The 72,089-nt window shown below is 45.7% G+C and overlaps 1 protein-coding gene and 1 long non-coding RNA gene across 3 annotated transcripts; both read right to left on the minus strand.

The window, feature by feature from the left end:
* Positions 1-2,336: 2,336 nt before the first annotated feature.
* Positions 2,337-22,699, minus strand: LOC121271113 (interferon-induced protein 44-like). Of its 2 annotated transcripts, XM_041176878.1 has the most exons (8): positions 22,547-22,699; positions 22,376-22,466; positions 22,060-22,261; positions 21,468-21,605; positions 12,056-12,145; positions 5,278-5,440; positions 5,092-5,189; positions 2,337-4,388 (listed from the first exon to the last, which is right to left on the minus strand). In XM_041176878.1, exons 1-8 carry the CDS (start codon positions 22,554-22,556, stop codon positions 4,224-4,226), a joined length of 957 nt encoding a protein of 318 aa, XP_041032812.1. In that variant the 5' UTR covers positions 22,557-22,699; the 3' UTR covers positions 2,337-4,223. The 2 variants fall into 2 exon arrangements, with proteins under 2 accessions (XP_041032812.1, XP_041032813.1); XM_041176879.1 differs by lacking the exon at positions 12,056-12,145 and having other exon boundaries at positions 22,547-22,698.
* A 12,279-nt stretch (positions 22,700-34,978) lies between these two features.
* On the minus strand, positions 34,979-48,943 carry LOC121271122. The gene is made up of 3 exons (XR_005941674.1): positions 48,885-48,943; positions 39,912-40,061; positions 34,979-35,146 (listed from the first exon to the last, which is right to left on the minus strand). It is a non-coding gene; the product is annotated as an uncharacterized LOC121271122 (long non-coding RNA).
* Positions 48,944-72,089: the final 23,146 nt, after the last annotated feature.

Genomic DNA, 72,089 nt, shown 5'->3' on the forward strand with positions numbered 1-72,089 from the left:
ACCTAACCATCATCCCTTGACATTCAGTGGCATTACCATCACTGAATTCCCCCAATATCAACATCCTGTGGGTTGCCATTGACCAGAAACTGAACTGGACTAGCCATATAAATACTGTGGCTACAAGAGCAGGTCAGAGACTAGGAATCCTGCAGCAAGTAACTCACCTCCTGACTCCCCAAAGCCAGTCCACCATCTACAAGGCATAAGTCAGGAGTGTGATGGAATACTCTCCACTTGCCTGGATGAGTGCAGCTTCAACAACACTTAAGAAGCTCGACACCATCCAGGACAAAGCAGCCTGCTTGATTGACACCCTGTACACAAATCTTCACTCCCTCAATTACTGATGCACAGCAGCAGCGTGTACCAACTACAAGATGCACTGTAGAAACTCACCAAGCCTCCTTAAACAGCACCTACCAAACCCACGACCACTACCATCTAGAAGGACAAGGGCAACAGATACATAGGAACACCATCACTTGCAAGTTCCCCTCCAAGCCACTCATCGTACTGACTTGGAAATATATCGGCCACTTCTTCACTGTCGCTGTGTTAAAATCCTGGAACTCCCTAACAGCATTGTGGGTGTACCTACACTATATGGACTGCAGCGGTTCAAGAAGGCAGCTCACCACCACCTTCTCAAGGGTAGCTAGGTTTGGGCAATAAATGCTGGCCTAGCCAGTGATGCCTACATCCCATAAATGAATGAAAAAAAAAACCTGGGGCAGAGATTTCAAGTAATTGGTGGAAGGATTAAAGGGGGGTTGATGAGAAATTCTTTCATCCACAGTGTGGTGGGTTCTGGAATGTGCTGCCTGACAGGGCGGTTGAGGCAGAAATCCTCATCACATTTAAAAAAATACTTGGATCTGCGCTTGAGATGCCGAAACCTTCAGGGTTACGGATGAAGATTTGGGATTAGGTTGGATAACTCTTTGTCACCCAGTACAGGTGCTGCCAGATGTGCTGTGTATTTCCAACATTTTCTGCTTTTATGACATTGATGAGTTCATGTTTGAGGGGTCAGTGTGTGAGGGGGTTAGTCAGTGATGGAGTCAATCACTGAGGGGTCTATCAGTGAGGGGTTAGTTGGTGAGCAGTCAGTGAGTGAGGGGGTTCAGTGAGTAAGGTGTCAGGGAGTGAGGGGGGTTCAGAGACTGAGGTGTGAGGAAGTGAGGGGTTTCAGTGTGAGGGGGTTTAGTGAGTGAAGGGTCATGCTGTGATCAGGGTGTCTGGGCTCACTGCTTTCTGTGCTAAGAGATTATGAACAGTCAGTGACATCCTGCTGTATGCAGAATGTCCTCAACTAATTTCGCAGAGCTCAGCAGATTCTCCTGTTTCTGACTGGGATGAGAATCCTGCTCTGAGACCCAGCTGGTGTGTTTACTCTTTAGAACCTTCAGTCCATTACATTGAGGAAACACTGATCCTCGGTTCAAACTATTCGATCCAGAATTGGGATTTAAACTTTTATTTAAATTCCATTACAAAGATTGTTTACTTCCACTTCTGTCATGATGCCTATCTCACTCCCACTTACAAAACATTTTTCCTTATTCTTTCATGGGATGTAGGTGTAGTTGGCAAGGCCAGCATTTATTACTCATTCCTCATTGACCCTGGAGGTAGTGAGCTGCCTTCTTGAACAGCTACAGTCCATCTGGTACAGATACATCTAGTGCTGTTCATGCAATCCTTAACCCAACCCCCTAGATTCACCTTGATCTTTGCTGCTTCCATCAACTCTGACTTGTCCAAAACCCTCCACCTTCATTCTCATTCACTTGCTGGTCATTCCCAGCATCATTGGCCGGCACCATTTCCCTAATCGTCAATTCACCACATTTAGAACTTACCCCAATCTACTTTGGAAACCTCTTTCAGCTTTTCCTTCCCCCTCCCATCCAAGTCATTTGTGCATCATCCCCCTTTGTTCCAACATCAGTGACAGAGCCATTAAGTCTGCTCCCAAACAGATGGTAATTCGGAGGAAACTCCAGGTGCATACTGTCCCTCTCTCTCAGCTTAATGCACTCTCTAAAGTTTTGGAGCACAAAACAACTGCAGCTGTCATGTGATCAATGTATTCCATATCTTTCTCACTCATATGCAGATATAAATATGCAGCCTTTCTGTATTTTAAAAACATTTCATATAAGCTTCATTTGAATAAAGTCTTTGAAATTTATCCTGTGCTGACTGAATAACACACCCTTGGTAATATCTTGGTACAGCACATACTTTTCAGAGTAGCACATAGTTTTCAAAGTATCTGCAAGCTTTACCTAAAAGTTCAATGAAAGCAGTAAATGACAGGAAAGACCATCTGATGGACGTATTTCATCATTTTATTGTGAGTACGTGTTCTTTTTTTTTAAACACTTTTTTAGGGCTTTACCAGCAGAAAGAAATGCCATTTTATAAATGTTCATAATGCACTTTAAGATCAAAAGTTAATATAGCATAACCTCATGCACACAGATGTATGGATTTTAATAAGACACAAATAAAGGAATAAGCTGAAGGACAAAGAATCCCACTGCTGAATCAGGAATAAAAGAGATTCATGGAGGAGTCACTGAAGGCATAACCCAGACCTCGCAGAGAGAGAAACACATTTGCAGGTTTAATTAGGTTGTGCAATCATGTCTGGAGATGGTAAATGGTTGAAATCATTCCTGAAATACTGTAACATACGGCCAGGCTCATCACTGAGCCACACATTGTTCGTTCCTATAACACCCAGACAATAGCCTGATTTCCTGGTTTCACCCAGTCCCAAAGAGAACCTCAGGCTGGTCTGAAATTACAGCCTGCATTGGTTTTAATGTAACTGTCGGAATCACATCATTTATAAAGTTATTGTCTTCAGTCCTGACCACAAACTTCATTCCCTTATCACTAATCCCATCTCTCTTCCTGGTCACTGTCTGAGACTGAACCAGACTGTGAAGCACCTTGGTATTATAGAAAGGGGGTGGGGGGTGGGGGATAACAAAAGGGGATAAACCAATGAATAAATGAATAAAAATAAGTGGATAAAAAATAAAAATGAATTTTGAAAATAGGAGATTAAAAGGGGGCAAAGATCGAGGAGAGAGTTCATGGTCTGATGTTGTTGAACTCAGTGTTGAGTCCAGAAGGCTGTAAAGTGCTTCGTCGGAAGATGAGGTTGTTCCTCCAGTTTGCTTTGGGCTTCACTGGAACATTGCAGCAGGCCAAAGACGGACATGTGGGCATGAGAGCAGGATGGTGTGTTAAAATCGCAAGCTACAGGAAGGTCTGGGTCATGCTTGCAGACGGACCGAAGGTGTTCCCCAAAGTGGTCACCCAGCCTACGTTTGGTCTCTCCAATGTAGAGGAGACCGCATTGGGAGCAGCGAATGCAGTAGACCAAACTGAAGGAGCTGCAAATGAAGCGCTGTTTCACTTGAAATGAGTGTTTGGGCCCTTGGATGGTGAGGAGGGAGGAGGTAATGGGGCATGTGTTGTACCTTCTGTGGTTGCATGGGAAGGTGCCGTAGGAGGGGGATGAGCTGTTGGGGATGATGAAGGAGTGAACCATTGTGTCACGGAGGGAACGATCCCTACAGAACGCTGGGGAGGGGAGATGATGAGGGGAAGATGTGTTTGGTGGTGGCATCATGCTGGAGTTGGTGGAAATGGCGGAGGATGATCCTTTGAATGCGGAGGCTGGTGAGGAGAAAATTTAAGACAAGGGGGAATCTTTCATGGTCTGGGAGGGAGAGGAAGGTGTGAGGGCCGAGGCACAGGAAATGGATTGGACACGGTTGAGGGCCCTGTCAACCACAGTGGGTGGGAAACCTCGGTTAAGGGAGAAGGAAGACATGTTAGAAGTTTTGTTTTGGATCGTGGCATCATCAGAACAGATGCGATGGAGTGAAGGAACTGAGCGAATGGGATGGAGCCCTTACAGGAAGCAGTGTGTGAGGAGCTGTAGTCGAGGTAGCTGTGGGAGTCAGTGGGCTTGCAATGAATATTGGTGGACAGTCTACCACCAGAAATGGAGACAGAGAGGAAAGGGAGGGAAGTGTTGCAGATGGACCATGTGAAGGGCATAGAGGGGTGGAAACTGGAAGCAAAATTCTGCCCAACGGATTTTCATGTTGTGTCATTTAAGGTGAACTCAGTTGGTCACTATAACAGAGAAACAGGATTTGTTACACGGTTCTATGTAAGATTAGGCGTACTCATTATTCTGCTGTTCTGAAGTGTTCATTTATGTTTCCGACCATATTTTCCAATGCGTGCAAAATGAGCACACATCTGGTCTGATCTATCGTATCGCCCTTCCATTCATTCGAAATGGCAAACATGCGGTGCTTCTCCATCCCAGTTTCTTCTGACAACTTTACAAACTAAGAGAAAAAGGAGAGAGGGTGAGAAAGAGGCAGATTATAAAAATTATAAACTAGTCATGCCGATTATATTTCTGGATCATAAATCTCAACTCATACTCAACTGAAAAACAGAATATCTGGTCATTTATCTAACTTCTATCCATGGGAGCTGCTGCACACAAATTGTCTCTTGTGTTTTCCATATTATAACAGTGGCTGTACTTGATTGGTTGTCAAGAGCTTTTGGACACCCTGAGTTGTGAAAAGTGCTACATACAGACCAGTCTATATGAATATGTGACAGCCAATTTCTGCATAAACAGCAAATAAAGTAATTCATTTCATAATCCTGACTTTTCAGTGTACAATGAGGGATAAATATTGGCAAGGTCACAGGAGAGAATAGTAGCATGAGATCTTCTATGTCCACCTGAGAGGCAGATAGAGCCTCAATTAAGCTTCTTACTCAAGTAATGGCACCTCCAAAAGTGCAGCATTCCCTCAGTACTGCATGGAGTGCCAATCTAGAATTTAAGTTCACGTTTCTGAAGTGGGATGTGTACCTACACCCTTTGACTCAGGTGAGATTGCAACCCACTGAGCCACCCTTGAGAAGTCCATGAATGTTCGACTGGCTGCTTGCGTTCATTCAGAGTGAGAGGTCTCAAACTAAATCCTGCCTCCTGTACTGAATGCATTTCAGTAACTCTAGTCCAGTTACCTTTTTCTGTAGTGGCATGTATTGATAAATGTAACTATTGTCTTTCTCTGGTATCCCTAATCGGTCAAATTTGGTCCCAATCACAGTCCTGTAAATATCTGAAAAGAGATTTGAAAATATGAACATTAAACATGAAACTGAATAATAACATAGATTATACCGGAAGAAATTAAAACAGAGACTTACGTTTTTGTACCACAATGGTTTGCATGTCCTTAAACTGTGTCTTCATATCCCCACTGATGTTGTCTATCGTGTTCAGGTCAACAATGAATGCGACTACATGAATTACATTTTCCGGAATGACTTGATACTTGCCATCATCCAAATCAGGATTTAAATTGCACAACTATAATAGAGCAAAATGAAATAGTTATACAAATAGCCACCAATGGCACAGAGGTTTACCAAGGCTGAACATTAAGGCAAATGTTTATTGGCAGGATTCCCAGGTCAATCACAGGCCATTCACCTCATTCACCAGTGCTACTGAGATCCACATTGCTCCTATCTCAGCATCAACTTTAGAAATCAGTCAGGGTTTCTCTCTCTTCCTCCTTCAAACTCTAACTTTGTCTCTTCCTCTCCTGCTCTGTACTTTGCGCCATTTCATTTCCTTCATATATCCATTTATCTCTTGGTTACTCTGTCCCTGTGTGTAATCCTTGGACTTTGTGCAATATTTCTCGAATACTCCATTCCTGTGTGTTACTTTTGAACTTCTCTTTATGTTTTACAGTCTCGGTGTGTTACTCTGGGACTCTATTCCATGTTTCCTGGTTACTCTGTTCCTGTGTTACTCTGTTCCCGCGTCTTACTATTAGAATATTTTAAAGTGACTCAAACGGTTAGGATATCCAAACTTCCCTTGCTCCAGTGCTTTAGTGAGAGAGTGAACATGGAGAAAGGGTGAGAGTGGGAATGATTTTTGTGTGTGCGTGTGAACAAAAAACAGTTTGGAAACTTGAAAAGAGTGAGGATTAACATCCAGCTCAAGAGATGGTTCATACCAAGATAAGAGACTAGATGCTAGGTGACCCACCTACCTAACATACAAGGTCACAAGTTGGATGGTATAACATGTAAAGGATTAGATAGGGTGAGAGGTGATTAAGACACTGCATAAGCAGCTCTGTTTGGGGGGAATGTTGTTCTGAATATGTGCAAACTAAGACAGCTGAATACAGCTACATTATCCAAAATTTACTGTCCGAAAACCAGAAATATCAGAAAACCAGCCATTTTTCTCTTGAGAAAGACTCCCAGAACAGAGTAAACGTGTGAATGAAGAGACCATTCTCGGGCCAATCCCAGAGGGTGGAAGCAGTGAGAGTTGTGCAAAGGACCTTAATACTTCAGTTTCTAAAGGCAATCAATAAGTAAGCCTCGGTTCAATTCCCAGTGTGTGTTAAATCAGCTGATCTCGGAAGGCGTTGCTGTCGGAATGATACAAAATTGGCTTCAGGGATCTTGGCTCTTGAATATAAATTCAGCCAGCGTTCCCTCTCTTGGTATCTGTACCCTCATATACATACATCTGCTTTTCCAGGGAGATTCTGTTGAGGGATGAATTGAACATTTCTGTGGTGAGAAGCAAATATCTGATTGTGTCATTTTCATGTTATGAGGAAACAAAGAGCCAGCACCAATAGCCTTTCACAAAACAAATGTAAATGCAAGTTCGTTACTTCTATATCAGAGTCTGTCCAATGAATTACCTGACAGTGTATCAGCACATTTCTCCAAATCTCCAGCATTAGATTGTCATGTTTGGGATTTTAGTGAATAGAATGATGGTTAAATCCTTTTCATGTTTAATAGTGACTTCTGTGCTAACAATGCTACAGTGAAATGGGAGAGGGGAATCAATCATACACTCAAGCTGCCTGTTTCGCTGGTGGTAATCCAAAATTCAGTCTGGTCTCAGTCAAGGGGGTGTTGGATTTTAAACATGGGATCATCATTGTACTAAAAAACAAGAAACTGTGGCTGTTGGAAATCTGAAATAAAGACAGAAAGTGCAAGAAATACACAGCAAGTCTGGCAGCATCTGTGCAGAGAAATAGAGGGGTTGGGAGGGGTTAGGTTGGTAATTCTGTCAACAGCCTTCTGTTCCTGATGGTGTAACCAGAATTATGCACCATTTCCACTCTCGTGCTTTTTCTCATTTCCCACAAGATTAGAATTAAAATCGAAAGTGCCGGTGGCTTGTGCGGGAGAGACGTGCGATTCTACGGCGGGGGATGTCTTTAATTGTGAAACCCACTGTCAGATGGCAATGCTACAGGCGAGTCTCCTGGACATAGAGAGGTTCTGCATCACTGTCAAAACTTTCCTGACCAATTCCATTGTCATTAACATAAGGCTTATTGAGAGCACAAAGGTGGTATGCATGTTTTTCAAATTAATATTCACTTGTAAATATTTCACATTCTGGAAGCCTTGTGATGAAGTGGGTAGTGTCCTGCTTCTGAGTCAGAAGCTCCGGGTTTGAGACCCACTCCAGGATTTGATGCTCAAGGAAGGGTATGTTCATAATGCAGCCAAACAGTTTGAATATCAACTTGTAAATCCTTCCAACACATGCCAATAGCATGTGGTAAGAGTGGGAGAGATTCCTGGTCAGCCATGTGATGGAAAGAACATTGGAGCCTCAACCATTACTGTTCATAACTCCAGGCTACAACATGCATGTAAAAGTGTATGTTGCCAGAACAACTTGGACTCCTTGGGTGGGGCCAGTTGGCTGGATGGCTGGTGTGGATCAGATTGGTGCAAACAGCACGAGGGTTTCATCCCTTTTCTGGCTGGTGGATTCGGAACCTGTGTTTCTTTACCAATGTTATTTGTTTTATTCGTTCATGGGATGTGGATGTCACTGGCTAGGACAGCATTTATTGCTCATCCCTAAAAGCTGTTGAGAAGGTGGTGGTGAGCTGCCTTCGTGAACCACTGCAGTCCACAGTGCTGTTAGAGAGTGAGTTCCAGGATTTTGCTGTGGGTCAGACCTGCCCTTGGATAGCGAACTGAAGATGATGAACAAATATTTTACTTTACATTGGCTTTCACTTTATTCGTGTGTACACCATCATTATTTGTTGAGATTAGCTTAGTCAGAGAACTAAATGTACTGGCGCACCTCATTGTTGACATGCATTGATGTCACAGGGGAGTCAGGGGCATTTCCTTTATTCTGGAAGAAACAATGTTGTGTTTTTTTGTTCAATCTTTATCGAATGTTCATGCTAGTGTCCAGCATTGCACTCACCACTCTGTGAGACTTCCTTACCTGAAAATTTTGACATCATTTGCACTCAACAACATTTCTTTGCACTCATTTGACATCAATTGTGCTCAAAACCAATCATTTACCTGTCATTTAACATTGCAAGTAGCGTAAGTGACATCATTGTCATCAAATGTGAACTATCTTGACCTCCGGAGGTACCCAGCATCATTGATGCCAGTCTTCAGCCAATTCGATTCACTCCACGTGATATCAAGATACGGCTGAAGGCAATGGATAGTTCAAAGGCTATGGGCGGGGACAATATTCCTGCAATAGCACTGAATACTTGTGCTCCTGAACTTGCCACATCCCTAGCCAAACTGTTCCAGTGCAGCTACAACACAGGTATCTATCCAGCTATGTGGAAAGTTGCCCAGATATGTCCTGTCCACAAAAAGCTGGACAAACCCAACCCGGTCAATTACTGCCTCATCCGTCTACGTTGATCATCAGTAGAGTGATGGAAGGGGTCAGCAACAGTGCTATCAAACAGCATTGGCTTCGCAATAACCTGCTCACTGACACTCAATTTGGGTTCCGCCAGGGCTACTCAGCTCCTGACCTCATTACAGTCTTGATTCAAACATGGACAAAAGAGCTGAACTCCAGAAGGGAGGTGAGAATGATTACCCTTGACATCGAGGCAGCATTTGACCGAGTGTGGCATCAAGGAGCCCTAGCAAAACTGGAGTCAATGGGAATCAGGGGGGAAACTCTCTGCTCGTTGGAGTCATTCCTAGCACAAAGGAAGATGGTGGCAATTGTTGGAGGTCAGTCAACTCAGCTCCAGGACCTCACTGCAGGAGTTGCTCAAGATAGTGTCCTAGGCCCAACCATCCTCAGCTGCTTCATCAATTACCTTCCTTACATCGTAAGGTCAGAAGTGGGGATGTGCAGTCATTAGCGAACAATGTTCAGCATCATCAGCAGCTCCTCAGATCCTGAAGCAGTCCATGTTCAAATGCAGCAAGGCTTGGGCAAGTAACACTCGCAACGCATAAGTGCTAGGCAATGATTATCTCCAACAGGACAGAATCTGACCATCATCCCTCGACATTCAATGGCATTACCATTGCTGAATTCCCCTCGCTATCAACATCCTGGGGGTTCCCATTGACCAGAAGCTGAACTGGACTAGCCACATAAATACTGCTGCTTCAAGAGCAGGACAGAGGCTAGGAATCCTAGCAAGTAACTCAACTCCTGACTCCCCAAAGCCAGTCCACCATCCATGAGGCACAAGTCAGGAGTGTGATTGAACACTCTCCATTTGCCTGGATGAGTGCAGCTCCAACATTCAAGAAGCTTGACAATATCCAGGACAAAGCAGCCCGCTTGATTGGCAACCCATCCACAAACATTCTCTCTCTCTATCACCGATGCACAGTGGCAGCAATGTGTACCAACTACAAGATGCACTGGAGGAACTCTACCAGGCTCCTTAGACAACACTTTCCAAACCCACGACCACTGCCAACTAGAACAACAAGGGTAGCAGATACATGGGAACCCCACCACCTGGAAGTTCCCCTCCAAGCCACTTACCATCCTGACTTGGAAATATATTGTCATTCCTTCACTGTCGCTGGGTCAAAATCCTGGAATTCCCTCCCTAACAGCACTGTGGGTGTACCTACACCTCAGGGAATGCAGCGTTCAAGAAGGCAGCTCACCATCACTTTCTCAAGGGCAATAAATGCTGGCCTGGCCAGTGACGCCCACATCCCATGACTGAGTTAAAAATATTGCCCAAAACCACAGTGTTCAAATAATTGTGATAAGTAAAATTACTTACCTTAAACATTCTGACACCAGAAATAATCAGAGTTTGTTCTTCATATTTCTGGATTTCTGTATCTTCAAACCTCCTAAAACTGAGCTAACTTCAGAAAAAGCACGCTCTATTTTAACATATATTTTGATAAGCTAGTGTTCTGTCTTTTTTCATAACCTACAACTAGCGCAGCACCCCGGCCCCTCCCCTCCTCTCCCTCACCACCTCCACACCCCCTGCCCCTGCAACACCCACCTCTCAGGTTGCAGCAGTTTTATTCCCCACTCCCCCCTCCAGAGCAATTTTCTTTCACCACCTCCCACCCTCCCTGCCAAAGCTCCCTCCATTCTACCATGCCAGATTGCAGCAGATTACTTCCCTCTCTCCCCCTCCCTTTTACCCCTCTCTTTAGCCTTCCCCTCTCCTCCCCCCCACCTCTCTACTCCCTCTCTACATCCATTTCTTTCCCCCTCTCTCCAGCCCCTCTCGACCATCCCTCACATCCCCCTCTCTCTCCACCCTCCTCTCCCGACCACTCCCAAAGAGTTCAGCTTACAGGAAGTTGGGCCTGGGCGTTGAATGGAGGAAATCGTCAGGGGGAGGGAAGGGGCTCAGAGTTCAGCAGTGAGGCAGCACCCCAGAGTTCAATGCCAAGGCCTGAGGCTCCAAGACGGTTTTTGGGGGATGGGGGTGGGTAGTCGGCCCCAAAATAGTGGGTGGTGTATGGGCCCTGAGTGTGTTTGGGAGGGTGGGGTGGAGAGGAGGTGTGTAGTCCCCAAGACTGTGTGTGGGAGTGGGGTACAGGCTCCGAGACTGTGGAGCCCCATGACTCTGGGGACGGGGTGGGATATTGGTCCCAAGAAAGGGGGAAGGGAACCACTAGGGAACGCTGAGTGGGGATTGAGGTGGGTGAAGGGGAAGGAGGCACCAGAGCATTCGGGACAACGAGACTCATGCCGATCGTCTCATTTCATGCAAGTTTTTTTTCCAGGGATGACAATTAATGAGTGAATAAAATTCATTTAGAACTGATGGAGATCTTGTGGTGCTCTCTACCCTGCGTAGTGGAAAGGTTCTTGGACTAAATGAAAAAACTGAATAAATAATATTATATAATAATATATCTATTTTATTATTATATAAATAATTACTTATTATTTAAGCAATTAATTTCCTTATATTTTTCAATGCAGGTTGCTGAGCACATTTGATGCCTTTGAGCACATTTGATAGTTTTGAGTGCATTGGATAACTTTAAGCACACTCAATGCCTTTGAAAACACTTGGTCCCTTTCAGTGCCTTGTCTCTGATTGCATTTGGTGTCAATGATGGCAAAATGCTGCTGACTATGTGAAAAACTTATTCCAAATTAGGACATTTGATGTCAAATGATTGCTTATCGTTTTTGAGTGCATTTGAATGGAACATAGGCAGAATTTTTGGATAGGGATGGCTGAACTTGCAGGCTCAGCTGGCCCTCCCTTCTATGCATTGTAAAGAATTTTGTCTGAGATCACTCTCAGCGGGACTAATTGAATTGTCACAGGTGAACTCACAGCCCTGTAAGAACTCTGCCAGCCAACACCCTGAGATAAACACACATTTGGACAGTTATGTCACTCCCATTTAGACCTTTCATTTTCTTAACTTGACTGGCTATTCCCCCAACCCCTCAACCCCCAACTACACCCATGACGCCAGACCCTTCCCACTTCAGTCCTCCATCACACTGACCCCTCTCTCTGTCCTCCCTTTGATCTCTCTTCCGTGACCCCAATCCCACTCCATAACCTCCACCCGCCTCACCCCTGATTCAGCCTGGTGCTGAGCCTCAATGCAAACTGCCATCCTCCTGCTCCGCTCCCTTGTGCTGTAGAATTAAACAAGGAAAATCACTGACCTTACACACAACTGCACAAAGCCCACTGGTGCTTGCAACCTTCAAACAAATGTGAACTGCGTGCCCTGAACTTCTCATGCACTGCTGACTCTGTCTTGAAGGTAGGATGTAATTAATTAATAAAACAGTTTTGTGATAATGAGCATTCATGGAACACAAATATATTACAGATATGAACCAGCCACAGGCCAGTGTAATGCACGAAACACCACAAACACGCTGTGACTTTATCTCTGCATCTCAACCCACCATTGGGAAATTGAAATTTCACATCCCTTCTAATGAAGTCACCCCATACGCCATCTTCCCTGCTCTATCAGGCTCCACAAAAATTCCCTCAGAGTTAATATTCCAAGTCAAATATGACTTCTTCAGAATTCAGCACACAGTAATCTGTTTCCTCCAAATTTTAAAGTACTCATGGATAGTCCGATGTCCTTTGGCTGGAGCAATAGCCACAAAACGGCAAATCTAATCTGCTGGAATTTTATGTTGGAAACGGGTTGTATTAATCACTTGCCTTCTTATGTAATACTGAAGAAAGTTATATTAGGACAACACAGTTAAGAGTCAATGGTTGTTCAAAATCACTTAAGCCTGAGTCACGTGAAGATTGTTTGTTCCAGAATAACAACATTTCATTGTGACTGTAGCACAGGAAAAATAGCTAATATTTGCTATGGGGCTTTTTTCAATGTTTGTCAATTACTCTGTCCTTTCTGTTACTCTTGGGCTTTCTCTATGTTTCTGTCCCTGTGTGTTATTCTTCAACCTTTCCATGTATTACACTGTCCCTGTTTGTTACTCTTGGACTATACCCTGTTTCTTATTTACTCTGTCTCTGTCTCAGGCTTATCTCAATGTTTCTTTTCTCTGTTTTATTGTTGGATTATTCCATATGTTACTGTCTATTTGTGTTACTTTGCATCTTTTCCCCATGATGTCAATCAGTTTGTCGCCATGTGTTACTCTTTGGCTTTCTTACTTTTCAACCTTTCTCTTTGTTACATTGTCCCACTGTGTTAGTCTTGCACGTTTCTAAGAGTTTCTCGATTACTCTGTTCCTCTTGGACGATTTCTGTTTCTAGGTTACTCTGTCTCTACATGTTACTCTGCACTTTTCTCTACCTTTCTCTGACCCTGCTTGTAAATCTTGGATTTCTCCCTATTTTACCTGGTCCCTCTGTTACTCCAAGACCCAAAAATTGGATAATGCTGGATAACGCCACACCCATTTGAGGAAATGCAGACAGCATCAAACTTCGAATGGCCTTCTTATCATTCTGGCATGCAGCCCAGCACTAAATTTGCTGTTGATTGGTTGCACACTCATCAAGAGGCTGTTGGGTGCATACGTGGCTAGCAAAAGTTGAAGTTAGCTTGCACTGCTTAGAGGCAGCCTGGAGATCTTAAAAGGGAATTACATTCTGGCTGCAGCCGCTGGTGGTGTCCAAATGTGATTTTCACAAGGAACAAAGTGTAACTATGGAACAGCTGGTCAGAGAGAGGACTCCCAGGTTCACTGATGGTGCACTGGAGGCCTTGGTGCAGTAGGCAGAAAGGAGGAGAGGCATGATGTTTCTGTAAGGGGCCAGGAGACCCTCAAAGCACACATTGTGAAGGGAATAACAGGTCAATTCAGGACTATGATCCCGAGGACCTGGCTGCAGTGCCACAAATAAAGTTCAGTGATCTTACACAAACGGTCAAGGTCATGTAATACACCTTCAAATGCTATATCAAATATCATCTCCGATCCACCACACTAACCCTGCAAGCTGCTCAATACACCACACCCATACACAGCCCCATCGTCCATGTGTCAGCAATCTCCAACATTCACGTGCTTGCACACGAACAGGAGAGAGCTCATCCTGAGTGAGACACAGCCAGAGTGGATATTGGCAATTTGGTGCACAGTGGGAATTGAACTGAGCGTGGGCAGTCCAAGAGAAACAGGCAGGTAGTTCAGGAGTCCCCTGGGGTCCCGCTTGCAAATCAGTATTCCATTTTGGAGGCTGATGAGGGCGCTGGTTCCTCGAGGGAATGTGGACAGAGCCAAGTTTCTGGCACCACAAGCAGCCTGTCTGTACAGGAGGGGAGGAAGGGGAGGGGATTCTATAGTCAGGGGGACAGACAGGCGCTACTGTGGTTGTCAACGTGACTCCAGGATGGTATGTTGCCTCCCTGGTGCCAGGGTCCGGGATGTCACTGAATGGCTGCAGGGCAACCTGAAGGGGAGGGTGATAAGGCAAAGGTCATAGTACATGTTGGTACCAATGACATAGGTAGAAAGAGGGAAGAGGTCTTGCATCAAGAATTCAGGGAGTTTGGCAGTAGACTAAAAAGCAAGAACTCTCAGGTTGTAATCTCTGGATTACTCCCAGTGCCACTTGCCAGCGACCTCAGAAATAGGAGAATACCGCAGATGAATATGTAGCTTAAGAATTGGTGCAGGAGGGAGGGTTTTAGATTCCTGGATCACTGGGACCATTTCTGGTGAAGGTGGGACCTGTACAAGCGGGACGGTCTACATCTGAACCAGAGCGAGATAAACATCCTTGTGGGCGGGTTTACTAGTGCTGTTGGGAGGAGTTTAAACTAATTCAGCAGGGGGAGAGGACAGGGAATGTTAACAGAATAGGGACACATCATAATACAGTAAAACAATCAAGTCAGAGGGAGTACAGCTGCATTAAGCTTCAAGGGAGTAAGGCAAGGCTGGATGGCCTCTACTTTAATGCCAGGAGTATTATAGGTAAAACGGATGAGTTAAGGGTGAGGATTGACACGTGGAATTGTGATATATTAGCAATCACAGAGACGTGGTTGCGGGAGGGGCAGGATTGGCAACTCAACATTCCGGGATATAGAATCGTCCGGTGAGGCAGGGGAGGGGGTAAAAGAGGAGGAGGCATTGCATTATTATTTAAGGAGTCAGTTACTGCAGTAAGGAGAGATGATATCTTGGAGGGGGCATCGAATGAAGCTTTGTGGGTAGAGTTTAGGAATAAAAAAGGGGCAGCCACATTGTTAGGTGTTTATTATAGACCCCCAGATAGTGGGAAATTGAGGAGCAAATATGTGCACAATTTGTGGAGATGTGTAAAAACAGCAACAATAGGTTAATTATATTGAATTCTGTTGAAGGGTCATGAGGACTCGAAACGTCAAATCTTTTCTTCTCCGCCGATGCTGCCAGACCTGCTGAGTTTTTCCAGGTAATTCTGTCTTTGTTTTGGGTTTCCAGCATCCGCAGTTTTTTGTTTTTATCAATAGGTTAATTATATTAGGTGCTTTCAACTTTCCTAACATTAATTGGAATAGACATAGTGTTAAGGGCTTGGATGGAAGGGATTTCTTGAAATGTGTACAGGAGAACTTTTTAGGTCAATTATATAGAGGGTCCAATAAGGGACGGTGCAGTGCTGGACCTAATTCTGGGGAATGAAGCCGGACAGGTGGCTGAGGTGGTGGTGAACATTTTAGTGATAGCGACCACAATATGGTTCTCAAGCAAGTTGATATAGGGAGTGACAAGGTATTGGAGGTGCTGGCAGGCTTAAAAGTGGACAAATCTCCAGGTCCGGATGATTTGTGCTGAGGGAGGCAAGGGAGGAGATCGCAGGGGCTCTGACCCAAATTTCTAATTCCTCTCTTGCCACGGGGGAGGTGCCAGAGGACTGCAGCACAGCTAATGTGGTTCCGCTATTTAAGAAGTGTTGTAGAGATAAGCCAGGGATCTTCAGGCCAGTGATTCTCACTTCAGTGGTAGGGAAACTATTGGAGAACATTCTGAAGGAGAGAATCCATGTCCACTTGGAGAGGCAAGGTTTGATCAGGGATAGGCAGCATGGCTTTGTCAGAGGGAGGTCATGCCTAACAAATTTGATTGAATTTTTTGAGGTATGACCAGGTGTGTAGATGAGGGTAGTGCAGTTGATGTAGTTTTTATGGATTTCAGCAAAGCATTTGACAAGGTCCCACATGGAAGACTTATAAAGGCGGCAAATGCACATGGGATACAGGGTAATTTGATAAGGTGGATTCAAAATTGCCTTAGATGTAGGAAACAGAGGGTGATGACAGAAGGATGCTTGAGTGACTGGAAGCCAGTGTCCAGTGGTCTGTGCTGTGCACAGGGATCTGTGCTGCGTCCCCTATTATTTGTCATTTATATAAACAACATAGATGACTATGTGTGGGGCCAGGATTAGTAAGTTTGTGGATGACACAAAGATTGGCCGGTCGGTTGATAGTGAGGATGAGTGTCTGAGGCTGCAGGAAGATATGGACAGGATGGTCAAATGGGCAGATAAGTGGCAGATGGAATTTAACCCTGAAAAGTGGGAGGTGATACACTTTGGAAGGAGTAATTTGACAAGGAAGTATTCAATGAACGGCATGGCACTAGGAAGTTCTGAGGAACAAAGAGACCTTGGCGTGTGTGTCCATAGATCTCTGAAGGCAGAGGGGCATGTTGGTGGGGTGGTGAAAAAGGCATATGGGACACTTGCCTTTATCAATCGAGGCATAAATTACAAAAGTAGGGAGGTCATGTTGAGGTTGTATAGAACCTTGGTGAGGACACAGCTGGAGCACTGTGTGCAGTTCTGGTCACCACATTATAGGAAGGATGTTTTTGCACTGGAGGGGGTGCAGAGGAGATACACAAGGATGTTACCTGGGATGAAACATTTAAGCTATGAAGAGAGGTTGAATAGACTTGGGTTGTTTTCGTTGAAAAAGAGAAGACTGTGGGGCGACCTGATCGAGGTGTACAAGATTATGAGGGGCATGGTCAGGGTGGATAGGGAGCAGCTGTTCCCTTTAGCTGAAGGGTTAGGCACGAGGGGAGACAAGTTCAAGGTGAGGGGCAGGAGGTTTAGGGGGGATGTGAGGAAAATCTTTTTTACCCAGAGGGTGGTGATGGTCTGGAATGCACTGCCTGGGAGGGTGGTGGAGGCAGGTTGCCTCACATCCTTTAAAAAGTAGCTGGATGAGCACTTGGTGCGTCATAACATTCAAGGCTATGGGCCAAGTGCTGGTAAATGGGACTAGGTAAGTAGGTTGGGTGTTTCTCAACTGTCGGCACAGACTCGATGGGCCGAAGGGCCTTTTCTGCACTGTGTAATTCTGTGATTCTGCACGTGTCCTAACATCCATCTGCTCCTCACACTCACAGCGCAACACAGCAGTAAGCTTTACACCCACATCTTACAGCTTCCAACTACTTCCTACTGTTCAGCTATGACGAACATACCGCCTTCACACTCTTGACACACTTTGTGCTCTCTTGCAGGACACGGTCCCACATTAAAGGAGGCAGCAACAAAAGCAGCAAGGGACAGGGCTCCATGTATCTCCTGAGCTCCTTGTAGGAGATGATACTGAGAGTTATTGGGCCGCAGTGCCTGAGGTTATTGCAACTGATCTTGTCAAGAACATCTAGGATGACAATATGTTCCTGCCTTATGCACCTTCTCAAACTCCATTTCACCCTCATCCAACTATAAAGTGAAAGCTGTAGATGGTGTGATCATGGACCTCTTGCTTTTCTATTCACCCTCCTTTCCGCTCACCCCAACCCTCCCCTTCTGCATTTATACTTTCAGATAGCCACGAACTGCCACCTGACCAGCCAGTTCAACCTCACTTTGCAGGGGATAAGCAAGATATCTCTGATGAAGATACATGGTCATTTGATGTGACATTCACAACCAACGGTTTACATACTGGCACCGTAGATACTTTAAAGCATAGTATAGAGGCGAGATCTACATGTATTGAGTCACTGGGCATGAGGAGGCTGCAGCCAGGCCAGGAGAGAGGATGGAATGTGCCAGCTCTCTGGAAAGTCACGTTGCGGATTAGTTCTGCTGCACAGGACTCAGGTGAGGATTTCAATGGATGACGTTCAGGAAAAGGCTGAGGGACATGCACTCCAAAATGCTTGGTGCATTGGCAGCCCTGCCTTTTAATACTGACATGGTGCTTAGAAGAGTCTATCTCGAACCTTGGCACAGGCCTTCCAGCAGAGTTCACAGCCCATCTTTTCCAAGGGTGGAACTGGTGGCCAATCCAGGAGAACTTGTGGATTTAGCCATGCTGTAGCGTCTGGTGGCCAATGTCTCAGTTTCCATGGCAGCACAAACAGAATTCATCCATCATCTCAGTATTGCACTGGAAGCTCAGACTGAAGTGATGAGATCTTTACTTCTTGCCAGGTAAACCCAGCCTGCTGCCGTCATGGCTGTAGATCCCAGTGCTCAAAGGGGGTTGCAAGGTCTCACAGCAATCCGACAAACTGTGCTCCAGCTGATCACTGCTATTGATGTGGCATCACCCCTTGAGAGTGGCAGTAGCTCCGTGGTACACACGCCTGCTGTCCTCTCAAAAGATGGCAGCATTCATCCTCCCACCACTGCCATGCTACCACTGTCCTTGCTGCTGCCTGTCACCCATCAAGTCTAGACTGTTGCCGCCTATGTCGAGATGGTGCAGTCCTAAGCCAAGCCCTCAAGGCCCAGAGTTGTTCAAGGACATCCTGCAAGACCATCTGCAAACTACCACATTGAAAGTCAGCCACCTTCCATCAGACATACTGCAGCTACTAGTTAGCACTGCACAGGGACACTAGACCAGGCAAAGGCACCTGCATAGTGAGGTTTAACTGCTGGCCCGTGATAGTTCATGGTTATCTGAAAGTATAAATGCACAAGATAGATATTAAGAGAAAACATAAGGATAACTAGTTGAGCACTGTATGTATCAATGGAAGTGTTGTTGAATAAAGTTGGTATGGAATGGGTTTTTCGTGGTGTGTTTTATTTCAGGATTTTAGTCACAAGGACCCTCTGATGATCCATAGCAGATGGATGGAAAGATGGGAATTATGAAGTAATGGTGATGTAGGGATGCTTCTTGGAGAACTGGAGTCTGATTAGCCACTCAAGGTTAGCCATTCCAGAGCGATGGTAACCCAGATCCCTCCTCCCTTACTCCTCCTCTTCCTCCTCCTGAGGTGCTAGTCAAAAGTCTGGTGGCATAGACTGCTCCCTCATAAAAATCAAGTTGTGTCATGTACTGCAAATCATCACAAATTTAGTGACACACTCTGGTGACTATTGTCGGGCTCCACTCAAGCAGTCCAGGGAGTGGAACATTTGTTCAGAGCGTTGATGAGCTTTTGCCCACAATGTTCCTGGTGACAACATGGCTGTCATTGTAAACATGTTGTCCATCTATGTTTGGGTGGTGGAGGGAAGTCATGAGGCCTGTGTCGAGTGAGTAACCCTCATCACCTTCTGGCTGATCATGGTGCTTTGACGATAGAGGAAATGGCTGACTAATGCAGGATAAAAGCTTCATGGCTGCTGCCAGGAGAGCAGCAATTCACCAATATAATGCTCTGTGCATGGTCACACAGCAGCTCAAATTAAGGGACCAGTACTCTTTGCCACTTCAGTACATCAATTCATTGAAATGCAAAAGCTGTAGAGCCATGAGTGTGTACTTGATGGCTCCCTGCACCAATGGGAACCCTGCTACCCTGGAAAGGTCACATGCTTGCTCCTCCTGCTTCAAGACAATGAAATCTCTTCTCCCGGTGTCCTGAGCCTCTGTGCCCTACTTCACATGGCGATGCACTGCAAAGGGTGAGATATTGGTGATGGCACTGGCTCCAGCCTGGAAGGATCATGAGGTGTAGAAATTGAGGGCGATGGTGACCTTCCTGGGCACTGGCAGAGCCATCCACTGGAACCAGGTTCAGGTAGAGGAGGTGACATAGTGCAATGATCACCTGGTCAGTGAATTGTAACCACCTCAGACACTGCACCAGGTTAAAGTGAAGGTAAGAGAAATGTTCCCTGAATACCTTGGGTGGATGAGACATTCGATTGAGAGCTCCCCTTCCTCCTCACTCTGCACAATCTTCCCCTCTCTGCTACCTGTGCTCCTTGTCCCTGTTGTGCTGGAGCCTAAGCAAGACTATCTGTAACCCCCATGTGTGATACGAGGCATTCTGCTCACAGGCCATCAAACAGCACTGAACTCCATGGAAATCTCCAGTACCGTTCTCTTCTGAGAGCTGCTCTAACAATACTGAACACACTAACTCTACAGCAGCAAAAGCAAGTCAAAAAAAATCACCTGTAAGTCCCATACTGATTCCTTTAAATAGCACTGGTTCGCGCCGGGGCCGGGCAGGTGGAGGGGGGCGGTGGCGGAGAAGGTTGGCGGGTGGGCGGGGAGGGTGTGTGTGGTGGGTAGATGGTGGTTGGTGAGTGAGTCCCTTGTGAAGTTGGGTGCGTGTTCATTTGAAAGTGTTCAACACAAAACATTGACAGCAACTGTGAGGCCCCAAATGGCAGGGCAGGTCAGCATTAGGTGCTGACTGATGTCACAACCTCCCCACCCTACATACTTCTGGTATGATACACTCACACTAGTGCCTTTCCAAGCTTGGTGTGCCACGCCGTAAGTGACCAGAGGTGGATCATCTGCCATTTTCTGCAACCCCGTTGTGCTGAACCAGTGGCATTAGAAAGCCCAATTTTGTAGCCTTGGACTTTTTTCTCTGTTTCTTTATTACTCTGTTTGTGTGCAATTCTTGGACTTTTCATTGTTTCTTTATTACTCTGCGCCCTGTAGGTTGCTCTTGGATTTTTCACTTTGTTTCTTGATGACTCTGTTATTTTGTGTTACACTTGATGTTTCTCTATGATTCCCATTTACTCTGTTCTCATGTTGGGTTTTTCTCAGTGTTTTGATTACTCTGTTTCTGTGTTACTACTGGATTTTTCTTCATCTTTCTATTGCTCTGTGTTGGTCATCAACATTTCACCCTATACCTGTATGCTACTGCTGCAACCATTTCTATATGTTCCTAGTCCCTCTGCTCTCATGTGTTACTCTTGAACATTCTTCTATTTCTCAGTTACTCTGTCCCTGTGTTTCTTTTGGCTTTTTCTCAGTTACTCTGCCGCTGGGTATAACTAGGACTTTTCTCTGTGTTTCCTTGTTACTCTGCTCTTGAGCATTATTCCTGTGTTTTTATTTATGCTGCTCCACACCTGTGGACTCTGTCCATCTTTTGCCCCTGTGGTTTACTTTACAACTACCTGAGAGGACAGACAGAGTCACTGGTGTCTCATCTGAAAGACAGCCTCCCTACAAGGCAGCAATCCCTCAGTACTGCACTGGGAACATCAGCCTAGATGATGTGCTCAAGTCCGTAGAGTAGGGACTCTAAGAGGTGAGAGTACTACCCCTGGGCTCACGGCTGAAGTATAGGAAAATAAATTTCATGCAAATATTGTTCCTTTTACACTCCAAGTGGTTTTGTGAGTTTAATGAGAACCTGAAAAATGATGCACCTTAAATGTGTAAAATAGTTGAGGAAACTCACATTGGTTTTTTCTGGCACCCTTCCTTCCAGGATCATCTCTAAAATTTTCTTTGCCTTAACTGCATCATTCACTGTGTTCCAACCGGCTGTGTCCCAAAGCTTTAGTGACTTAGCAAAAGGTGGCGTGTAGGATCTGAGCTGTTCAGGAGTTAAAAAACATAAGTAGATTTAGGGATATGGTAGTTTAGTGGTTATATTACTGGATTAATAATTCAGAACACTCCAGTTCAAATCCCACCATGGCCAATTAAGCTTAAATGCAAACTGGAAATAATAAGATGACATTATGTGAAACTGTCATTAAAACACAACCGATTCACAAATGCCCTTTAGAGAAAGGAATCTCTTGTCCTCACTCTGAGTCTATGTGATTCTGGTCCCACACTGACGTTGTTAATCCTTAACTGCCTTCTGAAATGGTCTAGCACGCCACTTAACCGTATCACGCCTGCTGCCAATGGATCAAGAAGGTCAACCCCTATCTTATCGAGGCAACTATCGGAAGAGATGGTCAATTAATAGCAGCCTTGTCAGTGATGTTAATAGCGATACACTTGATTGTGGGAAAAAAACCGAACGAGAGATTGATTACCTCGGCCGTGAGAGAGCTGGGATTCCGTCCAGTTGGGACAGTGGTTATCGTTTCATACTCTGGATCCAGAGCTGAGAGGATTGTATTAATGGTGGCTGATTTACCAGCCCCCACCAAGCCGAAGAGTAAGATGTTTATAGAGTCCCCACACCCGTTGGGAGGGTTGTAGTGCCGCAACTTGCTCCGAAGAAATACCAGGGACCTTGCAGAGAAAAAAACAGGACGGGAGCAAAGAGATGAAATTGTTTTCAAAAAAATAATAATTTACGTGAGGTTGTGACCGGCCTGGAAATGTTTCGTGATCAAAGCAACTTACCTTGCATCGATAGTGAGACGATGAACGTCACCCTCCTCCGAGTAAGCGGGGTTAACCGAGGAAGCGGAGTCAGAGGAGAAAGGAGAAAATACTGAAATGAGAATTGAATGTATTAAATACCTTTAAATATGAAAATGGAGTCACAGTAACACTGTAAAGTTGCTAACTTACAGCCTCCCATGTCTGAATTCACAGCGCAATTCTAAAGTGCGACTGTGTCCAGTTGTGACATTTCAAGCCGATTTCTTAGTTTCACTTTCTTTTTTCCAATGTTAGGATTGGTCACTGCACAAACGCTTTGAACAGAGAAGCAACTGCTAAAACATGTCGTTCTCTTTTATAACAAATCCTTCCTCCCCTGCTCAAAGGGTGGGATTTTTCACTGGAGTTGGGCACAGAGTGGGCAGAGGTGGGAATGGGCTCTTCAACTCCCCACTCTGTCCTACCACTCCCAGGATCCCAACCTTAAAGGTGATTTCATAGCAATTATATTTATTAGGAAATCTTTGGAATAGGTCATTCAATATGCCTTTTCATTTTCACCAGGGCAATTATTGAATCTTAGAACACAGAAGGAGACCATTCAGCCCATCATGTCTGTGCTGGCTCTTTGAATGAGTGGACTAATTTGGACACACTCCCTTATAACCTGGCAAATTAGTTCTCTTCAAGTACATGTCTGTTTGCCTTTTGAAAGTACCAATGAATTCTGGTTCCACCATTATTTCAGGAAGTGTATTCCAGACCCTAACCACCCACCTCCCACAACCATGTTAAGAATGGCTCCTCATTTCCCAGAAAGTTTGTTTCCTGATTATTGTAAATCTATGATCTCTGGTTAAGGATCCAGTTGTCAGGGAACAATGGATGGAATCTTCCCTTCCCGACATCAGTGAGATTCGTGGCAGACGAGGGTGGAAAATATGGTGGGGAATGAAAACTTGGTTTCCCGACATCAGGAAACCAGGTCGGGATCGCCCTCCCCTGACGTTCATGGCCGGCTGATGGTGGGTCGAGTCTCCCACTGAAGCTCGGCAGGAACCCACTTTGCATCTCATGCATGCTCATTAAAACCCAACAGACCTGAATTGTGCACCCCCACCACATCTTCCACCCCGCCAGGGGGAAACTGCGCCATTCAATAACCCAACTGGACCCTCGTGGCGAGGGAGAATGTTAAAGCACTTACCTCAGTCTCCATGCTGTCTGCACCACTAGAGCTGGCTGCGGGCTTGGTGTGCGCAGAAGACTCAAGAGGGGAGGTCCAGAGGAGACAAAGTGGGGAGGTGATGGGTGCAAGGGGTATGGACCTGCCTGACACAGGCTCATGTGGTTAGTCTTTCCATTGTGACAAGGTCTATTCCCAGAGCCTTGAGGATTGTGGACACCAGCTGATTATTTTGTGAGTGGCTCGCATATGGCAGCCATCACTCTTGTCAAAGAGCAATGTCTCCATGAGCAGCCATGCATTAGGAGGAGGAAGACCCATCCTTGGTCCAGCCCTGGAAGGGGTGCAGTGTACACAACCATTAAAACTAGCAGCAAGAATGAATCCACCAGACTACCAATTGGTGCAAAATAACATAATTGAAAGTGTAAAAACTCTTTACAATCATTGAACAGCCATGCTGCCTGTGCTCATTCAATACTTTTTAATTTTCCTTACTCGACCGCTACGTCTAAATGCAGCCCTGACATCCACAGCAGAGGTGGAGGCAACCTGCTGACTACTGTGCCCTGTTGTCTGTGATGACCTTGGTGGGCGTCCTCTGGAGGGCCAAGGTGAGGAGAGCTCAGGCCTGATTTGGGTCTCCTGCTCAGGGACAGGGGCACCTTGCTCGGCCTGAGCAGCTGGAGCTGATGGGGTCACAGGAGGGGGGATTGGGAATGGCTGGACACCCTTGGAGATCTCTAGGTGGATGCCCCTGTCTGTCTGCCTGATGCTCTACCTCCCTTTGGGTGCCCAAGGGTCCCACCCTGACTCCTTGAGGAGAAGGGGCACCTGGAGAGAGATCCAGGTGCCCCGCCCCCTCCGCCTCCTCTCATGTAGCCTCTGCAAAAGATCACCTATGGCTACAGGGACAGAGTGCAGGTCTGTGTGCGTCTTTGGCAAAAACTGGGCATTCTGCTGGACCAGGTTTTCCATGGCATCTGCCATCTTCCCCATAGAGACTTAGATGTGCTCACAGGTCAGAGCCACTACATCAGAGAGCATGTACATGGACTCCTCCATCTCTTGTGCCACTCTATTAAGGGTGTCGAGCAGCTCTTCCTGATGTTTCCCCTGCATCTCGCTGATACTCCAGCTTCCTCTCCATGGCCCCTTCCAGAGGCTCATCATCTGTCTCAGACTTAGCAGGGGCCTTTTCCCCAGCAGTCCTCCGAGTGCCAGAGGCCTTGGCTGTCACTGCCCCCTCCTGCTATGGACATGTGTCTCTAAGGTGATTACCAGAGTGTGAGCCAGAGCCTAAACTGGATATATGACCCACCGAGATGTGTGTCTCTGGGCTGGTAGGGGTGCAGGCGAATGGTATGACAGTTGTACAGGTGAGAAGTCATTCTCATTCTCTTCCTAGATCTCCTGCAGGCTGGGACGGACTTCAGGTGCCAGGTCTGGCCTCACCCTCTTCCGCTGGCACCTAGAATGGAGGAGAGAGAGTGACTGCTTAGCTGTTTCAAACTCGGTACTCATCAATCGCTTTGATTTTCTGAGGTTGTCTGGATTATGCATGCTTCCCCACGAGATGGTTGGGGGACACTGACCTTGCTAACGGCACAGGCACAGTCATGGTCCTTTCCTGGCAGCTCAGCAGCCTACTGTTCAAGTTGTGTGAGGGGCCCTGAGCTCAGGAATCCTCCCTCCTGTCTTCTCTCTCTTCCCCTGTTGTGGGCTGTCTTCTCCTGCATATAGATGGATTGTGAGCACGTACGATGAAAGAGCACGTTGCAGGCTGGTAATTCTGTAGCTGATAACTGATCTCGTGACTCCCCAAAACCTGACCACCATGTGCACGGCACATGTGAGGAATGAGATGGAATTGTCCCCTCTTGCCTGGATATGTGTGGCTCCAAGAACACTCAGGAAGCTGGAAACTATCCGGGACAAAGCAGGCCACTTGACTGGCACCCCATCCAGCAGCCTCAACGTTCAGTCCCTGCACCACCTTTACACAGTGACAGCAGTGTGTACCATGTGCAAGAGGCACTGCAGCAAGTCACCAAGGCTCCTTGAACAGCACCCTCCAACCCTATGAGCTCTACCAGCTAGAGGACAAGGGCAGCAGATACATGAGAATAGCAGCACCTGTAATTTGCCTTGCATGGCACCCCGCAGGTGTACCTTCACTGTGTCTGGGTGAACCTTGCAGTTCCCTCATGAATAAAACAGCACATGGACTGCAGGAGTTCAGTCAGGCAGCAGCCTTCTCAAAGGCATTTAGGGATGGGCAAGAGAAATGCTGGCTGTGCCAGTGATGCCCAGATCCCATGGGACAATAAGTGGTGGGTTGGGTTGGAAGGGTAGAAGGTTCACTTACTCTAGCAGCACAGATTAAATCGTTGACCTCTAGCACTGCTGGGTTATACTCTGTGAGCGCTGATCACCCTGGTGACCTCCTCCCAGGCCACAGCGCTCAGCTCGAATGACCTCCTGTGGCTATCCCCAGGGAAGAGGAGTGCCTGACCCACATTGTGTCCAAGAGATGGTCCAGGGATGCATCGCTGGAGTGGACTTACTGCCTTCTCCTGCTCACCCTTTCCTTCTGGCCATTAATGAAGTCCTGCCCAGGTGCCTTTTAAATATGACACCCGGAAATGACAGCAGGGGGCCCAACTTCCTGCCCATCCCGCCGAATGGTTAACTAATGAGGCAGGCAGTGTGCAACTGTGTGAAGAAGTCAGCTGAACCTCTTCTGACCCTCTCAAAGTCATGATGAGAACATGAGGAGGTCACAGATGGATATAGATAGGTTGAGTGAGTGGGCAAAGGTCTGGCAAATGGAGTTTAATGTGGGAAAATGTGAAGTTGTTCACTTTGGCAGGAAGAACAAAAAAGCAGAGTATTACTTAAATGGAGAAGGCAGCAGAATTCTGAGGTGCAGAGGGATCTACGTGTTCTAGTACATGAGTCACAAATAGCTAGTATGCAGGTACAGCAAGTAATTAAGTGGAATGTTATCCTTCATTACGAGAGGGATTGAACATAAAAGTAAGGATGTTATGCTTCAGTTATACAGGACATTGGTGAGACCGCATCTCGAATACTGTGAGCAGTTTTGGTCTCCTAATTAAGGAAGAAAGTAAATGCATTGGACACGGTTCAAAGGAGGTTTGCTAGATTGATACCTGCAATGAGTGGGTTGTCTTATGAGGAAAGGTTGGACCAGACTGGGCTTGTTTCAACTGGAGTTTAGAAGAGTGAGGGGTGATTTGATTGAAATATACAAGATCCTGAACGGTCTTAACAAGGTGGATGTCAAAAGGATGTTTCCCCTTGTGGTTGAGTCCAGAACTAGGGGGCACTGTTTTAAAATTAGAGATCATCCTTTTAGGACAGAGATGAGGAGAATTTTTTTCTCTCAGGCGGTTATGTGACTTTGGAACTCTCTGCTTCAGGAGGTGGTGGAGGCGGGGTCATGGAATATTTTTAAGGTGGATATAGACAGATTCTTGTTAGGCAAGGAAATCAAAGGTTATCAGGGTTAGATGGGAATGTGGAAATCAAAACACTAGAAGATCAGCCAAGATCTCAATGAAAGGTGCAGCATGATCGAGGGGCCGAATGGTCTACTCCTGTTCCTATTTCTTATGTTCTTATGCTCTGCAGCAGGAATTACTCTCACTTTCGCACCCTGCCATGGAACTAATGGCAGGAAGGGAAGATTCTGCCCAATGTCACCCTCCCTGCTCTATCAAAACCCCTCATTACACCCCAGCTTCTCCAGTTTCTCTGTGTAACTAAAGTCGCCCACCTCTGATAATGTCCTGCTCAACCTCTTCTGACCCTCTCAAAGGCTCTGACATTACTTCCAACGTTCTATCTTCCACTGTTTCTTCTCCAGTTATGATTCAACTACTTATATTCATCTCAAAATTCCCTGGCATAAATTCATTTTCTGGACCTTCTGTTTGTCCCTTTGGGAAAATTGGGTTGATTTTGAGTCCTGGACAGAACAATTTTGTCATGTTTCTCCCACAAGACCAATCCAACAGTTTAACCTTTGCCCCTTCTTTATCAGCTGATGTCCTTAAGACTTCCCACTTCTTCAGATCATGAATGGAATTCCCCTGTGTATCTTTGCATGTGTGCAGGGTCCTGGACATGGACTGAATCCTTAGCAAGTCTTTCTGTCCCATAGAATACTGTCCTGAGAAATATAGGAACCTCTTCCAGCAAGAATTTGATGGGGTACAAAAAGAAAGCTCATGTGATGCTTCACTCAGTTGTCTCCCTCACCACTTTGGTTGTTTATATTTTATTGCATCTACTCAGGACATTTCTTCTCTTATGTTTCTCTCATTACATAGGATTACATAGGAAATGTAATACTGAAACAGGCCATTCAGCCCAACCACTCCATTGGTGGTGTTTATGCTTCACTTGAGCCTCCTTCCATCTTTCCTCATTGAAATCTACCATTATAACCTTCTGTTCATTTCTCCCTCTTCAGCTTTTATTGCTCTCCCTTGAATACATCAGCACTATTCCCTTCAACCACTCTCTTGGTAGTCAGTGTTGTAATATGCCTTTAAGTAATAGCAACATGGCAGCACTAGAAGGGAAGTGTGCCATGCAATCCAGTTTTGCCTGTGAGCAGAAGACAGCACAGCTTAGATGTCTTCAAGCTTCCTACCCATGTATATCTGTTCTCTTGTGCCTATTCTTGAGAAATGAACCCACAATGTGTTTCCCCAATCCCTTATGAGTGATTGGTGCCTTTGTGTTATTATAAGAACACAACATGGTGTTCAGCAGTAGTGAAACAGCCTGGAAACAAGATTCAGCACAGGTACAACATGGTGAACAGACTTAGATTGTGCTATCTGGCATGAGACACCCCTGAGGTTTTGGTCAGACTGCTACGAAGTCCCAGCGCTGGAGCGTGTTGCAAACTCAGTGTGGTGACTGTGTAGAAAAGCTTATAAGACACAGAGAGATAGTGCTCAATTAAAGAGCTGGTAAGCAGACGGATCTCTCGTGGTGTGATTGCAGCACACTGCCTGTCTGTTCAGTGAGTGGGAAAGCATGTGAAGAGGACCAGCACCAGGTTAGCTCAGCAGGGAAAGGCGAGTGACCAGGGTGTGGGGCGGAGCGAGAGTGAGTGAGGGAGAGACTAACAGAAAAAAACACATTAAAAATCGGGCTGGAGAACATTGTGAATATAATGGTCAGAGCTTCAGAAAAGCGTGAAAAAGCAGCTACAGCGACACTCATCCCAAGTATTATGGGAGAATGAAGATCAAAGGGATATTATTAGATTGTCCACAAAATTCAAGTGTGAATTGGGATGCACTGAACTACCATTCAAATTCAAAACAGTGCACAGAGCTACGGTTTCTTGATTCAGGTGTGTCTTAACCAGGCAAGCAAGCCATAAAAACTCACCTAACAATTGGGAATGGAGGTCTGCACAGGCTGAACACATCAGGATTAACAGCAGAAGAGCTATAGGATCCCCAAAGGATATGGACTTCATCGGTTCAGATTCAAGTTAAACTTTCGTATTCATTGACTGGAGTTCACGTCATTTTGACAACAGCCTACAGAATCCATAGAGCATTTCATCAGCACATGCAGAGGAAAGGATACGTACTGTGATTTTTCAAACACAGAAGTAACAGATGGAATTGTTGAGTTGGTGATCGCATGTACTCCCATGGAAACGTTCCAGAAACATCTGATATTCAAATCCAAAATGTATAGCATTGAAGATCTGCTCAAGGATGAACATCAGTACAAAGTGATCCTCACAGGTCAACGAAGCTTACAGGTCCTAATTACAACCCCAGTTGTCGATGCACTCTCTAGAACACCCAAACCTAGCAAGACATGTGGAAGGTGTGGCCTTCTGCATGCACCAAGGAATTCTGCAAGGCATGGGACAGAAAGGGCCGTTGGCAGAGGCAGTACGCCAGAGCAAAGGCTGATGCAGCTACTAAGAGCCATGCACTGATCCAAACAGACCTTCAAGCAATGAGAATGACCACCCAGTATCCCGTCAGATACATATGTATGAGGTGATTGACAAACTAGAAAATGAGGATGCTGTGCATGATGAGAGGAAGAGTGGTGAACACATGTTTCAGGCCGTCAATCTCATGGTAAACATAGATGCTATCAGACCGTCTGAAATGTTTGACAAGATTCAAATTATCTGCCCTGAGAAAGTTGGTAACTAATTGTTATTGGCCAAGATTGACACAGGGGCAAGTGCCAAGATGCTACCTATGCGGATTATAAAAGACATGTATCCACAGCCATGGAAGACCATGGTGAAATCTACTGCTGTGCAACTTTCAGCATACAGTATTTCAATAATTCCATGTACAAGATCCATAGTCCTGGAGTGCAAACATAATCAATCCTCCTAGGTATCATAGACATTGTACATCACGGAGACTAAAGAGCCAGCAATTGCAGGTCTGCCAGCATGCTGTGACCTCGCATTCGTTACAATTCATGGAATCAGTCAGACGTCATATGGCAGATCAACTTAATAAACTACTTCTTTTGCCTCAGTTCATGACCTAAGATCAAAATGTCCCGAATGTTTTGACAAAATTGGCAGTTTCAAGGGAGCTGCAACATCACACTTGCAGGAGAATGCAAGTCTGTCGATTGATCGGATACATTTTCTACTACTCAAATGCCAGCAGCAACAAGAAGAAAAGGCGAAAGATTTAACACTACAGAAACATGGAAAACCATCACTGAAGGATGGCCTGAATCGATTCAGCATGTCCATGAAGACATGAGATCATTTTGGCCTTACTGGGATGAGCTAGGCATTTCCTGCGGAGTCATTTTTAAAGACAGACAGGTCATCATACTGGAATCCTTGCAACCTGATATTATTCATCAACTTCATCACTCAACCATGGACATAGATTGGGGGAGAAGATTCCCAAGAGAAACAGTCTATTGGCTGGGTATGAACAATGACACTGAAATCATCATCAAGAAGTACAAAGCATGTCACAAGCACATGTCAAGTCAGTACAAAGAACCATTGATTCCAGATGAAGTTCCTATCCATCCATCGTCCAAAATCACATTTAACCTCTTTCATGTTCATGGCATTGACTTCAATAGCCTCATCGACCACTTTACCAAGTACCCCATTATTCAATAATTGTACAATATTTCAAATATAGTTATGGCACACACTTAGTGGTATTTTCAGTTTATTTGGTAGACCTCGAGAGATCATTATGGATAATGGTCCACAATTTATTGGCAAGCTATTTCAGGATATGTGTAAGAAGTGGAATATCGATCACACTACTTCTTCTCATTCATTTCAATCTAACAGTCTAGCTGAACAAATGATTTATAGAGTGAGATCCCTCATTCTGAAATGTAAACAGACAAAGCAAGATCTACACATCGCAATGTTACATCTGAGAGCGTTTCCTTTAAGTGCAACTATTTAATCACTGGCAGGGCTCAAGTTTGGCAGACCAGTGCATACCAATTTATCTACTCTTACCCATTCCACTCTCTTAGTGGAAGAGACAATGACTAACATGCTAAAAAAAATGGTACAGAATTACCAAGTTTAGTGTGGGGACAGTAAGTTTTTCAACCAGGATCCCACAGATGATGGGTGCCAACCAGCCAAGGTGACAAAGATTTGTTCAGAACCAAGGTCCTAAGAAGTCATTACTGTCAGTAAGCTTTAGTCATGAAAAATAGTTCATCTTCAAGGAGTACAAACCTTCTGGAAGAATTTGTGTTTTTTCAAAGATACTGGGTGGAATAGTCCCTGAATTGCACTGAGTGCGTTAGTGGGTGTGAAAAATGTCATTTTCTCCCCCGGCCGCAATAGGGGTTTTCAGCACCAGGTCGTCCCCTTCCTGATGGGTGGGTGGTGGAGGGGGAGTGAGGGAAGAGAAAAGGGAGTGGGGGTGGGTGGGGGCAGGGGCAGAGAAAAGGGAGAGGGGTGGGTGGGGGCAGGGACAGAGAAAAGGGAGTGGGGGTGGGTGGGGGCAGGGGCAGAGAAAAGGGAGAGGGGTGGGTGGGGGCAGGGACAGAGAAAAGGGAGGGGCGTGGTTGGGGGCGGGGCAGAGAAAAGGGAGGGGGTGGTTGGGGGCGGGGACAGAGAAAAGGGAGGGGGTGTGGGTGGGGGCGGGGGCAGAGAAAAGGGAGGGGGTGGTTGGGGGCAGGGACAGAGAAAAGGGAGGGGTGTTTGTGGGTGGGGCTGGGGACAGAGAAAAGGGAGGGGGTGGGGACAGAGAAAAGGGAGGGGGTGGGTGGGGGTGGGGACAGAGAAAAGAGAGGGGTGTGGGTGGCTGGGGGCGGGGGCAGAGAAAAGGGAGGGGGTGGGTGGGGGTGGGGACAGAGAAAATGGAGGGGTGTGGGTGGGGTCGGGGGCAGTGAAAATGGAGGGGTGTGGGTGGGGGCGGGGGCAGAGAAAAGGGAGGGGGTGGGTGGGGGCGGGGACAGAGAAAATGGAGGGGTGTGGGTGGGGGCGGGGGCAGAGAAAAGAGAGGGGTGTGGGTGGCTGGGGGCGGGGGCAGAGAAAAGGGAGGGGTGTTTGTGGGTGGGGGCGGGGACAGAGAAAAGGGAGGGGGTGGGTGGGGGCGGGGACAGAGAAAAGGGAGGGGGTGGGTGGGGGCGGGGACAGAGAAAAGGGAGGGGGTGGGTGGGGGCGGGGACAGAGAAAAGGGAGGGGGTGGGTGGGGGCGGGGACAGAGAAAAGGGAGGGGGTGGGTGGGGGCGGGGACAGAGAAAAGGGAGGGGGTGGGTGGGGGTGGGGACAGAGAAAAGGGAGGGGGTGGTTGGGGGCGGGGACAGAGAAAATGGAGGGGTGTGGTTGGGGGTGGGGACAGAGAAAAGGGAGGGGTGTGGTTGGGGGCAGGGGCAGAGAAAAGGGAGTGGGGCGAATGTGGTGGAGGGGAGAAAAGTGGGGTGGGGAAGAAAAGCGGATGGGGAGGGGGGAAGAAAAGAGGTGGGGGAGAGAGAAAAAGAGGGTGGGGAAGGTAAAGGGGGATAGGGGTGAGTGGAAGAAAAAGCGGGTGCGGTGGGGGTGGGATGGAGAGAGAAAATGTGGGTGGGGTGGGATGGAGAGAGAAAGAGGAGGTGGGGGTGGGGTGGAGAAAGAAAAAGGGAGTGGGGGAGGGAAGAAATAGGGGATGGGGAGGGAGAAAAAGAGGGTGGGCGTGGAAGAGAGAAAAAGGGGATGGTGGTGGGGTGGAGAGAGTAAAAGGGGGTGGGGGGAAGGTTAAGAGGTGGGGGGAGAAAAAGGGGGTGGGGTGGAGAGAGACAGACTGAGCCAAGAGACTGGCAGCCACCAGTGTTGATCAACAATACAGACCTAGTACTGACTGCAGAAGCAAAAGGTATGGTGGGGGGCGGGGGGCAGTGGGGGGGGGGGGGGTGGGGGGGTCTGCAGATCATAGCACGAGGAAGAACTTCAGCCATCAAGCCCATGTCCAATCAAGCTCAATCCCACCTACCCCATCCCACATCCTTCTAAGAGCTGTTGAATGTTATATACAAAATCCCTTTTCAATTAGGTTATATTCTCTACCTCAGTTGCCACATCTGGTAAATTATAAACAAGACACTCACCAATAAATATTTTTGGGAATTCAGAAGAAACCTCTTCACCCAAACAATGATTAGAATGTGCATCACATCACCACAGAAAGAGGTTGAGGTGAATAGTATAGATGTATTTCAGGGCAAGTTAGAGAAACACATTGAGAAAAGGATAGAAGGACAGGATCATGGGGTGAGAAAATGGAGGTGGCTCGTGTGGAGCATAAACACCAGCATTGATTTGTTGTGCCGTATGGGCTGTTTCTGCTCTACATTCTGTGTAATTCATTGTTCCAGAAGTGGAGAGAAATGTTCTCATTTGTGTCCTCATTTTGAATCTTCAGATTCTGCCCTCTTGCTTCAATCTGCCAACCAGAAGGACCAGCCTGTCACTTCCTACCCTCTCAGGACTGTTCATCATCTTCAAAACCTCCTTTAGATCAATCATGTTCCAGTGAAATAAACCCCAATTCTTTCAAATATAAAGGCAAAATATACTGTGGATGCTGGAAATCGGAAACAAAAACAAAAAATGCTGGAAAAACTCAGCAGGTCTGACAGCATCTGTGGAGAAAAAGACAGAGTTAACGTTTTGAGTTCACATGACCTCTTCAGAGCTGAAGAATGGGAGCGGAAGGAGCAGACTCTTCTCTAACACTGAAGAAGAGTCATATGCACTCGAAACGTTAACTCTGTCTTTCTCTCCACAGATGCTGTCAGACCTGCTGAGTTTTTCCAGCATTTTTTGTTTTTGTTTCAGATTTCCAGCATCCGCAGTCTTTTGCCTTTATGTCCCACAGTCATCCCAGTGAAACTTCACTGTCCACTTCCCACAGTCGTCCCAGTGAAACTTCACTGTCCCCTTCCCACAGTCATCCCAGTGAAACTTCACTGTCCCCTTCCCACAGTCATCCCAGTGAAACTTCACTGTCCCCTTCCCACAGTCAGAGATTGAGTGACTGAAGACTGGCTGAAACAGATGGTCTTCATGAACGACCGGTCCCACACCAACATTACTGCCCTCTGGAGTGACCTCGTGAACAACATCAGCCCCAATGCCAGGTGCAGACAGCCAGCCCAATGCCACGTCCCAGAGCCCTAGAAACCCTGCAAATTAGTCCTCTTCAAATCCACGGCTGCCTTTTCATAGTTCCTATGGAAGCTGATTCCAGCAGCCTTGCATATTCCAGATTTTAACAACTCACTAAGTAAACTAATTTCTTCTCATTTTCCTTCTTGTTCTTTTACCAATTATTTTAAACTTATGGCCCCTAGTTACTGACCAACTGACCCAGAACAAACTGTTTCTCCCAGTTAGCTCCATCAAAATCCTTCATGATTTTGCATACCTATGCTAAATCTTCACCTAATCTTCTCTGCTCTAAGGAGAACAATCCTAGCTTCTCCAGTCTCTGCAAATAACTAAATGACTAATCTGAGATACCCGAATGATAGAGCAAACTCCTAGACACAATCGTAAACAGTAACAGATAGAGATCATTAAACTGCAACAAAACAATATGCATTGGAAGGATTACACGTAGATGCAAAATAACAGTGGAATCAAAAGAGATAAACAAGTAGAATGATTTTCTTATCTGGGTATACTCATAACATCTGATGGGAAAAGTGATCAAGACATCTGGAAGTGCATGACACTTGCAAAACAACCATCACAAAAATTTTGGACCTCTTTATAAACAAAACATCTCGTTGGAAAGCAGAATGCTAAAGTGCTACATCTTGTCAACATTAAACTATATGGATGTGAAAGTTGGAATCTCAGCAAGACATTCCTTGTTTGCTCTGCCCAGAGGCATTTCTTGGCTCAGTACCTGTTGGTGCTTCTTCCTCAGCCTTTGTTCTTGGCAGTTCTGGCACTGGTAGTTTGCTGGGGAGGAGCCAGGTCCCAAGTCTACCTCAGCTGGAATGGGAATCAAATCTGTGCTGTAGGCCTTATTCTGAACCACACACTAGCCATCAAGCCAACTGTGATAACCATACTCCCTCTAAGCAAGACAGAGGAAGATTCTGAGACATATGATGAGGATTAGCTGATGAGATATTTTGGGGAAGGCAGACACACATGAAGTCCGAAGTCACACGTAGACCAGACCAGGTAAGGACAGCAGGTAATGATATTAGTGAACCAGGTGGTTTTTACATCAAGGGCAATGGTTTCATGGTCACTATTACAGAGATTAAAACTTTAGAATAAATAATAAATACCTAAAATGGATACCTGTGTAATTAAGAAACATTAAACTTTTAGTTGTAAGTGGTACCAAAATTTAATGAACACAGTTAATTGTAGCATACATAGGAATTATTCTAAGTTAATAAAGCAATTAAATTAAATTAACTAAATAACATAAGTAACATTGGCAGGACAGATGTTATGTTGCAGCTGTGGATTTTGGGAGCTTTTGGATGCCGAGGTGATCCAGCACAAACACATCTGCAGAAAATGTAAGCATCTAGAGGAATTCCAGATCAGGATTATTGATCTGGAAGCCGAACTGCAGACGCTGCGCAACATAAGGGAAGGGGAGAAATACCTGGACACTTTGTTCCAGAAGATGGTTAAATGGTTACACCCCTTAAAATAGGGACATCTGTTTTGGACAGCAATGAAGGACATGTGGATGTGACCATGAGTGAGACAGGTAAAGAGAACGAGCAGACAGGAGTGGAGGAGCAACAACTGTCAAACAAGCTTGAGGTTCTTGCAAACTTATGTAGACAAAAGCAAGGTCTGCAATGTGGATGAGCAGATTGGTCATGGCACCATTGTACAGGAAGCTGTTCAGCAGGGGGTATTAATAGCAATGTAGTAATATTAGGGGACAGTATAGTGAGGAAGATTGACACTGTTCCCTGCAACAAAGAGCAAGAGTCTAGAAGGCTGTGTTGCCTGCCCGGTGCCAGGGTTCGGGACATCTGCTCAGGGCTAGGGAGGAACTTGCAGTGGGAGGGGGGAGGATACAGTCATCATGGTCCATGTTGGTACCAATGACAGGCTGGACGAGGGAGGAGGTTCCGCATAGTCAGTATAACGAGCTAGGCCCCAAATTAAGCAGAATCTCAAAGGTAATAACTTCTACATTGTTACCTGAACCACATGCAAATTGGTAAGGGGCAAATTTAGAGATGAGTGTGTGGTTTAAACATTGATGTGGGAGAAGTGGGTTACGGGTTGTGGAGCATTGGTGCCAGAACTGGGGAAAGTGGTGGCTGCACCATTGAGACGGTCTACACCTGAACCATGCTGGGACGGTCTACACCTGAACTGTGCTGGGATGGTCTACACCTGAACCGTGCTGGGATAGTCTACACCTGAACTGTGCTGGGATGGTCTGCACCTGAACCGTGCTGGGACAGTCTATACCTGAACCGTGCTGGAACAGTCTACACCTGAACCGTGCTGGGACAGTCTGCACCTGAACCGCGCTGGGATGGTCTACACCTGAACTGTGCTGGGATGGTCTACACCTGAACCGTGCTGGGATGGTCTACACCTGAACTGTGCTGGGATGGTCTGCACCTGAACCGTGCTGGGACAGTCTACACCTACCTGAACCGTGCTGGGACGGTCTACACCTGCCTGAACCATGCTGGGACAGTCTACACCTACCTGAACCGTGCTGGGACGGTCTACACCTGAACCGTGCTGGGACAGTCTACACCTGAACCGTGCTGGCACGGTCTACACCTACCTGAACCATGCTGGGACAGTCTACACCTGAAGCGTGCTGGGACAGTCTACACCTGAACCGTGCTGGGACGGTCTACACCTACCTGAACCATGTTGGGACAGTCTACACCTGAACCGTGCTGGGACAGTCTACACCTGAACCGTGCTGGGACGGTCTACACCTGAACCGTACTGGGAAAGTCTACACCTGAACCGTGCTGGGACAGTCTACACCTGAACCATGCTGGGACGGTCTACACCTGAACCGTGCTGGAACGGTCTACACCTACCTGAACCGTGCCGGGACAGTCTACACCTGAACCTTGCTGGGACAGTCTGCACCTGAAGCGTGCTGGGACAGTCTGCACCTGAACCGTGCTGGGACAGTCTGCACCTGAACCGTGCTGGGACAGTCTACACCTGAACCGTGCGGGGACAGTCTACACCTGAACCGTGCTGGAACGTTCTATACCTGAACCGTGCTGGGACCAGTGTTCTTGTGAGCCACATAACTTGGGAATTAAAGAGGCTTTTAAATTAAATACTGGTGGCAAGGGATCAAATTTGGGAAGATGTCATGTACCAAAGAGTAGGGACAAGGCAAGAGAGGAGGGATTAATGTGGGAAATGATAAGCAGACCATGACAGGAAGGGGCAGAGTGTACAAATCTAAGAGTAAATCAGCAAAGAAGGTTATAGGTTACAAAAATATTAAAAGGACAAAATTTAAGGCTCTGTATCTGAACACATGTAGCATTCAAAACAAGACAGATGACCTGATAGCGCAAATAGAACTAAACAAAGTACAATCTGATAGTCATGGCAGAGTTATGGCTGAGGGTGACATAGAATGGGACCGGAATATTGAAGGGTATGTGACATTAAGGAAAGCCAAGAAGCTAAGAAAAGGTGGAGAGGTGGTTCTGTTAATTAAATATGATAGTAGCATGAGAGAGAGGGATAACCTACGTTCAGAAAGCCAGGCTATAGAAGTGGTTTGGGCAGAAATGAGGAATGATAAAAGCAAGAAGTCACTTGTGGGAGTGGTGTACAAGGCTCCCTAACAGTAAAGACATGGTAGGACAGGATATCAAAGAAGAAATAATGGGAGCTTGTATTAAGGTATGGCGATTATCATAAAGACTAGAAAAATCAGATGGGTAAAGGTAGCCGACATGGAGAATTCATAGAGTTTTTTCGTGATAGTTTCTCAGAACAGCAAGTTCTGGCACCAACCAGAGAGCAAGCTATACTAGATCTGGTATTGTCCAAGGACATATGATTAATTAATAACCTCATAGTGAAGGTACCCCCTAGGTAGCAGTGATCATAATATGATTGCATCTTAAATTCAGTTTGAGGGAGAGAAGAGTAGGTCTATGTCTAGTATTTTAAACTTAAATAAGGGCAATTATGAGGCCATGAAAACAAAGCTAGCAAAAGTGAACTGTAGATGTTCATGTTCAAAGAGACTTGGGTGTGCTTGTATGAGGAATGCAGAAAGTTAGCATGCAGGTGCAGCAAGCAATTAAGAAGGCAAATGACATGTTGGCTTTAATTACAAAGAGCACAGGTATAATCCTGTGACAATTGTATGGGGTCTCGATGAAATCACACACCCAGCATTCATTTGTACTCATTTGACATCAATCACGCTGAAAAACAATCAATTAGATATAATTTAACATTGCAAATATCATAACTGAGATCATTGCCATCAATTGCCCCAAATCACAGCGCTTAAACGTTTGTGATTAGCAACATCACTTTGCATTCAGACCCCAAAAACGATCAGATTATTTTCCATACTGTTTCTGAATTTCAGTAGCTTGAAACATCCTAAAACTGAATTAACTTTAGAAAAAGTAGATTCTGTTTTGACATATATTTCAATAAGCTGGTTTTATGTATTTCTTCATAAAATATAATAAATGCAGCACAGCCCTGCCCCCAACCCCACCCAACAGAAGTTTTGTCCAACACACCAGCCCACCAGCTATTGCCCCCTGATCAGTCCTGGAGCGGTTTTCTCTCCACAAGCCACACATCAACCCCACCAAGAGCAATTTCATTCCAGTACCTCACATGACCACCACGCCCCCACAGCAGTTTTCTACCCCTCCCCTTCCCTGCCAGCGTCTCTCTCACTCTCTCACTTTCTTTCCCCTCCTCGCTTACCCTGCCCCTTGTCTCTTTCACCCAGTAACCCTCAGCCTCTGCACCGCCTCTGCCCGTCCCTCTCGGTTCCCCCATCCCCCTTGCTCTCTCCACGCCCGCCGGCTCCCTCTGTCCCCCCACACACCCGGCGCTTGCTCACTCCTCCGGCCCCCTTGGCGCGCGCTCGGTCTCTGTCCCCCCATCCCTCCCTCCTCTCTCCCTGCTCCCCTCCTCCCTCTCTCCGTTCCCCCCTCCCTCTCTCCGCTCTGCTTTCTCACTCCCCCGCCCCTATCTCTCCCCCGCCCCCTCTCTTGCTCCCCCACCCCCTCTCACGCTCCCCCGCCCCCTCTCCCGCCTCCCCCGCCCCCTCTCTCGCTCCCCCTTCCCCTCTCTCGCTCCCCCACCCCCTCTCTCACTCCCCCGCCCCCTCTCTCGCTCCTCCGCCCCCTCTCTCGCTCCCCCGGCCGCCTCTCTCGCTCATCTCTCCCCCAGGCAGTAAAATGAAGTCGAAGCCCATGAACGACCATGATCGTATTGAATGGGGGAGCAAGTTCAATGGGCTGAATGGTACGCTCCTGCTCCTGTTTTTTGTTTCATAACGAAAGGAAAGGCAATAGGACTAAAGTAGGTTTACAGAGCACATATATGAATGCACAGAGTGTATTAACCAAGATCGGTGAGCTGCAGATGCAGATAACCACATGGGCGAATGATGCTGTGGTATTAATGGAGACCTGGCTCAAAAAGTTGGGCAGAACTGGGTACTAAACATCTCATCCTACACATCCAACAGTGCAGCACTCTCTCAGTACTGTTTTGGAAGTGTCAGCCTCAAACATGTTGACTATTTATTAAAAAGGAAATTTACAGAATGAAAAGGTACAAGAAGAGAGGGAAATTGATTCAGAATAAGAAAATATTACTTTGAACCCATTTTTGAGCATTGCGGAGATCCTCAGTTTCACGAGAAACATTGTAAACGAACAGGACACATGGAATCCTGGGATCTGCTCCACATGCAGGAGTGTCCATCAGAATATCCTCTTGTACTCTTCCTTGTCCATAACATTCCACTGGAAGACAACAGAACTCGTGCTGAATCAGTCATCATTTTAGTTCATGTCAGCAGTAATCTGATTCTCCAAGACATAGAAAAGGATCAATAAACTTACAACAACAGGAAAACTCTAGGAACAGAGGAACAGCAACAGGCCATTAATCCTGTGATTTAGAATCTTATCCTGTCCAAATCCCTGGCACCCCCCCCACCAACCACACTCCACACCTTCCTGCCCCTCTCAATGTCCCTTCAGACACCCTATTGCCTTCCCGCCCCTTCCCCCAAATTCCTTCTCCTCCTTCCCCAACACCCCCACTGCTTCCTGTTCACTTCTCACTCACCTCTTTCACCTTCTCATTCTGCTTCACCCTCCCCCGTTAGTCTTCCACTGCTCCTGCCTTCTACCTCACCTCCCTCATCATTAGCCTTCCCCTCACCTCCCCCCCCTACCCCATCATGTTCCCCGCCCCTCTCATCCTCTACGCATCCAGGTCCCACTTCACCCATCTCTCCTGCTACACTCCCAACCTCCCCGCCCTTCACCCTGGCTCCTCTGCTCCATCTCTGATATATACGTACAGACAGATTAGGCGCAGGAGTAGGCCATTCAGCCCCTCGAGTCTGCTTCCACCATTTGATAAAATCATGGTTGATGGAATTATGGTCTCAACTTTACTTTGTCTGTATCCTTTGATTGTCTTGTCAATCAAGAATCTAACTCAGCTTTATATATATTCAATGACCCAGCTGCCTCTGCTCTCTGGTGAAGAGAATTCCACAGACTAACGGCCATCAGAGGGGGGAAGGAGGGGCTGGGCGGTGGGAAAGAGGGGATGGGCGGGGGGGAAAGGGGGGATGGGCGGGGGGGAAAGGGGGGATGGGCGGGGGGAAAGGGGGGATGGGTGGGGGGAAATGAGGGGCTGGCAGAGGGAAACGGGGGGCTGGGCTGGGGGAAAGCGGGGCTGGGTGGTGGGAAAGAGGGAGGGGGCAGGGGAAAGGGGGGCAGGGGGAAGGGGTGGTCTCAGGCATGCGCTGTACAGGGGATGTGGGGACTCCCAGGAGTGGGTGCGTGTGTATGCAAGAACCTCTTGATCTGTGCAAGTGCCCACCCTGTGTTCCTCCCCATCCCTCCTCCTCCACATACCTCCCCACCCCTCTGGCCACACCCAATGTTCCTCCCAGCTCCTCCCTGTCACATTCCTCCCGCCATGCTACTCACTCCCAACATTCCTCAAGTCCCCACGCCCTCCACACCCTACCCCCACACGTCCTCTACCCCACCACGTTCCTCCACACCCCTCCCCTCGTTCCCCCCAATTCCTCCGCCATGCATTCCTCCCCAAATTTCACTTACCACGTTCCTCCCTACCCCTCTCCCCCGAGAGTCTTCCCTGACACTCCCAGGGTCCTCGGCCACCGGTTCCTCCCCCTCTGTCTCCACCCCAATTCCTCTCCTCCTCCCATTCCCCCTCTCCCTTCCCCCCTCCCTCTTCCCCCTCCCACTCCCCCTCCATCTTCTCCCCTCCTCTCCTTCTTCCCCTCTCCTCTCCTCTCACTCTTCCCCTCCTCTCCCTCTTCCTCTCTACTCTCCCCCTCAGTTTCCCCCTGTCCTCTCCCTCTCTCCCTCCTCTCCCTCTCCCTCCCCCCTCCTCTCCTTCTCCCTCCCCCCTCCTCTCCTTCTCCCTCCCCCCATCTCTCCTTCTCCCCCCTCCTCCCCCTCCCACCATCTCCTCCCCTCCTGGGATAGGGTAGAGGGTGGGAGAGATTAAACCATAAAGATGATAGGGAAGAAAAGACAAAGCGAATGGTTATGGTAAAGAAGCAAAGCCTTGGTCCAGAGTAGGTGTCAATAGCAGAATAACAAATTGCTCTGTTCAAAAGTAAAAGCATGAAAAACAGGAGTAACACCGGCATTTGGCACAAAAAGAAAACAGACAAAACGGGGACAGAATTCATGGTCTAAAATTGTTGAATTCAATGTTGAGTCCAGAAGGCTGTAAAGTGCCTGATCAGAAGATGAAGTGCTGTTCCTTAAGCTTTACTGGAACACTGCAGTAAGCTGAAGGCAGAAATGTGAGCGTGACAGCAAGGTGGAAAATTGAGATAGCAAGTGACTGGAAGATTGGGGACTGAGTGGAGGTGTTCCACAAAGCAGTCATCCAATCTGCATTGGTCTCCCAAGTCTAGAAGAGACCATATTATGAGCAGCGACTATAAATTGAAAGACATATACATAAATGCCAAATGACTGGAGAATTGCAATGTTGCACCCTTGTTCAAAAAAAGAGTGTAATGATAAACCCAGCAACTACAAGCCAGTCAGTCAAATCTCATGGTGGAAACGCTTTTAGAAATAATAATCAAAGACAAAATTAACAGTCGCTTGGACAAATGTGGATCAATAAAGGAAAGCCAGCGCTTGTGAAGGCAATCTTGTTTTAATTAATTTGAATTTTTTGATGAGGTAACAGAGAAAGAGAGTTGATGAAAGTAACGTGGCTGAGGTGGTGTGCATGTACTTCCAAAATGTGTTTGATAAAGTGCCACATAACAGACTTGTCAGCAAAGTTAAAGCCCATGGAATGAAAGGGACAGTAGCAAGTGACAGGGAACAGGGAGTAGTGGTGAACCTTGGTTTTCCAGACTCAGGAAGGTATATGGTGGGTTTGCCCAGGGATCCCAGAGATCAGTATTAGTACCGCTTTTCTTGAGCTATTTTAATAAACTAGTCTTGGATGTGCAGGGCACAATTTCAAAATATACAGATGACACATAACTTGGAATATGAGGAGGATAGCGATAAACTCGGGATACAGTCAGGCCAGAGGAACACTTGGCAGTTACAATTTAATGCAGAGAAGTATGAAGTGTTAACTTTCGGTAGGAAGAAAGGAAAGGCAATAAAACATAAAGGGTACAATCCTAAAGTGGGCAGAGGAGCAGAGGTTCCTGGTACGTGCATCAGAGGACGTGGAGACAGTAACCACCATCTTGAGGAACTTCGGCTCAGAGTCATTAAGCTGGAGGCTGAGTTGCAGATACTGTGACGCATCAACAAGGGGGATAGTTACCTGGACACTTTGTACCAGGAGATGGTCACAACCATTAGGATAGGATCTTCTGATTTGGAAGGTGGTCAGGGACAGGAAGGTGTGACTGCAGCTGAGGCAGGTAAGGGGATACAGAGGGCAGGAGTGTCAGTCTCTGCAATTGTCCAACAGGTTTGGGGTTCTTTCAGCTTGCTTGGATGAGAGTGGGGGCTGCAGGGTGGCTGAGTTGACTGACCATGGCACTGTGGTACGGAAAGCCATTAAAGTCGTGGGAGCACAAAGAAATGTAGTGGTAGTAGGGGACAGTAATAGTGAGGGGATCGACACTGTTCTCTGTAGCAAGGAATGAGAGTTCAGATGGCTAAGTTGTCTGCCCGGTGCCAGGGTTCTGGAAATTTGTTCAAGATTGGAGAGGAATTTGCAGTGAGAGGGGAGGATCCAATGGTCATGGTCCATGTAGATACCAACATCATAGGCAGGATGAGAAAGGTGGCCCTGCATAGTCAGTGTGAGGAGCTCGGCACCAAACCAAGAAGCAGAACCACAAAGGTAATAATTTCTGGATTATTACTTGAACCATGTACAAATTAGCCATAGGACAAATAAGATTAGAGAAGTTAACGAGTGGCTCAAAGACTGGTGTGGGAGAAATGGGTTCCAGTTGATGGGGCCCTCGTACCAGTATTGGGGAAAGTGGGATCTGTACCATTGGGGTGGTCTACATCTCAACTGTGCTGGGGCTGGTGCCATCATGAGCCGCGTAACTAGGGAAGTAGAGAGGGTTTTAAACTGAAGAGTGAGGGCAAGGGATCAAATCTGGGATGATGTGGTAAACCAAAGAGCAGAGACAAGCCAAGAGAGGTAGATATTAATATGGGAAATGATAAACAGACCATGACAGGAAAGGACAGACAGTACAAATCTAAGAATGAATCAGCAGATAAGGCTAGGTGCTACAAAAATGATAAAAGGACAAAACTAAAGGCTCTGTATCTAAACACACGTAGCATTCGTAATATAACAGATGAACTGATAGCACAAATAGAAATAAATAAGTAGGATCTGATAGCCATCGCAGAGACATGACTACAGGATGCCATAGATTGGGACATGAATATTGAAGGATATGTGACATTTAGGAAGGACAGGAAGTTAGGAGAAGGTGGAGGGGTGGCTCTGTTAATTAATGATGGTATTAACACAATAGAGAGGGTTGACCAAAGTTCAGGAAACCAGGATGTAGAAGTGGTTTGGGTAGAGATGAGAAACGATAAGGCAAGAAGTCACTTGTGGGAGTGGTGTACAGGCCCCCTAACAGTAAGCACATGGTAGGACACAGTATAAAGGAAGAAATAATGGGAGCTTGTCAGAAAGGTACGGTGATAATCATGGGTGATTTTACTCTACATATAGACTGGAAAAATCAGATAGGTGAAAGGTTGCCTAGACAAGGAATTCGTAGAATGTTTTTGGGATAATTTCTTTGAACAGCACATTCTGGAGCCAACCAGAGAGCAGGCTGTGGTAGATCTGGTATTGAGCAACGAGATAGGATTAATTGATAACCTCATAGTGAAGACACCCCTAGGTAGCAGTGATGATAATATGTTTGAATTTTGGATTCATTTTGAAGGAGCAATGAGTGCATTTAAGACTAGTATTTCAAACTTAAATAAGGGCATTTATGAGGACATGAAAGCAGAATTAGCCAAAGTGAACTGGCAAATGAGGTTAAGGGCTAGGTCAATAGGGGCTCATCAGCAGACATTTAAAGGGACGTTTCAGAATACACAGAACATGTACATTCCAAGGAGAAAGAAAATTCCAAGGGGAGGGCCCAACATCCGTGGTTAACTAAAAAAGTTAAAGATAGTATCAAACTTAAAGAAAAAGCATATAATTACTCAATTACAGGTGGCAGGTCAGAAGATTGAAAAGAATATAAAAAAATAGCAAAGAATGACAAGATTAATAAAAGTGGAAAAAATTGAGTACAAGAGAAAGCTAGCTAGTAATATAAACATGGATAGGAAGAGTTTCTATGGAAATTTAAATAAAAGAAGAGTCAACAAAATAAGTGTTGGTCCTATAGAAAGTGCATCTGAGGAATTGATACTAGAAAGTAGGGAGACAATGGATGAATTAAGCAGGTTTTTTTGCTTTGGTCTTTAATACAGAGGACACAAGTAACACGTCGGAAATAGATGTAAATCAGGAAGGGGAGGAAGTCAGGGGAAATTACAGTCACCAAGGAAGTGGTATTGAGCAAATCGTTGGGGTTGTAGGCTGACAAATGCCCAGGTCTAGATGGACTTCACCCTAAAGTCTTGAAAGAAGTGGCTAGTGAGATAGTTGATGCATTGGTTTAATTTTCCAAAATTCCCTAGACTCAGGGAAGGTTCCATTAGATTGGAAAATAGCAAATCTAACTCCATTGTTCAAAAAGGGAGGAAGCGGGAATCTACAGCCCAGTTAGCCTAACATCTGCCATAGGGAAAATATTGGAAACTATTTTTAAAGATGTTATAGCAGGGCACTTAGAAAAATTCAAGGCAATTGGGCAGAGTCAACATGGTTTTGTGAAAGGGAAACCACGTTTAACCAATTTATTGGAGTTCTTTGAAGGAGTCACATGTGCTGTGGATAAAGGAGAACCTGTGGATGTACTGTACTTAGATTGCCAGAAGGCATTTGATAAAATGCCACATCAAAGGTTATTGTGGAAGATAAAAACTCATGGTATAGGGTGTAACATGTTGGCATGGATAGAAGACAGGAAGCAGACAGCTGGAATAAAGGGCTTTTTCCTGGTTGGCAGGATGTGATGAGTGGTGTGTCACATGGATCAGTGCTGGGGCCACCACTTCTTAGAATTTATATCAATGACTTGGATGAAGGGACCGAATAATGGTTGCTAACCTTGCTGATGGCACAAAAATAGATAGGAAGGTAAATTGTAAAGAGGACATAAGGAGGCTACAAAGTGACGTAGACAGATTAATGAATGGGGAAAGACCTGACAAATGGTTTATAATGTGGGAAAATGTGAAATTGTCCATTTTGGCAGGAAGAATAAAAAAGAAGCTTATTATCTAAATGGTGAGAGATTGCAGAGCTCTGAGATTCAGAGGGACCTGGGTGTCCTAGTGCATGAATCACAAAAGTCTAGCATGCAGGTATAGCAAGTAATTAGGAAAGCTAGTAGAATGTTATCTTATGAGGAAACGCTGGACAGGTTAGGCCTGTATCCACTGGAGTTTAGAAGAGTAAGAGGCGACCTGATTGAAACCTTTAAGATCCTGAGAGGTCCTGACAGAGTGAAGAGGATGTTTCCTCTTATGGCAGAATCTAGAACTAGGGGTCACTGTTTAAAAATAAAGGGTTGCTCATTTAAGACAGGAATGAAGAGAAATTTTTTCTCTGAGGGTCATGAGTCTTTGGAACTTTCTTCCTCAAAAGGCGATGGAAGCGGAGTCTTTGAATATTTTTAAGGCAGAGCTAGATAGATTCTTGATTAACAAGGGGATGAAAGGTTATCAGGGGTAGGCAGGAATGTGGGGTTGGCATTACAATCAGATCAGCCAAGATCTTATTGAATGGTGGAGCAGGCTGAAGGGGCCAAGTGGCCTATTCCTGCTCCTAATTCGTATGTTCTTATGTCTGGTTAAGTGCAGCTCCAACACACTCAAGAAACTCCACACGATCCAGGACAAAGCAGCCTGTTTGATTGGTATTTGATCTACCACTTTAACCATTCAGTCCCTCCACATCCCAAGCACAGTGGTAGCAGTGTGTACCATCTACGAGGTGCACTACAGCAACTCACCAAGGCTCCTTTGACAACACCTTCCAAACCACTACCATCTAGAAGGACAAGAGCAGCAGATTGATGGGAACACCATGACCTGTAATTTCCCCTTCAAGCCACACTCCATCCTGACTTGGGAATAGATCGCCATTCCTTCACTGTCACTGGATCTCCTTCCCTAACAGCACTGTGGGTGTACCTACCCCATATGGACTGCAGCGGTTCAAGAAGGCAGCTAACCACCACCTTCTCAAGGGGCAAGTAGGGATGGGCAATAAATGCTGGCCTAGCCAACGACAATGACATCCCAAGACTGATTGTTTTAAGCTTAGGAAATTTGTCCTTTTCTCAGTTGAGAACGTTTACCCTTGGTCCATCTTCATCCTTTTCATTCTGAATCCAACCAAACTATGATCACTACTACACCTATATACCTTCTACCTGATCAGATTTATTCCCAAAACAAAGTACACAACTACCCCTTCTGTTGTGATCTTTCTACATACTGGCTAAAAGAGTTGCCCTGAATGCAGTTTAAGAATTCTGTGTCCTTTGCCACCTTTTCTATTGAATTTATCCGATTATAAAATGCTGGGAATAATCTTAGCGTTTCAGGTCAATGGCCTTTCATCAGAACCGGGCAAAGTGAGAAATGTTATAGGTCCTGTATTTCCAGCATTTTCTGTTTTTATTCCTTTAACCAGGAATGTTGAGTTACCATTCATTCCTTTCTTTAAGCCAAATTTCAGTAATGGCTATGATCTCATAAATCCAAATGTCATCTGTGCCCTTAGTTCATCTGCCTTATTCACTCAACTCCTTTTACTGTAAGTATATACCTACCAGTTGTCACTGAACAGCATTTTTATTGCCTATTTTCTAGCCTTTAATTCCTCTGCTTCCCATATTCTTTAATTTTCTGCCTTCCATTCCCAGCTTTGCTTCTCTCCCTTCTGAAACTCCAGTCAGACTCCCACCCTCAAATTAGTTTAAATCCTCCCCAACAACACTAGCAAACCTTCCTGCAAGGATATTGATCAGGACATGTACTTAAAGAGGACTAATTTACAGGATTACTGGCTGGTGTGTGGGATTAATTGGACAGCTCTTTCAAAAAGCCAGCACAGATATGGGCTGAATAGTCTCCTTCAGTGCTGTAAGATTCTATGATTCTAGGGTGTAATTGATATAGACTGGATAACCTATTGCTATCATTCCCATGTCCTTCTGAATATGTTTGCATATGGGTCAGTTAGTAATGCTCTCTATCACCTCTGAGTCAGGGGTCCTGGGAGTGATAGGGGAGAGTGGGGGGAGCTGAGGAGCTCTGCTCAATAATTTTCATTCTCTGCCTGCACTTATGTTCAAATCCAGGGGAAAATCCTAGCCTTTTTAGTTCCCATTGGAGGGAGCGTTTGTTGTAAAAAGGAATGACATTTTTAGAGTTAACGTTTGAGATCGGGATAAAGATCCTGAGAAATGATAACACAGACACAAGAATTAACCCCAAACTGCATGCCTGCTTCCATCTCTGCTTAACATGTTGTTTTTGTTCAACTTCCGCAACCAACCCTGAAGGTGGAAGCAAGAAACAGACTCGGGGATTTCCAAATCTAGTTAGTTTCTCTTTGGGCTTGTTACTGCGTTGGGAATTCAGACATGGGAGGCTGTAAATTTGTAACTTTGCACTGTTACTGCAATTCCACTCTTGTATTTAAAAGTATAATTTAACGCAATCAATTTTCTTGCATCTTTTTCACCGTCCAAATTTCATATAAAGATATGTCGTCTTGATCAGTGTTTCTAGACCAGACACAATGATATATAAATGTTTACTTTATTTAAACAATTTCACTATGAGATCTAAATTCTTTCCTCCCTTCCTGTTCCTCGGCAGCCAGTAACCTGCAATCTCTGAGGAACCACTTGTGCGGGTAAAACCTTCCCAGAGGATGTGTGGATGGTATAAACATCTTACTGTTCGGCTTGGTGGAAGCTGGCACATCAACCGCCATTAATACATTCCTCTCAGCTCTGGATGCAGTTAGAAAATGGGCAAACAGTGCTCCAGCTGGAGTCTATGAGAACTCGCTCACAGCTGAGGTGTCTCCGCCATGAGGTTTCTAATTTAAAAAAATTCTCAGAACGTGGGCATTGTTGGCAAGGCCTGAATTTATGGTCCATCTTTTGTCACCCTGATTCAACTCAAGGATTTACTAGGCTACCTCAGAGGGCAGTTCAAAGTTGGTCTGGGATTGAAGTCACGTATAGGCCCAGATCGGATAGATTTCCTTCAGTAAAGGACATGAGTGAATCAGCTGGGTTGGACAGACTCTTTATGGTCACTTTTACTGAAACAATATTTTTATTTATAAATTTTTAAAACTGAATCCTAATTTTCCACCCGAATGTGGTGGGATTTGTGGCATCAGGATGTTCAGCATAGCAAGGGTTAAATTGTGGGACTTGCGAACAGTACTGCTCACAGTATTATGTAGAGAGACACTTGACAGTGGACAGGGGACAGAGTTGTTTGGAGAGACTCAAGTAGGACTTAGCTCCAAGTCTGGGCCATACCTTGAACATATGTATTATATATATTTATATATCTATGGTTGTGTGTTACCAATAAACAGTTAATGTTCAACTTTACAGCCTCAGAGCATTTTCATGAGACCTACTGACCAATCCCTTACAATGTGGTGGCAGCTAATGAACAAACCCAGAACCGAAGCAGCTGATGAAGGATCCCAGAATTTGAAACACTAAAGGAACAACGTCCTGACCTGACTGAAGTGCACCTGAACCAAACACACAGCTGGAGATCACTGCAAAAGAAAGTTGGAAGCCAATTTATGCACAGCAACTCCCACAAATCAGAATGCGATAAATGGCCACAAAATCTGTTCTTTTTAGTGAATGTTGGTTCATATTTATGAGATAGAACATATAATGACCTTGACTAGTTTATAATCACTATATTAAATCCTGCCTCTCTCCTTTTTCTCTTCGTTTGCAAAGTTGTCAGAAAAAATCAGAATGGAGAAGCGCAGCATGTTGCCATTTCAAATCAGTGGAAATCAGAAAAGATGGAGCAGACAAAATGTATTCTTGCTTTGTACATATTGAAAAATATGGTCAGAAACATAGATCTGTTCATCGAAGCAAAGTAGTGATGAGCAAACTTAATTTTATACAGAACCGTGTAACAAATCCTATTTCTGTATCGTAGTGACTGACTCAATCTAGTTTAAAACTCAACATGAAAATCCATTATCCTCTAAATTATGTTTTAGAAATCGACATTCATTTTAGAGGTGGTAGGTATGTAATGTAATGTATTGTCACAAACGCATAATTCTGATATTATAGCTTTTAAAAAATAACCTATGAAAAGTATATTTTTGCTTCAAGTTATTCGAATTGAGTATTAATTAACAGCACTTGACCTGGGAGACAAAGGCTTAAAACAAAAGTTCAGCCAGAACAGACAGCTATTTCCACACAGCTTCTCAGACTCTGTTATTTCTAGACCTGGCTACGAAGAATCATTAAAATGCAAAAGACTTCTCCAGAAAAGTCCGTTGCATCTTCTAGATGTGTGAAGACTCCTTGGCTTCTGAGAGGACAGGAGACCGGAAGATACTTTAAAGGGACTCCAGCATGGTTAACTTCCTTTCTTGGTGAGCAATGGATCATTTGAAATTTATGTTGCAGCCATTTTACTTTGATTGTGATGAGACAGGCTGGCAAAAGCCATTTTGTGAGGAGAAAAAAGAAGACAATTCTGGCCAACAGCTGTCAGCTGAACTAACTGTGAACAGCATGTGAGAGCTAGGTGTCTCCCTACCACTGGGAGTCACAAAGGACGTTATCCAGAAATCATCACCGTTCTGCCGAACAGGAATCCACACATTCGTCAGGTGATGTACCAACAGAAGCAGTAAAGAAAAGGAATTTTCATTCACTTCCAAAAGCTGCTCAACCATCCTGAGCCCACTTCTAAAGGCAACTTCTGACTATCCAACTACAAAAGCCATCACAGATGCTGAACACTCTTTAACTGTAACTCTTACCTCCAGACAACCAACACTTCACCTACAGGATGTAGACCTGCAGTGATATCTTAAAGGACTGAACTGAATTTCATCCTTATAAGTTTCTTTTATCCTTATTTGCATTTAATGTTTGTATGTATTTAGTTAGTAACTTTACTATTTTACTTAGTAACTTACAGTGGTAGTTTTGAAACAAACAAACTGTTTAACTGTAATCCTGTTTAAGACTGAGGGCGGAATTTTCCGTGCTCGTTGGCATCGGGCATGTTTTGCGGCATGAGAGGATAATATGGCAAGAAGGCCAAAAATCAGTTTCACGACGTTGTGGAACCAGTTTGCAATCGTCTGCTGTGCCCATCAATGACGGGCTGTGTTTCCCGCCATCGACTGTCGGGAATTTCATTGTAATACACCTGCATATCATTATAAGCCCAGCTCACCAGAATCATCCCCCACGCTGGATCGTCCGAGCACGTCAGTTTGATTGCACACCAGCACCTTTCACAACAGCACATAAGCACCATGCACCTGGCGAGCTGCACTTCCCATGGGACTTAGGTTTGTGTGCCTACCTTGCTTCGGTCAGCACTCTCAGTCTTCAGCGCCACCCTATGCAGACAGCAGCTCATCACTTTGGGGGGGGGGGGGGGGGGGGGGGGGGGGGGGCGCTCATGGGCAGTTCTCTACCTACCAGATCAGCCAATCAGCCATATGTGGGTGGCTTTTCAATGGCTGCAGGGCAAGAGCTTCCTTGGTGAAGGGGGGAAGTGGCCTCAGGCGAGGGAAGAGGCTGAAGAGCAAGGACTGTACTGGGGAAAGGGGGTATCCCAGGGTGTGTTTGTGTGTGTGGGTGGGGGCACACGTTGCTGTGAGAGTAGCCTCAAGATGGTGAGGGCTGAGGAGGTAGTCTCCAAAGACAGTATAGTCCCAACTAGGAGTTAGCTTCATGCTGATTTCTACCAAAGTTCTCCCATACAACTGTGTCTTCATGTCTCTGTCATGTGATTCTCAACATCATACAGTGGGCAGTACTGTTCTCCGGTCCCACAATGACCCTTGTTATGTCTAATACCCTTAATACCACACCCTGCACCCTGGTGCCATGGTCAGTTTGCTCATCCACCCTGCAGCACCCCTCTGTCATTCATACAAACTACAAGAATCTCAAACCTGTTGGACAATTGCAAGGACTGAGACTCCCCCACATCCACCTTCACAATCCCCTTATCTGCCTCACTCACAGTCACATCCTCCCATCCCTGACCAAACTAGGAGACCCTATCCTAAAGAATGTAACTGCCTCTTGGAACAAAGTGTCCAGGTAGCTTTCCCCCTCTCTGATGCATTGGAGTGGCTGCAGCTCATCCTCCAGCTCAATAACTGAGCCTAATTTCCTCACTCTGCTGACACTAACAGCAGAGGTGGTTCTGTGGATCACCAGCCCCCACATACTACAGTTGCAACACACCTGCCCTGCTGTCCTTATTGTGTTTTAAAGAGAGAGAGAGGAGAGTTTAAAAACAGTTTCTCCATCAGCAGAGCCCACATTCAGAAAGAAAGTTTGAGGAGTGAAATCACAAGGAAATAGGTAATTGATTGGCTGGTGAGCATTTCTCTATTTTCTCTTATACAGGGAATTTCAATTGGCAATAAGTAGAACATTCATTGAAATAGTAAGAATATACACACGTGAGACTAATTGAATTTTAAGTAAGAAAATAATTCATTAAATAGTTCATTAAAACACAATAAGGACAGCAGGGCAGGTGTGTTGCAACTGTAGTATGTGGGAGCTGGTGGACACCAGTCTGAAGCAGTCCATGTCCAAATGTAGCAAGACCTGAACAACATTCAGCTTTGGGCTGCTAAGTGGCAAGTAACATCAAAACCACACAAGTGCCAGGCAATGACCATCTCCAATAAGAGAGAATCTAAACATCTCTCCTTGACATTCAATAGCATCATCATCTCTGAATCCCCCATTACTAACATCCTGGGGGAAACTGAACTAGACCAGCCATACAAATACTGTGGCTACAAGAGCAGGTCAGAGGCTAGGAACCCTGCGGCGAATAACTCAGCTCCTGACTCCATAAAGCCTGTCCACCATCTACAAGGCACAAGTCAGGAATGTGAGGGAATACTCTCCACTTGCCGGGATGGGTGCAGCTCCAACAACACTCAAGAATCATCCAGGCCAGGGAGCTAGGTAGCAGATTAAAGAGCAGGAACTCAAAGATTGTTATCTCTGGATTACTTCCTTGTGCCACATGCTAGTGAATATAGGAATAGGAGGAAAGAGAGGATGAATGCATGGCTGAAGAGATGTTGCAGGAGGGAGGGCTTTAATTCCTGGATCACTGGGTCGGTTTCTGGCAAAGGTGGAGCCTGTACAGGTCGAACCAGAACAGGACCAACATCCTTGTAGGGAGGTTTGCTAGTGCTGTTTGGGGGGGGTTAAACTAATTTGGCAGGGGGGTGGGATACAGAGTGGAAGTACAGTAGGGGTGATGCACAGCCAAATATAGAAGAGAAACGAAGTCATTCTGGAAGGCAGAGCAAATATAGACCTGTTAAGGCGCAAGGGAAATAATGCAAGGCTGGATTGCATCTATTTTAATGCAAGGAGTCTTACAAGTAAGTCAGATGAATCGAGGACATTGATTAACACATGGGAATATGATATTGTTGCTATCACAGAGACATGGTTGAGGGAAGGGCAGGACTGGCAGCTCAATATTCCAGGGTATAGAATCTTCAAGTGTGACAGGGGGTGGGGGATGTAAAAGAGGAGGTGGAATTGCCCTATTGATCAAGGAGTCAATTACTGCAGTAAGGAGGGATGGTATCTTAGAAGGTTCCTCAAATGAGGCCATATGGGTAGAACTTAAAAAGGGGCAATCACTTTGCTGGGAGTGTACCATAGGCCTTCAAACAGTCAGGGGGAATAATAGTAGGGGATTTCAATTTTCCCAATATGAACTGGGACAGTCTTAGAGTGAAAGGCTTAGAGGGGGCAGAATTCTTAAAGTGTATCTGGCAGGGCTCTTTAATCTAGCACGTAGAAAGTCCTACAAGAGAAGGGGCAGTACTGGACCTAATCTTGGGGAATGAAGCCAGGCAAGTGTTAGAAGTTTCAGTGGGAGAGCATTTCAGGGATAGTGACCATAACTCTAAGATTTAAGGTAGTTATGGAAAAGGACAAAGATGGACTGGAAATAAAGGTCCCGAATTGGGGAAGGCCGATTTCAATACGATAAGTCAGGATCTGGGAGCAACTATTTGTAGGCAAGTCTACATCAGACCAGTGGGAGTCATTTGAAAAGGAAGTAGTGACAGTTCAGGGCCAACATGTTCCCGTAAAGGTGAAGGCTAGGACCAACAAGTCAAGGGAGCCCTGGATGTCAAAGGGTATAGAGGATTGGATAAGGGGAAAAAAGGAAGCTTATGGTAGATACAGGGGGCTGAAAACAGCAGAAGCCCTAGAGGAGTATAGAAAGTTTAGGGGGGTACTTAAAAATGTGATTAGGAGAGCGAAGAGGGGGCATGAAAAATCACTGGCAGGCAAGATAAAGGAAAATCCCAAGGCATTTTATAAATATATTAACGGCAAGAGGATAACCAGGGAAAGAGTAGGGCCCATTAGGGACCAAAGTGGCAATTTGTGCGTGGAGCCGGAGAACATAAGTCAGGTTTTGAATGATTACTTTTCATCGGTGTTCACTATGGAGAAGGACGATGTAGGTGTACAAATCATGGAGGGGGGACTGTGATGTACTTGAACAAATTAGTATTAAAAGGGAGGAGGTATTAGCGGGTTTAAAAGTGGTTAAATCCACAGGCCCAGATGAGATGTTTCCCAGGTAACAATGTGAGGCAAAGGAGCAGATTCCAGGGGTTCTGACACTAATTTTCAAATCCTCTCTGGCCACAGGAGAGCTGCCAGAGGACTGGAGGACAGCGAATGTGGTACCATTATTCAAGAAGGGTAGTAGGGATAAACCAGTTAATTATAGGCCAGTGAGTCTAACATCAGTGGTCAGGAGACTATTGGAAAAATTCTGAGGGACAGGATTAATCTCCACTTGGAGAGGCAGGGATTACTCAGGGATAGTTAGGATGGCTTTGTCGGGGAGATCCTGTCTAACAAATTGAATTGAAATTTTTAAGGAGGTGACTAGTTGTATAAATGAGGGAGTGCAGTTGATGTAGTCTACATGGACTTCAGTAAGGCTTTGGACAAGGTCCCACATGGGAGAATGGTCAAGAAGGTAAGAGCCCATGGGATCCAGGGCAATTTGACAAATTGGGTCCAAAATTGGCTTAGTGGCAGGAGGCAGAGAGTAATGGTCGAAGGTTATTTTTGCAATTGGAAGCCTGTGACAAGTGGTGCACCACAGGGATCGGTGCTAGGACCCTTGCTGTTTGTAGTGTACATTAATGATTTAGGCATGAATATAGTATAGGTATGATCAGTAAATTCGCAGATGACATGAAAATTAGAGGTGTCATAAATAGTGAGGAGGAAAACCTTAGATTACAGGACAATATAGATGGGCTGGTAAGATAGGCAGAGCAGTGGCAAATGGAATTTAATCCTGAGAAGTGAGGTGATGCATTTTAGGACTAACAAAGCAAGGGAATACACAATGAATGGTTGGACCCTAGGAAGTACAGAGGATCAGAGGAACCTTGGTGTACATGTTCATAGATCCCTGGAGGCAGCAGCACAGGTAGATAAGGGGTTAAGAAAGCATATGGGATACTTGCCTTTATTAGCCGAGGCATAGAATATAAGAGCAGGAAGGCTAAGTTGGAGCTGTGTAAAACACTAGACAGGCCACAGCTGGAGTACTAAGTGCAGTGCTGGTTGCCACACTATAGGAAGGATGTGATGGCACTGGATAGGATGCAGAGGAGATTCACCAGGATGTTGCCTGGGCTGGGGTGTTTCAGCTATGAAGAGAGTCTGGATCGGCTCAGGTTGTTTTCTTTAGCGCAGAGAAGGCTGATTGGGCACCTGATAGAGGTGCAGAAAATTAACAGGGTTATAAAAGAAACGTTCCCTCTTAGCAGAGGTGTCAATAACCAGGGGGCATAGATTTAAGGTAAGGGGCAGGAGGTTTAGAGGGGTTTTGAAGAAAAATTTTTTCACCCAGAGGGTGGTAGGAATCTGGAACACACTGCCTGAGGAGATGGTAGAGGCAGGAACCCTCACAACATTTAAGAAATATTTAGATGAGCACTTGAAACGCCATAGTGCACAGGGCTATGGGCCAAGTGCTGGAAAGTAGGATTAGAATAGATAGGTGCTTGATGGCTGGACACGATGGGCCAAAGGGCCTGTTTCTTTGCTTTATTACTCGATGGGCAGAATTTTCCCCCCCCCTTGCGGGGGAAGCTCAGGAGCGGGCCCCCAATGAGGGGCACGCCGCCATTTTACGTGGGCAGATCAATTAAGTGCTATGTGCTCCTTGTGCGGGCCGGGGGCTTGTTCCCTCAGTCTAGAGTGTGCTCTTTCACACGCGTGGCCAAATTTAAAAATGGTAAATGCAGAAAAACAAAATTTCCCTGACATGTCCCCTCATGTGACACTGTCACATGAGTTGGGACATGTCCATCACTGATAAGAATGTGGAATCTACCTGGTGAATCTTCTCTGAACTGCTTCAAATGCAAGTATATTCCTGCTTAAGTAAGGAGACCAAAACTGTGCACAGTTCTCCAGGTGATGAAAGGTCACAGACCTGAAACATTAACCCTGTTTTTCTCTCTGCCAATGCTGTCTAACCTGTTGAATATTTCTCACTGTGACCTTGCACTGGAGTGTGACCTCAACAGAGTGAGAGAGGTTGGTGAGCTGAGGGAATCTTTATAGTGTAGAAGGAGGCCATTCAGCCCATCAAGTCTGCACTGGCTCTCTGAAACAGCATTCTGCCTTGTCCCACTCACCTGCCTTATCCCCGTAACCTTGTACATTCTTTCTTTTCAGATAGCAATCCAATTCCCTTTTAAATATCTCAATTGAACCAGCCTCCACTACCCTCTCAGGAAGTTAGTTTCAGACTCCAAGCGCCCTCTGGGTGAAAACATCTTTCCTCACATCACATTTACTCCTTTTGCCAATTATTTTGAATCTGTGTCCTCTAGTTCTTCATGCTCTCTTGAGTGGGAACAGTTTCTCACTATTTACCCTGTCCATACCCCTCAGGATTTTGAATAACTCTATCAAGTCTCCTCTCAGCCTTCATTTGGACTGTCTGTTGCTTGTAGGAGACCTGGACAGTGTCGATGTCCTTTACTTGAATAGATTCTCCATGTACGTTAATTTAGCGGTTGTCCACTCCAGGTTTATTGGCTGTCTTCCTTCATTAAGGTACCTGAAAGTGTGTTCTCCTAGCACCGTAGTTGAGGCACCAGTATCCACTTCCATTCTCAGTGGTTTCTTTTAGGAAAGAGAGATAGTTTAAGTAAGTTATGTTTGTATTTGTGGGTGTTAGGAATGAGTTTTAGCTTTAAAGTTTAAGTCTGATTTGTATTTCTGTACCTGTATGCTAAGGTCAAATTGAGTTTTAGTTTCACTTTAAAACGGTGCTTGCATTTCTAATGAGGCTTTTACGATTGTTGCAGATAAGGTAAACAAACAAGGCAGACACATTGGGCTGTTGCCTAGCACCAGAGGTCCAGACAGGCAAGTCTCTCCCACAGACACACACCAAAAAACTAAAGAAAGAACAGTTTTAAGTTCAGTTTGAAGCCAGGACCCCAGAGAGACTAGGCATTGAGAGAGGAAGCTGCAGATTTCCCACAAGAACCAAAAGGTCCCAAAGCCAAAGGAGTGAGACGGAAACAGGGATAAGTCCCAAGAAATCCCTTCTAGTCAAAGGAAGGACAGGAACCTGGTAAAGGTCCTGTTAAGTGAAGTTAAGAGTGAGGGGCAGAGAAATGCTCCAAGCTTCAAGTATAAAGTTTCAAGCTACAGAAAGCAGAGTTAAAGTGAGAACAGCTTGCAAGAGGCAAGAAGGTCCAAAGAGACAGCTGAAGGTCTGTAAATCTTTGCTATGGGCATGTGAAGCGGTGGTACTGTTGGCGGCTGAGTTGGTGAGAGGGAATGCGTGGAAGACAGCTTGAATGCATGTGGTGACCTAGGGAAGAGGAACATCAGAAGGAGAGTTCAATACCCTGGAGGTGAACCTTTGCTAAAGATGTCTGAGGGAAAGCATCAGTTTGGGAGAAGATTCCAAGGTGAGTTCTTGGAGAGTGGAGATTGAAGACGCTCAGGTGAAGGACAGAATTCAGTGAGACTGGTTGGCTCACGGTGTGTCAAGCGTCTGGGGAGAGTTGAGGAGGGATCCATAGCATCTGGCTGAGGTGGCATCTGTCACTTGGTTTCAGAGTGTGTTGTGCCTGACCACATGGTGCCTATTTGTACATGGACTGTTTACTTGCTGTGGACATTAGAGTATAAGATAGCTTTTGTAATTTGTGCTATCCTTACAAATCTATATATATCTGTAAAGGTATAGTTGCGGCTGAAAGAGTATTGTAATACAGTTCATCTTTTCTTGTTCAATAAATATCTTATTCTTTTGTTAAAAGTTCATTAGTTGACTCCTGTGACTCTGTTTAGCAGCCACTCTCCACCTATCTAAACAAACAAATAAAAGTTAGGATCTACCAAGCTGGGCTCCACTCTGGGATCAGGCTTGTCCAGGGGTAACCTCAGCTGGGATCATAACACTTCTCATTAACTTATCACCGTGATAGGCTCAGTGTTCACAGCAGTTACATTATACAAGGAGTAAACATCAGTAGTAGCAGCTTCAGCCTCTGTTCTACTTGCTAATTCGATCATGTTTGTTTGCTGTTTTGCAGGCTGCTGCAACTTGGTCTGGCATTACCTAATCACGTGTCCCTTCTTTTAACAGTAATGACATTCTACTTCCCTGAACTTACAAGTATCTGCTTCGTGGTCACCCTTATATCTATAGCAATTTTGTCATGAACTAGCTGGTGAAGCGTTTCTGGTAGGCTTCTTAATGGTTCTCACAGTGGATATTAAATTGTGTTTTAATTCTGAAGGTCTGGCATTTGTGCCATCTCAGTGGTGGGTTCCCATCCAACATGAAGTAAAGCACCATCACCCATGTGCTGCAAAGCCTGCGAGCTTTTCGCAGCAGTTTCCATGGTGAGGGAGATTTCTAGGGCATGCTTAAAGTCATTGTCGACTTCGGCAAGCAAGCTGCACTGAATGCCGTTATCCTCGAGTCCACAAACCAATTGGTCCCACAACACATCATTTAATGTGTCCCTGAAGTTGCTGTATTGTGAACTGCTTGAAGTTCGCTATATAGGTTGCAATGGACTCTTCCAGGGGCTGAATTTTTGAATCAAATTTAAAACACTGCATTAAAATGGATGGCTTCAGCTGGAAGTGTGTTTTCACTAATTCACTACATGACTTGGAACTGAGCGTGCTCGGGGCCATCAGGTTACGGATCAGGTTTAACATTTTACTGCCATGTACACTGGAGAGGATCGCTTTCTGCTTTTCTTCTGCAGTTATCTCGTTTGCTACGAAATAAAATCCGAGGCACTCAACGTACTGGCTCTAATCATCCTCATTCGCATCAAGATTCTGGCAACCAGTGGCATGACTGGTGAGTAGTTTTCTTTCTTTAAATTGATTTACTCACAGTAACAGAGTGAGGTGCAGAGACGAAGCTGATGTCATCCTCATCGCCAAATGTGATAACCCAACAGAGCAGATAGGTTTCGTGTAGAAACAGTAAAACTTTATTACAGAGACATTTACAAGTGTTTGAACGCTTGACTCAATCTCTTGTCAAAAAGTTCCACTCCCCCACCCCGCTGCCAGATTGCCCGCGCTAACAGCTCACTGGTCGGAGTACAGTTAGTACATCTTAACCTCATACATGTGATCTAACCAAGATTCCATACACTGCGACCTGTCTGATCGCCATTTTATAAAAATGATAGCAGCATTACAGAGGGTGCAATAAGATTTACAAGGATAACAAAGCAGAGGTTATACCTCAGGAAAGACTGAACAGTCTGGGATTTTTTATTTCTAGAGGAAATTCTGAGGTGTGACCTCAGATATTTAAGAATATGAAAGGAATTCACAGGATAGACAGAAGTTGGTAATTCACAGAATCACAGAGTGCAGAAGAGGCCCTTCGGCCCATCGAGTCTGCATTGATACTTGAGAAACACCAGACCTACCTACCTAATCCCATTTACCAGCACTTGGCCCATAGCCTTGAATGTTATGACGTGCCAAGTGCTCATCCAGGTACTTTTTAAAGGATGTGAGGCAACCCGCCTCCACCATCCTCCCAGGCAGTGCATTCCAGACCATCACCAACCTCTGGGTAAAAAAGCTTTTCCTCACATCCCCCCTAAACCTCCTACCCTCACCTTGAACTTGTGTCCCCTCGTGACTGACCCTTCAACTAAGGGGAACAGCTGCTCCCTATCCACCCTGTCCATGCCCCTCATAATCTTGTACACCTCGATCAGGTAACCCCTCAGTCTTCTCTGCTCCAACGCAAACAACCCAAGTCTATCCAACCTCTCTTCATAACTTAAAAGTTTCATCCCAGGCAACATCCTGGTCAATCTCCTCTGCACCTCCTCCAGTGCAATCATATCCTTCCTATAATGTAGTGACCAGAACTGCACACAGTACTCCAGCTGTGGCCTCACCAAGGTTCTATATAACTCCAACATGATCTGCCTACTTTTGTAATCTATGCCTCGATTGATAAAGGCAAGTGTCCCATATGCCTTTTTCACCACCCCACTAACTTGCCCCTCCGCCTTCAGAGATCTATGGACACACACGCCAAGGTCCCTTTGTTCCTCAGAACTTCCTAGTGTCATGCCGTTCATTGAATACTTCCTTGTCAAATTACTCCTTCCAAAGTGTATCACCTCACACTTTTCAGGGTTAAATTCTATCTACCACTTATCTGCCCATTTGACCATCCCGTCTATATCATCCTGCAGTCCAAGACACTCAACCTCACTGTTAATCACCCAGCCAATCTTTGAGTCATCTGCAAACTTATTAATCCTACCCCCCATATAGTCATCTATGTCGTTTATATAAATGACAAATAATAGGGGACCCAGCACAGATCCCTGTGGTACGCCACTGGACACTGGCTTCCAGTCACTAAAGCATCCTTCTGTCATCACCCTCTGTCTATTCAACTGAGCCAATTCTGAATCCATCTTATCAAATTACACTGTATCCCATGTGCATTTGCCTTCTTTATAAGTCTCCCATGTGGGACCTTGTCAAAGACTTTGCTGAAATCCACATAAATGAAATAAACTGCAACATCCTCATCTACACACCTGGTCAGCTCCTCAAAAAATTCAATCAAATTTGTTAAGCATGACCTCCCTCTGACAAAGCCATGCTGACTATCCCTGATCTAACCTTGCCTCTCCAAGTGGAGATAGATTCTCTCCTTCATAATTTTCTCCAATAGTTTCCCTACCACTGACGTGAGACTCACTGGTCTGTAGTTCCCTGGCTTATCTCTACAACCCTTCTTAAATAGCGGAACCACATTAGCTGTTCTCCAGTCCTCTGGCAGCTCCCCCGTGGTCAGAAGGGAATTAGAAATCTGGGTCAGAGCCCCTGTGATCTCCTCCTTTGCCTCCCTCAGCAGTCTGGGACACAAATAATAAGGACCTGGAGATTTGTCCACTTTTAAGCCTGCCAACACCTCCAATACCTTATCACTCCATATATCAATTTTCTCAAGTCTCTCTACCTTCATCCTCATTCTCTTGGATGAATGGATGCGAAGTATTCATTCAACACTTTACCGATGTCCTCTGGCTCCACCCATAGATTACCCCTTTGGTTCCTAATGGGCCCTACTCTTTCCCTGGTTATCCTCTTCCCATTGATATACTTATAGAATATCTTGGGATTTTCCCTACTTTTACCAGCCAAATCTTTCTCATATACCCGCTTTGCCCTCCTAATTGCTTTCTTAAGCTCCACCCTGCACTTTCTGTCCTCCACTAATGCCTCCACTGATTTGCTCCCCTTGTACCTGCTAAAAGCCTCTCTTTTCCTTCTCATCGTATCCTGACATAGAAACAGGTCATTTCAGTGCCTCGGTCCTGCTCTGCCGTTCAATGAGATCATGACTGGTCTCTGACCTATGTACCTGCATTTGTCCATATGTCTGAATACTTTTGGATAACAAAAATCTATCAATCACAAACTTAAAATGAACTAATGTAGCATCAATTGCAATTTATAAAAGAGCTCCAAACTTCTACCACCCTGTGTGTGTCGTGTTTGGGTGTAAACCAATTCCCTCCTGAAGAGATCCCTTAGACTTGGACTTTCCAACCATCAGAAATCTTTTTCTCTTAATATTTTGAAAATTACAATCACTTCACTTATCTCCCACTTATCTATGTTGAAATTAATTTGTCAATTATATACTGTAGTGTAAAGGGGTTAATGGTTATGTTAATTAGACAATGACATTAATGATGATGTAAGCATGACATCAGGGCCAGATGACCGAGAGTGAGGCACAGAACAGTCTCTGTAAAGAGAATAAATGTACTTGCCATGAGGCATTGGTTATAAAAAACTGTAGATAAATAGTTTTAAGAAAAACTTAATAAATACTATATTCAAGCTGTAGAGTAAGGGGCATCACATCCAGCTATAAGACAACACAAAGTAAAGGACAACAAGCCAAACAATTGCGGCACTGCTGGAGACTGCAGTTTAAGACAACTGACCAGATTGGTAATCCATCGGTGAAGACCTAGGAACAGCTCAACTTTGCAAAGTAGAAGAACAAAAATGAGACGTAACTTGAGTGTTGCTGAAAAGTGAGACATGTCTAAGCTTTTTGTCTTGCACTCACCAGGACACTTCACAAGAATACCAATATAAGGGAAAACAACAATTTATACTGCATGTGAAAAGACTGCTGATTGGTAGAGGTGTTTCCATGGAGAATGCATCAGTGATGGTGACTGACAGGTAACTGTCAAGCATTGTTTGAAATTTAAACCAGGCAGCTTGACACTGGTCAAGGCATTGCCCTGAGGAATGAGTCAGTGAATGGCTGTCACTTATTCTGTTTAGCTGAAACAGGTGCAATGTGTGTACATGTTCCTTCTATCTGCAAAGAACAGGGCCCTTTGTATTAATATATGTTCCAGTACATGCAAACGCACCACACTGCCAGCCCAACTGAAAATCTTTAATTGGTCATTAGCATAATTCTCATCACACTGAGGATTTAGCAAATGCTGTCCAATCGCAGAGTCATGTCTAATGTTGGACACAGTTTTGAGTTTTGCAAGCACGGGCTAGTTGGGTACAGTCTGTACCCAAGATGTATCTTGGTAGGGGACAGTACATGAACATCTCTCTGCAACAATTGATTAGCCACTATGCCTTCCACAGCCCTTGAAATGCATTGGGAGTCTGTAGGAAGGACAATGGTGGCAGTTCTGGAAGCGCCAGTTTGAAAGGTGCCAAACAGCTTCAGGCTTGCAAGAGAAGGCCCAAAAACACTAGGTCAGTACCATTTGGCATGCGGTTGGGGACATAGCTGATGATGTCCTGGAAAGACAAGGAGTCGAGGAGACCTCAATAGCCTACGCAGAGGTTCAGAAAGCATTTAATAATTATTATAGCATCAAGAAAATATGTTAATCGAATGGGCGAGAATCAACCAAAGGAGCCAGAGGCCAGGTAAATCCATCAATTCATTTATTAATGACTTGTATATATTGGCCAGTTGTTGCGGCAACAGAGCTTTAAAATGCAAGTGAATTCGTGAATGCATTGTAGTCGGCATGCTTGATGAGTTGGTATCAGGCTTCTTGCAAATCAAGGAGCATTGAACATCAGAGAAGGCTGAACAATTTGTAAGGCTGCTGGAGCTTCAAAAGCAGAATTGGGGTGTACATTGGGGCCCCATAAAGGCTCAGGAGGGGTTGATCCACTATGTAGGCCCAAAGTTGGGAGACCCACACACCCAAAAACCAATCAAAACAGCTGAAGGGGCAGGATGAACCCTTTCAACTATTCTAAAATGTTCCAGGTGAGGAACATTCAAAAAGCAGCATCACCGCAAAGAATGCCTAGCAGGGGAAGCTGAATGCTTTCTCAATGGCAAGACTGGACATATTAAACAGTTCTGTGGATCTAAAGCACAGTTTAAAGGAAGAAAGCTGGAACAATCTTCCAATAATTTTAAAGACCAGGAAATTAGAAATACAGCATTTCAACCAGAAGATTTCAAAGGAGAAATAAAAGATCCCAACAAGCAGTTCTAGTGTGTAGAGCTGGAAATCAAAAAATATTGTGGAAGAATAAAATACATGTATAATGAAATTACTACAGTGTGTCCTTGAACAGTCATGCAACCAGCACATAAACTAATAGACTACGTCGTGCTATCAGCTACCTTCCCAGACTAATGGGTGCCAGATGTCAGATATGGTTGTAAACCAGGAAGGAACTATTGTGTGCATGCCCAAGATATGTCACCATACCATGTTAATAATGGGGATAGAGTTAAGCAACCATTGAAACTGCCTAATCTCTAACCATTGAAAGTGCGTCATCTCTAACCATTGAAACTGCCTAATCTCTAACCATTGAAACTGCCTAATCTCTAACCATTGAAACTGTCTAATCTCTGTCATGTACTTTTTGCTATAACTATGTGTGTACTCTAATGCTTCTCAGAGTGCCGGATCGCTCCATTGTATGCGACTGGGCTCTCCTTGATATCACGATTTAATAAAAGACTTCCAAGACAACCCTCCTGGGTCTGAGTGTTCACTCTGTTTTCCATGACAAATTGGCGACGAAGGTGGGATCCGACTGAAGTCCAGTAGCCTCTTAAGTTGGAGAGGTAATTGAAAACCTGGACCATCGGATCTCCGAAAAAGAACCCTCGCGGAGAAAGGGAGGAATAACTCTCCTAAGTTAGGGAGAGTACGAACTGCATCCTAGCTGAGAGGGGGATTGCAGTGAATTAGCGTCCCAGCTGAAAGGGGGACGGCGAGTAAAAGGGTAGCTACCTACCAAAGAGACTTAAGAGACCCAAAGAATCGGAGGACTTGTTAAGGAACTCTTAAACACCGGTGAGCGCATAGGGTAGGAAACACGCTGCGCTGTTTAATTGTGTTTCCTTTCTAAATATAATGGGAAGTCTTAGCAGCAGAGCGGCATCTGGGGTTCCAAATACAAACCGACTCAGGAGCTTTGAAGCTGGGCAAGAAAACGGAAAAACGTATGAAAATGGTAACCAGGGCTTGACAAAAGGTAGGAAACCCGCTGGTCCCTCCGGGGTTGCCAGCCGACATTGTTGTAAAAGAGACGGGTGATGACCGGTATGCAGCGCCTTTTAGCAGTGACTTATATGGCAGGACGCAAGGGGAATGGCTGTATGGTGGTAGTTTTAAAATACCCCTCATCCAGGCCTGGTGGGATGGAGTGGCTAATGGGGCCGGAGATCCTACTTGGGATTTTGATTACATGATGGGTTGTTTTGAAAAATGGATGGAGGTGGCCAGGCACCAACAACCCCCCAAACAAAAGAATAAACGGGAGGGTTTGGTTCCTGATAATGAAAAACCCTCTGCCCCTCCGCCTTATCCCATTAACTTCGGTCTAATGGGGCCTTATTCCCAGTTCCCTAGACTCATGTCGCCTGCTTCTGGCAGCCCTTGTCGGCCTCCCCTCCCTGATGCCCTGACAGTTGAACTAAAAGAGATGGTAGCGGCTTGGAGATAGTCTAATAGAGTGGCGAGACCGGGTGCGGGAGCTGGAGCAGAGGCGGAAGCGGGTCTGGGACCATCAAATCCCGTCCCGACTGACGGACAGCGCGATCACCCTTCCCGATCCAGGGAATCTGATAGTGGAAGTAAGGAAGCGACGTGGCAAAGTGGAGCCACCACGCGAAGTCAGTCTAAAAAGGTAGCAGCTGACTCCACCTCTCATGCACTTCAGGCCCCTGAAATAACGATCGGAGACATGGCCATACTTAAACCATGGACCCCATCTGAGGCTGGCGCCATGGCGCCCAACCCCATTAAGCGTCCCGCAGCCTTCCTCAATTAGTTGGAGCAAATGTGTGCAATTTATCGACCCCTTCTGGGAGACTTGCAAGCCTTGTTAAAATTTGTTATGGTAGCTCCTGGGCCAGACTGAAGGAAACCATCCCGGTGCTGCCTGGGGAAAATGGGGGAATTGGCGAAAAGATGATGAACAAGCGGAAACTGGCAATGAAAGTTTAGGACATTGGTTACAAGGAAGAGGCCGGATTGCCATTATGGGGGCAGCACAGAGACATGGGGACCTGAGGGAAGTAACTCAGTGTTTGCAGAGGAAAGATGAGGGCGGCCCTGATTTTATTGCCAGATTCTGCAATACCTGGGAAGAGTATGCAGGTGTCCCCTTGGAGGGCAACCGGCCCTTGGCCATTCAGACGATGCTGAACTGTATGCTGCCCCAACAAGCCCAGGCTTTTAAGATGCGAAATCTGAATTGGCAAACTATGCGCTGGTCCGAAATTACCACTACTTTGGCCAATATGGACCGTGAGGGACTGTTCGTCAGCCCCCGGGAGGGCCCCAAATAACAAAGACCCAATTCTATCATCAGGAACAGGGCAAACATAAGGGACAGGCTAAGGGTCCGAGACGGGACAAATCCCAAGACATTTGCCGGTAAATGCAGGAAGAAAGGGCACTGGGCCAGGGACTGCCAATCTACTCCCCACAAGGAGCCTGCTATGTCACACGGGCAGCAGATAGCTGCGGTTCCCTCCTTCACTTATAATAGTAAATAAGTTCCCTCCTTTATCACAGGGTTAGCGGGGCCCGGGGGAGGTTATGGTACAGGGAGCAGTTATATCACTTTCCCAAGACTCGGAAGCACTACCTATGGTAACCCTTAGAATAGGAGATACTCATTTACGAGCCTTGGTGGATACTGGCGCTACCCTGTCCTCTGTACCCCCCTCCCTGGGATTACCCCTTAGCCAGAACAGGGTAGTAACCGTGGGAGTGGCTGGTGTTCCCTTATCAGAGCCCCTATCGAAACGGGTTGCTCTGTCATTGAAAGACAACCGTATCGAGGAGACACTGAGAGTATCAGCAACCACTCCCTTACCTCTGCTAGGACGCCAGACCCTGTGCAAATTAGGAGCCATTATCTACTGGGCATGTATATGGAGGTACCCTCGCCCCAGTTAGCGTCCCTACTCCTTACCCCCGAAGCTAAGCCCGAACCAACCTTATACTGCTGGCAACTTGAGGGTAACCCTTATGTGGCAAAGATGGGCCGCTTGTGGCGGGAAATCGATAAGCTGCTGTTTTTGGCTCCTGTTCGAACTCTGAAGAGCCTGTTACAGGTGATACATATGCAGCCGCTGTGAAACATGATCTGGACGAATGCTGTCCGAACGGAAACTCTACATTAATACAGTATGCCGATGACCTTTTAGTGGCCTCACCTACCCTGGTGGACTGTGTAAAGGACTCAGTGACTTTGCTCCAATTCTTAGCTACAAGAGGCCATAGGGTATCGAGATCTAAACTACAGTTCTGCCAGTCGCAAGTCCAGTACCTGGGATTCAACTTGAAGGCCGGAACTCGGCAAATAGGACCTGATCGAGTACAGGCTATCCTACGAATACCCCCTCCTAAGACAAAGAAGGAGGTCCTTTCTTTTTTAGGCATGGTTGGCTATTGTCGACAATGGATACCCGATTATCGCCTGCATGATGCTGTCCTCTGTGCTGCTACTCTGAAAGAAGCACCCGCACTCATTCAATGGACTCCGGAACAGGAGTCGGCATTCCGAGCCCTCAAGACAGCTGTAACAACGGCCCCGGCTTTGGGGCTACCCAACTATGAGCGCCCTTTTCAGTTGCACATCTGTGAAAAGGAAGAGATCGCCACAGGAGTGTTACCCAGGACCATGGAGGAGGAAGAAGACCAGTTGCTTACTACTCTACAGCTCTCCCTGCTGTAGTACCGGGAATGCCTGCTTGTCTCCATGCCGCAGCAGCCACCGCTGCCAGGGTCGAAAAGTCTTTGCCATTGGCCCTCGACCACCCTTGTGAAGTGCGAGTACCCCACGCTGTTATGCTACATTTAAACTCCGCTGCTACACAACATTTTACCGCCTCACGACGCACGGGATACGAAGTAATTTTGCTATCACACCCCAATTACACTTACCACCGATCGCCTGCGATTAATCCTGCCACCTTTGTGCCGGAGCCCACAACTGATGCGGAGCATGACTGCCTCACAGTGGTCGAATGAACCACTTCCCCCAGGGAGGATCTGCGGACAGACCCCCTGCTTGATCCGGATGTCATCTTTTTCACCGACGGCTCTTCTCATTGACCAAGAGACTATTTACTCCTCGCCGGTTATGCCAAAGTGGATCCGCACTGCACTGTGGAAGCCTATGCACTACCTCCTGGCACTTCGGCACCGGCAGCAGAACTCTTTGCCTTATCCTGGCTGAGAATCGGGCGGCCAACATTTATACCGATTCCCGCTCTGCCTTTGGCGTCGTCCATGATTTCGGCCAAATATGGAAAAATCGGGGTTTCATTACATCAGCAGGAAAGTCCATCAAACATTCCCAACTTGTATTAAACCTCCTTGCAGCAATTCAGTTGCCCAAGCACCTGGCAATTGTTAAATGCGAAGGACATACTAATTTGACTGATAATGTTTCCCAAGGGAATGCCCGGGCAGATCAGGCAGCCAAAGAAGTAGCTGCTGCACAAATGCCTTTCCTGCAAGCTCTTCACACCTCAGGTTACTCTCCCATCCCTACTTTAGGGTCTTTTGAATTACAGGCAGCGCAACAAAATTCTACCCTACAGGAGAAGTGGACATGGGAGCGGGCGCAATGCAGTTTTAAGGAAGGTTTTTGGTTTCATCCGGATGGGTGAGTGGTCTGTCCCCAAAGTCTGTTTTTGCCCCTGTGCCGCCTAGTGCATGCACAAGGCACATATGGGCAAAGAAGGGATGCAACATGCGATTAACCAACAATGGTTTGCACCGAGCATAACCCCAACCATACAAAAAAATCACTCGCTCTTGTCCGATTTGCCAGCAGAATAACAAAGGGCCAGCAGCCAAGTATGATCACCTCCCGATGCCCAAGATGCCCTTCGAAAATTTACAAATTGATTTTGTACATATGCCCCCGGCCTTGGGATATAAGTATATGTTAGTGATAGTAGACATGTTCACCCGATGGGTAGAAGCTTACCCCACATGAAAAGATGATGCTCGAACGGTAGTGAAAATATTGTGGAAAGAAATAATACTTAGATACGGAATACCTATAGGAATAAATAGTGACCAAGGGACTCAATTTACCAGAAGGATAGTAAAAGACTTAGTGCAGGTTATGGGATTTCAGTGGAAATTGCATTTTCCCTACCAGCCACAGTCCTCAGGGATGGTAGAAAGGGTAAATGGGGAATTAAAAAACGCCCTATCTAACGTTTGTCTTTAATAACCTCTCGTGGCCAGAAGCACTCCCAGTAGTGCTTTATGCTATGTGAAATAGAAAAAATAGAGCCACTGGAATAACACCCCATGAAGCTCTTATAGGACGTCCTATGACTACCAGAGCCCAGCCTCCTGTATGTGCCGAAAAATTGGCCTTAATATGGAATGATGAGCAGACCTTGGCTTACGCCCAAGCACTATGCAAAACTGCAGCTAAATTGCATGAGAGGGTAAGGCAGGCTTAGATGACCGTAGGAGATACTCCTATACACGCCTTCCAGCCAGGTGATCAAGTGTACGTAAAAAATCTAAATAAAGACTCTCTTTCTCCTAGGTGGAAAGGACCCTACCTAGTGCTGCTAACAACTCAGACGGCCTTGAAGGTTAAAGGGAAGGAAGACTGGGTCCACGCCACCCACTGTAAAAAATATTGTCCGGCGATAATATACCAGCTGTTACCAAGTGATCTAACTTGTATTATGTATTGGATACTGCTCCTTGTTATATTCCGTGGGGTATACCCAAGGGACCCTCATCCAAACACCTTTTTATCTCTATGCCGCACCTACGCTAGACAGGTAGGACAGGGTACCTGTTGGATATGCGCCCAGACTCCCCAACATGGGGGTGAGACGGGTCATTGGCATGCTGTTCCTCTAAATGACACTGAGTACGCTGACGTTTGAACTTTTAATATTGTAACACCACAGCGCAATACGTTTAGGGGTTGGTTCCATCGCTCTCCACCTGCCAATGGGTGGAACTACACAGAACATGGGATTAGAATCAGACCTCCGCAAGACCCAGTAAACGCCACGTGTTGGCGTTCCAACCTTACACTCAGCACTTACGATCTGGGACGAAGCTCCTGTCATATTACGGTATCATACAGAGCCTTTAGTTTTGCCTTTTTGTCATCTTTGTAACATCTAGTCTTGACTGGTGCATTTTTTGGTTTTTTTGCTCCCTTTCCCTTTCTATCATTCTTTGACCCAAATTTCCCATATTATTTCTCTCTCTTGTTTTGACTGTATCCCATGATTTGCAATATCTATCCAAGCTTGATCCCTCACCGCTGCCCTCTCCCCCCCACCCCCCGCCGCCTCCTCCCCCCTGCCTCTCTAGTTTCGCAGCTCACTAGAACACAGGTCCCTGCACGGTTCAGATGTAGGCAATCCCAAAGGTACAGCCCCCACTTTCCCCAGTGCTGATGCCAGTGCTCCATGAACTGGATCCCACATCTCCCACACCAGTCTTTGAGCCACACATTCATCTCTCCAATATTATTTGCCCTATGTCAATTTGTACATGGCTCAGGTAATAATCCAAAGATTATTCCATTGAGGTTCTGCTTCAATTTGATGCCTAGCTCCTCATACTGGCTATGCAGAACCTCTTTCCTATATCTACCTCTGTCATTGGTACCTGCATGGACCACGATGACTGATTTGTCACCCTCCCACTCCAAGTTCCTCTCCAGCCCTGAGCAGATGTCCTAAACCCAGGGACTGGGCAGGCAACAAAGCCGTCTGGACTCTCACTCTTTCCCGCAGAGAACAGTGTCAATCCCCCCACTATACTGTCCCCTACTATTCTTATTTGCTCCCCCCGCTTGAACGGCTTCCTGTACCATGCTGCCACAGCCAGCCTGCTCATCCATCTTACAGATCTCGCCTTCTTCCATACAAGTTTTGAACATTTCAAATAGCAAAGTCTGAGGCGCCTCCGCTCCTGTCTGCTCAGTCCCTTTATCTGCCTCACTCACGATCACATCCTCCTGTCCTTGACTGCTGACCAAAACACATGCCCCATTCTAAGAGGTGTGATAGTCTTCTGGAACAAAGTGACCAGGTGTTTTTCCCCCCTCCTTCATGTTACGCAGTGTCTGCAGTTCAGCTTCCCGATCAATAATTGTGATCTGGAATTCCTCTAGCTGCTTACACTTTTCTGCAGCTGAAATGGATCGCTATGGTATCCAAAAGATCCCATATTGTTGTGTGTGTCATTTAGTTAATTTTGTTACTTTAGAATAATTCCTATCTATACTGCAATTTACTGTGCTTACTAAATACTAGTACCACCCACAAATAAAACTAAAGGTTATATGATTAATGGCACTGGTATGTGTTTTGGGTATATATTTTAATTATTTTCTTTTAATACTTAATTTAACTTTTATATTTTATGGGTTTTTAAATTTTATTTTAAGATTTTTTTTATAGGTCCACCTTAGCTCATGTGTCCTAAGCTGGCAATTAACACACTATCTTTACGCCAAACACTTACCAGCCAATCAGTTTACTAGTTTCCTGTGATGTCACAGTTGGTTTGTTTTGCTCAGTTTCTTCAGCAGCTGAGATGTTGCTCCCGACTGCCTCTGTTCAGCTCCCAGGTAGGAAAGGCCACACTCTGATTTCAGGCTCTCTACATGCTGTTCCCGACTGCCTCTGTTCAGCTCCCAGGTAGGAAAGGCCACACTCTGATTTCAGGCTCTATACATGCTGTTCCCGACTGCCTCTGTTCAGCTCCCAGGACTAGCAAGT

This window comes from Carcharodon carcharias, chromosome 29 (assembly GCF_017639515.1).
Source record: "Carcharodon carcharias isolate sCarCar2 chromosome 29, sCarCar2.pri, whole genome shotgun sequence".
Taxonomy (NCBI): Eukaryota; Metazoa; Chordata; class Chondrichthyes; order Lamniformes; family Lamnidae; genus Carcharodon; species Carcharodon carcharias.

Bases quoted from the DNA above. Each gene is read 5' to 3' on its own strand.
- LOC121271113 (XM_041176878.1), bottom strand. The intron at 12,146-21,467 runs GTGAGTTTCCTC...CCTTCAAGACAG, and splicing joins GGGTGCCAGAAAAAACCAAT to AGTCAGCAGTGCATGAGAAG. The intron at 5,441-12,055 runs GTCAGTGATTTT...GCTCTATTATAG, and splicing joins TTTGTGCAGTTGTGTGTAAG to TTGTGCAATTTAAATCCTGA.